This window comes from Neophocaena asiaeorientalis, unplaced genomic scaffold (assembly GCF_003031525.2).
Source record: "Neophocaena asiaeorientalis asiaeorientalis breed wild unplaced genomic scaffold, Neophocaena_asiaeorientalis_V1.1 scaffold501, whole genome shotgun sequence".
NCBI classification, from domain to species: Eukaryota; Metazoa; Chordata; class Mammalia; order Artiodactyla; family Phocoenidae; genus Neophocaena; species Neophocaena asiaeorientalis.
In genome coordinates, this window is record NW_020172678.1 from 968,746 (window position 1) to 1,030,406 (window position 61,661).

Sequence of the window (61,661 nt, forward strand, 5' to 3'; positions counted from 1 at the left end):
GGTACGCGGGCCTCTCACTGTTGTGGCCTCTCCCGTTGCGGAGCACAGCCTCCGGACACGCAGGCTCAGCGGCCATGACTCACGGGCCCAGCCGCTCCGCGGCATGTGGGATCTTCCCGGACCGGGGCACGAACCCGTGTCCCCTGCATCGGCAGGCGGACTCTCAACCACTGCGCCACCAGGGAAGCCCTCTTTAATTTCTTTTAATTTATGTTTCCTATCCACCTCTTATTTTTCTCTTTGCAATTTTCACTTGGTTGTTATTGAAAAACTTGTGTTTTTCATCTGCAGAACTTCCCACAATCTGGATTGTGTCAGTCTTGAGGGTACCATTTTAACAACGTTCCTTTGTCCCTTGTATTTCCTTGAATTGGTAGTTAGATTATAGGCTTGATTGGATCCAAGTTCATTTCTACTCCTCTTCCCCTCCTCCTCTTCTGCTTCTTCTTCTGGACAATTCTATTTAATAGGTGATATTTTATTCTTCCATCAGGGGATGCACAATGTCTGATGATCTCTTTTTGTGATATTAGCAGCCACAGATGATCAGTGCCTGGATCCTTTAATTCATTAGGCATGTAAAATGGTGATATTCAGTTCTGTGATTCCTTACTTGATTGTTAGCTGGGACATTTCGCAAGATTTAATGTAAAGGATTCACCAGTCTTTTTGGCTTTTCGAAGCCTGGATTACCCAGAAAGGGCTCAAGGGAACAATATTTCTTGGGTTCTTCCACATTTGTAACAGTTTGGCTTTTATACTTGAAGGTCAGTTTCACTTGGTATAAAATCCTTTGTTCACATTTCCTGAAATACATCAGTATATTGTCTTGTGACATAAATCATTGCTGTTGAAAAGTCAGATGACAACTTGTTTTTCTTTCCTTTATAAGTGATTTGCAGATGTAGAGAACAAATATATGGACACCAAGGGAGGAAAGTGGAGAGGGGTGTGGTGGTGGTGTGATGAACTGGGGGATTGGGATTGACATGTATACATTAATATGTATGAAATGGATAACTAATAAGAATCTGCTGTATAAAAAAATAAATAAAATAAAATTCAAAAAAAATAAGTGATTTGTCTTTTTGCTTTTATTCTATTTTTTTTTTTCCTTTAAAGCCCAACAGTTTTCCTAGACATAAGTCTCAGGATTGACTCACCCAGGTATACAGATGCTTCTTCCAGATGAAATTTCAGGCCATGCTCTCTGTGAGGAACATCTCCTTGAATTATAGTTTTTAGTACTTTTTCTGTTCCACTGTTTTGCTTTTCTTCAGGGTTCTTCATGGATTCCTATTACATGTATGTTCACTCTTCCTTTTCTACATTTTCTCTGTTCTATCACTCTCGAATCTTTTTATCTCTTTATCTCGCTTTTAAAATGCCTTCCTTTCTATCTTAGTTTTCTTTGAAAATATTCTCTATTATGGTTATTCTCTCTTCTGTTCCTTTTCGTTTCATCTTCATTTCTGAAATGGTTTCCTGTTCTATGTAGTTATTTTCTGACTTTATCATCATTCTTTTCAAAACTTTCTCCTTTTTACCCTAATCACCTGACTTCTGAGCTCATCCAATTTTGATTTATATAGTTTCATAATTTCTATCATTTAAAATTTTTCTCTAATTTTTTTGGAAATGTTTTCATCTCCTTTGTGGACATGTTTTCCTGGCATGCTTTTATTATTTGTAGGAATGTTATTTTGCAACTCATTCTCCTTTTTCTCATAATTTTACACAGGATTCAACCTTGATGCTTTTCTGATGCTCCTTTTTAAAGTAAAGTGAATTTTCCAGTATTTTTAGGGGACATCAGGTGAGTAAGGATAGTTTTCTAACTTCATAGGTCTTGAGCTCCTCATTCTGTTGAGTTTACAAAGTGATTGTTCTAATTACTATTGCTGCATAACAAATCACCCCAAATTTGGTGTATAAAACAACCACCATTTTATTGTGTTCGCAGTTTCTGTGGGCCAGACATTTAGAAAGAATACGGTCAGGATGGCATGTCTCTGCATTGTGATGCCTGGTGTCACAGCTGGAAGACTGAGTGGAGATGACTTGAAAGTGCTGGGGCCATCTGACAGCTCATTCACTCATATGTCTGGTGCTGGATGCTGGCTGTCTGCTAGAACACCTACCTGTGATCTCTTCATGTGGCTTGTTGGGCTTCCTCACAGCATGGTGGCTGATTTCCATGAGTGAACATTTTAAGAAAGAAGGTGGACATACATGGCATTTGTACAGTCTTGAAAGCCACGTGGCCTCTACTTCCACGGTACTCTCTGTGTCAAGACGGTCACAAAGTTCCAGCCAGGTACATAGGTCCCACAATTAAAGGGACAAAAGTCAAGGCCACAGTGCAAGAAGGGCATGTGGGGGACTTCCCTGGTGGCACAGTGGTTAAGACTCCATGCTCCCAATGCAGGGGACCTGGGTTCGATCCCTGATCAGGGAACTAGATCCCACATGCATGCCACAACTAAGGAGCCTGCGTGCCACAACTAAGGAGCTCATGAGCCACAACTAAGGAGCCCACCTGCCACAACTAGGACCCATCACAACCAAATAAATAAATAAATATTTTTTAAAAAAGAAGGGGGTTTCTCCCATGGCGCAGTGGTTAAAAATCCGCCTGCCAACGGGTTCAAGCCCTGGTCCAGGAAGATCTCACATGCCATGGAGCAACTAAGCCCATGCGCCACAACTACTGGAGCCTGTGCTCTAGAGCCCGTGCCACAACTACTGAGCCCACATGCCACAACTACTGAAGCCCGCGCTCCTAGAGCCCATGCTCTGCAACAAGAGAAGCCACCGCAATGAGAAACCTGTGTGCACTGCAACGAAGAGTAGCCCCTGCTCGCCGCAACTAGAGAAAGCCCACACACAGCAATGAAGACCCAATGCAGCCAAAGAAAAATTAATTTAAAAGAAAAAAGAAGGGCATGTGGGATGAGGAGATAATTTTTGCAGCCATCTTCAGAAAATAAAATCTGCCTCAGTGATTTATATATATGTTTGTGTGTATATATAATATATATGTACATACACACACACATGACTTTGTACTTCTTGAGATCCCTTGATCCTCCATCCTCCCACCCCACGTTTGCCTGGAGCTTTTCTTTCTTTGTCCCTAGTGTGCCTGTCCTGATTAGTTTGTAGTCTACTCTCCAAGTCCCAGTGCGGGACTTTGTCATTAAAAAGCGCTCCAGTCTATTAGTTTCAGGAGTGTATAGGGGAAGCAAAAGTGAATTTATGGGACCCAGATGGCTCTAGCACTGTTAGACCTCACTGTACAGTGGTTCCCTGGCACTTATATACAAATTGGGTACTGCAGAAGTATTTTCTAGTTTTAGCTGCTTTTGAATTGGCCTGCCATGCTTTTGAGTAGGAGTTGGTGATTTGGGAATTTAACTGTTCTCAGGACCATCAGAAGCCCAGGTGTCTTCTTTCTGCTTTCTCCTACACAGAAACCAGTATCACATGAGTCTAGTAACTATGGTTTGTCCCCACTCAACTGGTATTTTGAGCTTGTGAGTTTAATTTGTCACCCAGTTTTGTTGTAGAAATTGTCTGTGGCTCTTCTGATTTTTTTATTCTAGTTAGGTTTTTTTTGGGGGGTGGGGGGGCATATTAGTCTGTTAGGTCTGTCATAACAAAATACCACAGGCCAGGTGGCTCAAACAACAGAAATTTATTTTCTCACAGTTTGGGAGGCTAAGTCCAAGATCAAGGTGCTGTCAGTGCTGGTTTCTGGTGAGACCTTTCTTCTTGGCTTATAGACAGCCACCTTCTCACTGTGTCCTCACTTGGTCTTTCCTCTGTGAGCACATGGAGAGAGGGAATGAGATCTCTGGTGTCTCTTCCTCTTCTAAAGACACCCATCCTGTCAGATTAGACCCCTTATGAACTCAATGACCTTTAATTATACACTTTAAGGCCCTATCTCCAAATACAGTCACTTTGGGGGTTAGAGCTTCAACAAACGGATTTTGGGAGGACAGTGTTCAGTCCATAACAGGGGGAACCTGGGAAGAGGCTAGAACTTCATTCTGCCATCTTCCCAGAATGAGAGAGGCTTTGGCTGTAGTCCGTACAGGCCAGTGACCCAGGAGAGGGAGCGGAGTGGAGGAGCGTGGGGAGTGCTCTGGAGGTGAAGGGAAGATGCCATCCAGCACTTGACAAAGGCCCTCCGTGGCTGGGGTCCTGCCTATGTCTGCGTCTCATCAACTCCTGACATGTGCTGCCCTCCCCGGCATGCTCCAAGGACAGCAGGCAGCTTCTCGAGTTCCTGGCTTACACCGTCCTGCTCCTGGTCCCCTTGCCTTCGCACCCACAGTTATGACTGCCCGTAAAGCCCTTCCTCGCTTCCCCGCCGCTTCTCTCCAGTTCAGTCAAGAGCCGCTATTTATTTTATCCTTTAGCATTTGCCTTGGGCGTCTCCTCTCTAGAAAATCTTAGCTGTCTAGCTGGCTGCAGGGACCCACCATCTCCATGCTCCCAAGCTGTGCGTTCATGCACACGCACGTACACACGCACGCACAGTCCCATGCCACCCACAGATGCCTCCTCACTGCACGTCCCTCAATTGTGTCTTTACGAGCACCTCCACCACTAGACGGTGAGCCCCCTGAGGGCAAGGCCTGTGTCTTGTCACCTGCAGCACACTGGATCCCTGCTCTCAATTCACTCCCCTCATCACAGAATTCTCTATCTATGCCATCACCGTGGCTTCATGGTGGGTAAAAGAGACCTCTCCACCTTCACACCTTTAGGTTGGGCATGGGATTTGTTCTGGCCAATGATGTTGCAGAGGCTTTGGTTTGGTGGTTTGGTTTGTCTCTTGTATTCCTGTGATCTCCCTCGAGAAGCACATGCTCCAGGATAGCCACTGGTCCATGTAGAATGTGGGGATGTGAAGAGTAGACCTGAACCCAACCCAAAGGCTGGACCCAAGCCCAGCCAACCTGTGGCCTGAAACAGAAATCCCTGCTGACCCCTGACCTACCTAGGAATGAGGAAAATAAATACTTGTCATTGGGAGCCACTGAGATTTGCAGGATGTTTGTTTTGCGGACTTATTGCAGCAATAGCTGACAAAGACAACATGCATCCTACTGTTCCCAAGCCCAGCACAATCCTGGGCCAAAAAATGTTTGTTGAATAAAGAAGCGAATCCAGGGACTTCCCTGGTGGCGCAGTGGCTGAGAATCCGCCTGCCAATGCAGGGGACACGGGTTCAAGCTCTGGTCCGGGAAGATCCCAAATGCCACAGAGCAACTAAGCCCGTGTGCCACAACTACTGAAGCCCGTGCACCTAAAGCCCATGCTCCACAACAAGAGATGCCACCGCAATGAGAAGCCCACGCACCGTAATGAAGAGTAGCTCCCGCTCACCGCAACTAGAGAAAGCCCACGCGCGGCAACAAAGAACCAACACAGCCAAAAATTTTAAAAAAAGATTTAAAAAATAAAATAAAAAAGAAGCAAATACATCCTTTGATCCAATACCTTTGCAGTATGAGTCAGTTCAAGTCACCGCACCTCTGAGACCTCTGCTACCTCTTCTTTGCAAAGGGGATAATAATGGTTTCTTTGCAGGGCTGCTGTCAGGTGTCAATGAAATAATGTAGGTAAAGCTCCAGGCACTTTGTGCCCCAAAAGTGCCATTTTTCTTCCTCCCTCTTCACTCCCTGATATCTTTAAGTGAGCTCTCAGGTTACAATGATGGGGGCCCAGGAAGCTGAGTGGGGAGAGGGAAGAGCTTACTCTAGGGTCTTGGGCCTCGGGCCCTTTAATTCCAGCTGGGGAAGCTCTTTATATTCTTCCCCTTCCCCTCTTCCTTTGCCCCCAGGATTTTTCCCTGAGTCACTGCCAACTAGCTCTTCCTGGCCCGGAGAAGGGGATTTGCCCCAGATCATGATGTTGCAGAGGCTTTGGTTTGGTGGTTTGGTTTGTCTCTTGTATTCCTGTGATCTCCCTCGAGAAGCACATGCTCCAGGATAGCCACTGGTCCATGTAGAATGTGGGGATGTGAAGAGTAGACCTGAACCCAACCCAAAGGCTGGACCCAAGCCCAGCCAACCTGTGGCCTGAAACAGAAATCCCTGCTGACCCCTGACCTACCTAGGAATGAGGAAAATAAATACTTGTCATTGGGAGCCACTGAGATTTGCAGGATGTTTGTTTTGCGGACTTATTGCAGCAATAGCTGACAAAGACAACATGCATCCTACTGTTCCCAAGCCCAGCACAATCCTGGGCCAAAAAATGTTTGTTGAATAAAGAAGCGAATCCAGGGACTTCCCTGGTGGCGCAGTGGCTGAGAATCCGCCTGCCAATGCAGGGGACACGGGTTCAAGCTCTGGTCCGGGAAGATCCCAAATGCCACAGAGCAACTAAGCCCGTGTGCCACAACTACTGAAGCCCGTGCACCTAAAGCCCATGCTCCACAACAAGAGATGCCACCGCAATGAGAAGCCCACGCACCGTAATGAAGAGTAGCTCCCGCTCACCGCAACTAGAGAAAGCCCACGCGCGGCAACAAAGAACCAACACAGCCAAAAATTTTAAAAAAAGATTTAAAAAATAAAATAAAAAAGAAGCAAATACATCCTTTGATCCAATACCTTTGCAGTATGAGTCAGTTCAAGTCACCGCACCTCTGAGACCTCTGCTACCTCTTCTTTGCAAAGGGGATAATAATGGTTTCTTTGCAGGGCTGCTGTCAGGTGTCAATGAAATAATGTAGGTAAAGCTCCAGGCACTTTGTGCCCCAAAAGTGCCATTTTTCTTCCTCCCTCTTCACTCCCTGATATCTTTAAGTGAGCTCTCAGGTTACAATGATGGGGGCCCAGGAAGCTGAGTGGGGAGAGGGAAGAGCTTACTCTAGGGTCTTGGGCCTCGGGCCCTTTAATTCCAGCTGGGGAAGCTCTTTATATTCTTCCCCTTCCCCTCTTCCTTTGCCCCCAGGATTTTTCCCTGAGTCACTGCCAACTAGCTCTTCCTGGCCCGGAGAAGGGGATTTGCCCCAGATCCTAAGAATGGCTCAACAATTCCTTGGCAGCATGCAGCTAGGCTGCCTTGGGTCAGGCAGCTTACACCTCCTCTCTCTTCTTGGAAGGTAGCCACTATGTAAGAGGCCTGACTACTCTGAAACCACCATGCTGTGAGGGAGCCCAAGCTAGCCACGTGGGGAGAGAGAGGCCATGTTGAGAAGCACTAACGTGCCACACATGGGAGTGAAGCCTCTTGGACTTTCCAGCCCAGGCCACTCCAATTGCCAGCTAAGCGCCACAGAGTGAGTGACCTCGGTTGATGCCACGTAGAGCAGAGGAGCCTTCCAGACGAATCCAGTCAACCCACAAGACTGTGAGAAATAACACATTTTGGTTGTTTTAAGTCATTAAGTTTTGAGGTGGTTTGTTACACAACAGATAAGTTCATAAATAAACGAAACTCTTTCTCTATAATATGTTATATATAATATGTATAATATATATTATTATTTGCACCAATGAACCATTTGAGAGGAAGTGGCAGAAATCATGACCCTAAGTATTTCTGTGTGTATCTCTAATGAACCAAATATCATCTTACAGAACAGTACAGTTATCAAACTCGAGAAATTTAATCTTGACACAATATTATTATTCATTCTGTCCCTATTCATATTGGGTCAATTATCAAAATAATGTCTTTCATAGTGATTTTTTTTTTTCGGTTCCAGAATCCAGTTCAGGATTACACATTACATTCAGTGGTTGTATTACTTGTAAGTCGATGCATAACAAGTCACCCCAAAACTTAGTGGCTTAAAGCAGCAACCTTTATCATCTCACAGTTTCTGTGGGTCAAGAATCTGGATGCGGCCTCGCTGGGCTAGTTGGCTCAAGGCTGCAATCAAGGTGTGTCAGCCAGGGCTGCAGTGATCTCAAGATTCAACTGGGGCAGAATCTGCTTCCAGGCTCATTCAGGAATTGCTGGCAGGATTCAGTGACATCAGGCCCAAAGGCCTCAGTTCCTTGAAACACGGGCCTCTCCATAGGGTAGATCACAATCTGAAAATTTGCTTCATCAGACCAAGCACGCTGAGATGAACCAGAGAGGGAATGCTAGCAAGACGGAAGTCACAGTCTTTTGTAATCTAAACACAGTCTTTTCGGTTCTCAGAAGTGACATTCCATCACCTTTGCTGTACTCTATTATTAGAAGCAAGTCACCAACACGGAAGCAACCTAAGTGTCCATCAACAGATGAATGGATAAAGAAGATATGGTATATTTATACAATGTAATATTACTCAGCCATAAAAAAGCATTAAATATTGCCATTTGCAGTAACATGGCTGGACCTAGAGATTATCATACTAAGTGAAGTAAGTCAGACGGAAAAAGACAAACGTTATACGATATCACTTATATGTGGAATCTACAAAATAACACAAATGAATTTATTGACAAAACAGAAACAGACTCACAGAAACAGTAAACAAACTTATGGTTACAAAAGGGGAAAGGCATGGGGGAGGGATAAGTTAGGAGCATGGAATTAACAGATATACACCACTATATATAAAATAGATAAACAACAAGGATTTACTATAGCACAGGGAACTATATTCAGTATCTTGTAATAACCTATAATGGAAAAGAGTCTGAAAAAAAATAACGGAATCACTTTGCTGTATACTTGAAACTAATACAATATTGTAAATCAACTATACTTCAATAAAAAAAAAAAGAAGAAGCAAGTCACCAGGTCCTGGCACACTCAAGGAGAGGTGATGACATCAAAGACGGGGGGTAATTGGGGAAGCCTGCCTGTCACAGTGCTCATGCCTCTTTAATCTCTTCCAACCCAGAATGGTTTCTTAGCGTCTTCCTTTGCCTTTCGTGTCATTTGACATTTTAAATATTACAGGCTAACTGTTCTGTAGATGTCCCTCAGTCTGGGTTTGTTTGATGTCTCCTCATGATTAGACTGAGGTGATTTTTTTCTTTCTTTGGCAGGAATAATTCATACATTGTGTCCATCCCAGCACATCACGACAGGAGGCCCGTGATGTCAGTGTGTCCCATCATTTGTGACCTCAGCTTGTGTCAATGTCGATAAAAAAATTAGTCAATAGTCAATCTAAGAAAGAAATGGGAAATTTTAATTGAGCCAACCTGGGGATTATAATCTGGGAGACAGTCCTTCAGACAGCTCTGAGAACTGTTCCAAAGAGGTAAGCGGGGAGGCTAGTATATATGTGAGTTTGGTGAAGGGGTACGTGCAACCAAGCACACATCTCAGTAGAAGGTTACTATTATTCAGATGAACAGATCTCTTAGTTAACGGCTTTAGTGCTTTTTCTAAGTCTGGGAAAATGCAAGAAGCTGAGTTCATAAAATTTTTCCCGAAAATATCCAATTATCTGAGGGCCGGTTCTGTCAGTTTTCCTAGAGCACAAAGTGCTTCATCCTGATCCCTGAACCCATTTCAAGGTGTATGTAAGTCAGCGACTGCAGTGGCTAACAACTTGATTCTCAGAGAACTGGATGGTGGGCAACATTCTTTGTATTACAATCCCCTTCCTTTCAGCCTTAATTTCCACCAAGGTTTGGGAGGCATTTCGTGACCGATTTGTCCCACGGCCTCAGGAATGCTCACTCTTAGGTCAGGAGAAGATTTTGTTGATAGGCCACTCGACATGCTATTATTGGACTAGGCCCTGTTAACAGTAGCCAAAAGCCTCTAGATCCCCTGTCTTACTAGTCTGTTATGGTCCAGAAAATGGTACCCTCTTGTTGTTTCTTCCCATATCTAGAGTTACGGTATTACAATCATTGATCTTAGAGGACTATATATTTGCTCAACTGTTTCAAGTTGCCTAGTCATCATTATTTTTTTTAATAAATCTATTTATTTATTCATTTATTTAATTTTTGGCTGCATTGGGTCTTCGCTGCTGCACGCGGGTTTTCTCTAGTTGCTGAGAGCGGGGGCTACTCTTCGTTGCGGTGCGCGGGCTTCTCATTGCGGTGGCTTCTCTTGTTGCGGAGCACGGGCTCTAGGCGCATGGGCTTCAGTAGCTGTGGCACACAGGCTTCAGTAGTTGTGGCTCGCGGCCTCTAGAGTGCAGGCTCAGTAGTTGTGGCCCACGGGCTTAGTTGCTCCGCGGCACGTGGGATCTCCCCAGACCGGGGCTTGAACCCGTATCCCCTGCATTGGCAGGCGGATTCTTAACCACCACGCCACCAAGGAAGCCCCCGTCATCATTATTTTTATCAGAGGCTGTCACGTATGTGGTAATGAGAGAATAATAATCTTGTAAAATAGGCAGAATATAAGTAATACAGCTAGTAACATTAATAAGGTCATAAGTAAGTATTCAAGCTAAGAACTTCCATTAGATGCAGCCCAGTATCTCCCCAGGTTGTCTGACCAGTCCGTTCTGCACCAATCGATATCTTTAATGGAAATGTTATATTGGCTTTGTATATAGAGTTCACCAAAGATATCTGCACAGACAAAGAGAGTGGTGGGTCATCGTGACCCTTTACAAGATTGAGAAAGGAATGGTGTCACCTAAGGAGTTACACGGCTGCTGTCAGAAGGAGAAAAATTTATCTTTCTGATTGAGCAGGTACTTCTGCCATTGGGGAGTCTAGTTAACACATAATGGAGATGCACAAAGGTGCTAGAGGGGAGAGAGGAGGCCAAAGGACAGAGAAAGTTTTCTGTTTAAATTTTTCTTGTCTTGCCTTTAAAGTGTGAATTTTTATTTCATCACTTGGATCACTTGGTTAAAATGGTGCTCAGGCTCCCACGTTCTTAACCATCTTGCAATTCTGCCTCTGGCCTGGAAAGTTCTTTCAATTTTTTCTTTCAAAAAAAAAAAAAAACCAAAAACCTGAGACCAACTCTCTTGGCAGAGCAACTATGGGAAGAGGTAGAGCCTGGAAACTATTTTAGGATGAAAATTCTCAATGTCCTGGATCAGACCCTTACTCTCTACTTCTCATTTGCACCCAAGATACCCTCACTGAAGGCCCAAGTAGTGGCTGGCATGCTTGAGGAGAGAATACCCTTTTACACCTATGTTTCTTTCAATTGCTGGTCCCTTTACTTAGAGAGCCAGGGCTCACTGCTACCTTCTTTCCTATCTGCAGAACTTCAGCTCATCTCTTAAGCCCAGGCCTGGGGTCTTCAGCTCCGGGAATAAGGCTGCCACACTGCACAGTCCCAGGGGCCAACAGTCACATCACATTCCACATGCGTGGTGCTCCTGGAGTTGTGCAAGCCTGTGGTCTTGCTCTGGAGACACCTATCCCCATCCCCAGCCCTAGCCTCACCTCACACAGCACACTGATTCACTAGTGCTTGTTCAGACATAGGTCTGTCTTCGTTAATCAGAAGGTGAGACTAGGCTTGTTTACCTCTATGGGCCCCCATATCCAGTATGTGTTCAACAAGCATTGGGTGAACACAGGAATTCCTCAGTGACTACTCAGGTGCACCCTCCCCACCCCTGACCAACATCAGTAGCACAGAGTCTCATTCTCTACAATCTGGTGGTGACATGGTCTAAGTTTCCACCTTTGTATCCCCTGAGGGGCATCACAAAGTTCTGGCGATAAAATTCCAGATTCCGTGTGTCCCGCAGGAAGGCCTCCCTTGTAAGACCAGCAGGTGCAGTTAAAGGTAGCTTCTTGACAGATTTGTGAGGCTGAAATGGAGGCCCTCCCTTCTTAGAAGAGGGGATAGGGTCTGGAGAAACCCATGTGTCAAGATACTGACTCTAAATACAAGTTGGAGAGCCTGCAGACTGACTCCAGGGCAGAGGCCGGGCCCCTGTGATGTGAGGCGAGAGCAACCAGGGTGGCTGGAGCTGCAGAGGAAGGGGTTCCGGGAGCTTACCCAGGAAGTGAGCTGGGGTCTCAATTCTCACCAAATCCCTGGTCCCCTATTGCAGGTCGCTGTTAATAACAGAAGGGAAGCACCCAGTTGGGTTTTTCTGCTATAAGAGATACCAAGGTCTCATCTCACAGCCTTGAGTACCTTGCCCAGGCCCCCTCCAGCTGGCAGCTGGTTGAAGCTTTGGATGCTCTGGTCCTAGGTAATGAACAGGGCCCTCTGACTTCTTGCACCTGTGAGGACCTGCTCGTGGGTCATTCTCAATCCTCTTTGGATTTCTCATCTACACATGTTGAGAATGACAGGTGCCAAGTGCAGATGTTGAGGGTTTTGATTTTTTGTTTGTGCTCCAATTCCAAGTCCTTTCCCACGCTAGCCTTGTACCCCAGAGGTGGCTCTGCCCAGCAGGACACTGCACCAGGCGCGGGAGGTATCACACTTGGTCAGATAGGACCACAGGGCACCGTGAAACAAAACTTATTCATTTAACCAAAGTGACAACAAAAGATTTCAAAAGCAAATACAGAACACTTTAAATCACTTAAAAGCTTGGAAAGAAACTTACAATCTGTTATCAAAAGCAGCTCAACAGTCCAAAAAAACTTTGTTCTCTTCATAGAGAGAGAAAACCAACCCAGGTTTTACACCATCTTACCTTTAATATTAAAATTCATTTACTCAATTAAACTCATTCTAATCTTCGTTAGTCCTGACTACACATAGAATTCCTTTCTAAAGACCTTTCCCTCTTGCAAAGCTTCCACAACTTTCTATACCCATATTAATTTGTCCCATATTTTCTTTCCCATTTAGAAATAACCAGTTTTAGGACCAAATTACTTTCTCTCTCTTAAAAAAATGAATTTCCATTTCTTATACCTTCTTTTCCTTGCATACAAAGGTGTTTTCTTATTAAATTTTAGTTTTAATTAAATATATTAATTAGAATTCTCAACTCTTGAAAACCTTAATTTCTAGTGAAAACTAAGAAATAAGCAACTATGAACTTCTTTTACATTAGCACTCTGTAGATTAGCAAACTTGTAAAATATTCAATAAACTTCCATCATTTAACTTAATTTAGCAAAACTCTAAAGTTTCAAGTTACCAAGTATCTGAAGAAACTACTTCTAAGTAGACAGTCATAAAACATAATTATTCTTAAAGAGTTCTCCTTTAAAAAAAAAACTTATCTCCTTTACATTTAATTTACTTTTAAAAATTTCATCGGGCTTCCCTGGTGGCGCAGTGGTTGAGAGTCCGCCTGCTGATGCAGGGGACACGGGTTCGTGCCCCGGTCTGGGAAGATCCCACATGCCGTGGAGCGGCTGGGCCCGTGAGCCATGGCCGCTGGGCCTGCGTGTCCGGAACCTGTGCTCCACAACGGGAGAGGCCGCAGCAGTGAGAGGCCCGTGTAGCGCAAAAAAAAAAAATTTCATCATACCAAGTTATTTGTCTTGCTGACAAATTCTGCAACAGATATAATAAGATCTTATTTAACCCCCAGTAAACCTAGGTACAATAAAAATATCATAATGTTGATGGCTCCAAGGACATGTCTGATTAATTAAACCAGCAAAAATGAACTTTAATGCCCAAAGTTAATTTAATACTGAATATTTCCCAGTTCACATAAACCTGAAATTTCTTTGGTTTAGTTTCTTGTATATTCCTTTTTAATAATTTTTTAAAATTTATTTATTTATTTTTGACTGCGTTGGGCCTTCGTTGCTGTGTGCGGGCTTTCTCTAGTAGCAGCGAGTGGGGGCTACTCTTTGTTGCGGTGCACGGGCTTCTCATCGTGGTGGCTTCTCGTTGCAGAGCACAGGCTCTAGTTGCGTGGGCTTCAGTAGTTGTGGCTTGTGGGCTCTAGAGCACAGGCTCAGTAGTTGTGGCACATGTTCTTAGATGCTCTACAGCATGTGGGATCTTCCCGGACAAGGGCTCGAACCCATGTCCCCCCCATTGGCAGGCGGATTCTTAACCACTGAGCCACCAGGGAAGTCGCAAGAAATTAATTTTGTTAATAAGGTCTGGAAGTTGAGACATATCATATGTATAATGTACACACAGACATATAGGCAGATACAACTAGAGACCTCATAGCTTCATTTTAACTTAGCCATGAATCAGGTATTACAATATAAAACTCACTAGTTTATAAATAACAGTTGGAATAAGTTAAGTTTAAAAAGGCCTCTTCCCTCCACCCCCCATTTTTCCTCTCAGTCTCAGGAATTGGAGATGCCTAGATAAGACAGGAGTTCCTGAGAGCCCTGGTAGAACATTTACAGCTCAAGGCACAGGGAGAGAAAAGCAAGTTCCTCCTAGAATCTGCTCTCTTAGGGTCAGAATTCTGAAAAGATGTTTTATCAAGCTGGCAAAACTAGTTATGGATTATCAAATGAGCCTAATCTTGGGCATTTTTCTCCAGAGTCTAAAGAATACTGTGGTTACACAGTGTTACCAAAAAGAAAAAAATCATCTTTTTGGCTTTAGTCATAGTACCAGAACAAAAGGTGGTCCAATTTTGTAGGATGCATCCTAAAGGGCTATTTTTAGGAACTGAACTTTGGTTTAATGTTTAATGTCCACCAAGTAAAATAGTGTACCTTCTTTAGCACAAATACATACACACACACAAACACACACACACACAGAGATAAAAGACAAACCAATTCCAAAAGGCTCAAAGCCAAACCAGTTCCAAAAGGCTAACTTTGATACAATAGCATAAAAGCCTACACACAAAGAATTTCATGTCATTTTCCTTCCCTTTTACAAAAAGTTCCAGTTGATGGTCTCTTCATGGTGGACAAAATTGTTATCGAACCGAACTAGGATCTGCCCAACAAGCAGCGTAGCCAATATACTACAGCAGGTTGTGGTGAAGTAAAGTACAGGGTTCATTGCAAGGCACCCAGCAAGGGAGTGGGAGACACACCTCAGATCCACTCCACTTGGTCTTTGAGTGAGGGGGTTTTATAAAGGGGAAGAACAAAGAGGCTAGGATTAATCATCTTGGGACATTTCTGTGACATTTTTTAACCTTTCTTTAAATTGAAGTATAGTTAATTTATAATATTGTGTTAGTTTCAGGTATACAGCAAAGTGATTCAGTTATACATATATATGTGTATATATATGTATATATACATATATATTCTTTTTCATTATAGGTTATTACAAGATATTGACTAGAGATCTTATACTGTGCTTTCTGTGACATTCAGGTTCCGGGACCCAGGATGTCTCTGGTTTAGGATTCTCTGGCCAGGTGGTCCAGGCCTCAGGGGGTCTGTTGACGTATCTTGCCCTGGAGAAACAACCTGAGTTTATACATTAATGATATCTGTAATAGCAACTTTAGTACATTAACAGTGTAATTCACACCGGCAACCTTACTACATTAACCATGTTCTCAACAGCAGCAATTTTAGTCAACTGACTCTGGTTGACTAGTGTTCAGTTAGCACAGGATTGAAGTCAGAGGGGACAAGAAAGGGAATAAAGTTTTGGATAGACACATTAATCATAAACTCCTAAGGGAACTCAGGTTTTAGAAAGACTCCGTTTCAATAGGATGGGAGGCGGGAAGGACTTGAGGGGCTCTGGCAGAGCGAAGCCACGGGGATCTCCAGGCCACCTCCCTTCCAACCCTCCCCCGCCCCTCCCAACCCAGGAGGGGAGCTCTTCTCAGCGTCTCTGAAAGCGGGTAGGGATCCCAGTGGCTTCAAGAGAGTCCCAGGGGACAGGCGGGCGGAGGCGCAGCGCTGGGAACAAAGGCCCACAGAGGGGTCCTGCAGCGCGCAGCTCCCCAGGGGCTGGGGCGACGGCGGCCCGCTCCCCCTCAGCTCCTCCCTCTCCTTCCCTGCTTCCACCCGGAGGCCCGTCGCGCAGCCCGAGCTGCGCCAACTTCGCCAGCGGTTCCCAAGTTGCCGGGGGCGCAGGGGTGGGAGCTGGGTGGGGTGAGGGAGAAAAGGAGGAGGAGGAGGGCTCCCCGGGCGCCTTGGACGCAGTTCAGGAATCCGCCGCCACTGCCGGCCGCTCGCGGACTCGGGCCGAACGGGGAAGGCGCCAGGCAGGACCGCTCGCTCGCTGCGCAGGACGGCGCCCTCCTGGCGCCGCTTCCCGCCCACCGTGCGAACCCGCGGGGCCGAGCCTCCTTCCCTCCCCGCCGCCGTCCCTGGCCGAAGCCGCTTCTGCCTGGTCCTGCTGAGAGGAGGGCAAAGTTGCGGGCGGATGCTGCCCGCGCCGGACCCCTGCCTCGGAAAGTCGGATCCGCCCCCGCTGGAGGAGGCTCGGTGGCTGGGTAAGTAGGGCACCGGCATCCCGGAACCGCCTCTGGGCCCGGGAGATGGCCCAGCGGTGCGCACCCCACCATCCCCGATCGGGCGCGCGCGCCAAACTTTGGAGGAAGAGGGGGCGAAACCGAAGGTGGGAGAGGGAGTTCTCGGCACGGGGAAAGCTCAGCGCAGGCACCCACACCTCCAGACCCACTGCACCCAGATTCACAACTGCCACATACGCACAGCTCATCACCCATCGAGCCACAGACGCACGCACACGCTTCAGGCCGAACCGTGCAATTCCGGAAGTGCGGGCGTTCGGATCTTTAGACCAAGCATGTCCTCCAGCCTCAGATAAATCCACTGTCTTTGTCTGCTGCCCCTGCAGCCCCACAGTGAGGTGTCCCCAAAGCGAGACGGGCAGGAGAGGGGCTGCCTTGTCTTTGAAAAGTCGTGGCCGGGACCTCGAGGCTGAGAAGTGGGGAGGGGAAATCAGACATTTCAGTCAGCTCTCCGGGTTCATCAGGAGCGAGTTTGGCATGGAAACTCGGTGTCTGGGTGATGTGTCTGGGTGTGCGCAGCCCTTCCGGAGGCGAGGCCGGGAGAAAGGAGGGAGTGACTCATAAACTCAGACCAGGCGTGTTAGGGTCTGTGAGCAGAGTAGAAAAGGCTGGCAGGCGGTGCTGCCCTGGACAGCTGGGTGGTGGCAGTGACAGGGCCTGCGAGGGAAGCACAGACCCTTCCCCCTAGCGGATGTGCTTCCTCAGAGAGACTTCCAGGGGGGGTGGGCTGAGGAGATTCCAGCCCTGGGTGTGTATATGTAAAACGTGGTAGGGGATGTTTAACACTCCAAGGTCATGGAGAAAGCAGGGCAGTCCTGAAGCCATATTTATTTTCATTGCACCTGAAGTTGTGTCTGTTTTCGGATGCCCTTGGTGTCCGGGGCTCCAGGATGTTTCAAAGGTTGTCCTGGATCTAGTACAGTGCCTAGCATTGTTGGTACTCGATAAATAGTTGTTTGATGAATAATGGCACCAATAATTCATATATGTTAAGGACACTCTGTGGGCCAAGCCAGATGGCCTCAGCTAGGTTGGAATTGGTCTATCTGCAGAGGAGGGGGCCCTGAGTGGTTCCAGGGAGCCCTGCCTGATCTGTTTAGCCCAAGCAGCAGGTTCTGTTGTGCCCTGTGGGCTGGCATTGGGGACGTGAGTCTTAGCATTGGCCTCTGCTTCCCTAAGAGGGGCAGTAAGAAAGTCTCCATTTTTGCATCTGGCTAAGCTGGGAGTGTCGTGGAGTGTTCTTCCTGGCTCCTACTGGCCTGGAAGGAGATGGGTCTCATGAAGGGTCTAGGAGCTGTGTCCTCCAGCAGTGGCTTGGCTCTGTGGTGGCAGCAGGGAGAGGGGGCAATCACAGTCCCTGTACTGAGTATTGGGTGGGTTCCTCTGCACCAGCTGGCATGAGCTTCCCAGAGGAGTGGAAACATCTCATGTTCCTGGAACTGGGATTGCAAGCAATCCTGAGAATGATTCCCTACCTTCATGGAATTGGGAACATGCCAGGATGTGGTGCAACTTGGCCATGTAATCACAAAGAAATGTGTCATTCCCCCACCCCACCCCTGGCCCTTTGTGACTAGGTTTGGTGTGCATGTGAAGCTTCTAAGTGGTCTGAATCCTGAAATTAGCAAAGTACGTAGGCAGCACCCAGGATTGTGGCCCCAGATGAGCGAGAGAGTGATCTGGGCTTGGCCACCCCCAATTTCAGGCGGAACACTGCAGCCAATCCCTTCCCAATATCACCTTTCCACCTTATTTATGTCTTCTGTGAATCAAGAGCTCTACGTTATCTCATCAAGACCTTATATCCCTATGAAGTTAGCGTTTTGTCACCATTTTACAGATTAGGAGACTGAGGTTCAGAAAGGTTAAGTAATTTTTTGGGGGTCACACAGCTGGTGAGGGACAAAGCCAGGATTTGAAACTGGACAGTCTGACTCTGGAACCCATGCTGTTTCCACCATGCCCAGCTGTCTCTAAGGTCCCTAACTGGTTCTTCATAGCAACAAGGAAGCAACGCTGATGCACTCACTGGGTCCTGGGGCCCCTGACTACAGTCCTCTTTTTACACACACTCTGCCTAGCCTGGGTTACACCATGGGTCATGGAAATCGAAGGCTGGGTGGCACCAGGCTGCTAGAGCCTTCCGTGTGGATTTGGAGTCAGGAAACGATGGGGGTTTGGAAGTGACTGCAGGGAGACGTTGGAGTAATTCCGGCGAGAGCAGATTCACTGCTTATGTGAGAAATGGGGACAAAGCTACCACTCGTGACCATACAAGTCGCAGGTTTGGGTTTGGAAGCAATTGCCAGGTAAATGTCCTCAAATGGATGACTATATTCCTTTCCCTTTCGGCCCTTGCCAGGGGAGACATCTATCACACAGGGAAATCAGCCCTCACCTGAATATGAAGGGGCATGTCACGGCTGTCCTTCCCACCACCCACCACATGCCCAGGAGAGCTAGACTCCGTGGTGGTGTCTGGTCCTCAGGAGGGATGGATGGGGAAAGCTGGGGCAACCAGGGGCTGCGATAACCACATGACTCACCGGGTCCCCAGCTTATGCTTTCTCACACAGGCCCCACAGGGACAGTGGTTCTCATTCCTGATTTGCTGATGAGGAAATGAGGCTCAGAGAGGTGCAGTGGCAGCCCAAGGTCACAAAGCTAAGGAGGAAGTGCAAGCCATGCTGCCTTCAGGACTCCCTGCAGGCACTTAGGGGCAGCTGTGTTTTCTGCCTGGTTGGTATTCTATCTCCCCAGCCCCAAGGCTGAGAGGGGGTTACCCCCGTTGGGGAAGAATTCTCACAGCTCTGCCCACCCGCATCTCTACGCCCAGATCCTCTGGTACAGGTGTTCACGGCATGGGGAAAGCTGGCAACCTTAAACAAGGAGCAGAAGATAAGCACTGCCCAGCTGGCCCTGCCCACCTTCCACAGCGAGCCCACCTGGGTGAGTGCCGGAGCGTTCGCAGTGCTGAGCTGCAAAGATACGGGCGCCCTCTCCCTGCTTCACTGTGGTGTGGACTCGCTGTCCAGGATGGAAGTTGGGAGACTGGGTGTGGGGAGAAGCTGCCCCATCCGAGGGGCGGGGGCTATTAATCTTTGTACCCCTGGCCCTGTCCTAGTGTGTGACACACGGAGGTACTTAGGAACATTGTCAGATGATGGGTGAACACCAGGGAGGGGCTGTGAGTGCCTCTGCTGGGAAGTGGTAAAGCGGGGAGCCAAGGGAATCTGCCGTGAGGAAACACTCAGAGAGGCCTCTGCCCTTCTTGAAGTCACGCAGGAGGAAAGGAAAACAGCTCTCCTTTTCATTCCTTAAACAGAAATGCTTGTCCCCTTTGCTTAAACAGGTGGAAGAACACTGCTTGTCCTGCCCTGAGCATGTAGATTCCACGTCTGGGTGTGGGGTGGCCTCTGGCAGGCTGGACAGTTTGTTCTGTGCTTGAAGGTCTCAGCCCACGTCTTCATCACCCTAAATCAGGCTGGTTCTCCTGCACATCCCCCCCTCTGCAAACTTGGAAGGAGGGGCATGCAGGCCACAGGAGCCCCTGACCACCAGTAACTTAAGGTCTCTAGCGGCCCATCACTCCCTCTCTATGCCTCTACCCTCCCCCCATGCCTTCCCTTACCCCCCTGCCCCACAGAGATGGCTGTGTGCTGGGTTGTTTTAGACTCTGGGAAATTTATCACTGGGATTCCAGAGGGCTGTCTGAAAAGGATTTGGAGGAAAAGCGTGTAAAATAAATAAGCCAATTCCCAGCTCAGCCTCTCCTGAATGCCACAAGTAAACAGCTAGCCTGGGAAACTCTATTTTGGCCTCTGTGCTCACACCTGGCTCACCGGCTGCCTTACCCGCTCCCTCCTTCCTGCATCCTCCCCATCCAGCCCCTCCTCCTTGACTCGGAGCCTCAAAAGTCGGGGAACACACCCACCGCCAGCTGTCCGGGACACTGGGAAGCTGGCATACTGGTGGCTGGGGACAAGAGGAGAATGTGGGAGAAGAGACAGCTAGGGGTTGCAGCACAGCCCTGCTCCATCTGAGGAAGTCTCCCTGCCTCGGCCCTGCTCGAGGTGAGTTTGACTTTGTTGATGGAGAATGTTGGGGCTTTTTCCAATTTTGTGGCATCTGAGGAAGCTTTACATCTTAAACATCAGTTTAGAGCGGATGGGCCAAAGCTAATTTTCTCCAAAGTGGGCTCCCATGTGAAGAAACCCTAAAAACCCCATTTACGGTGTAGGGCTACCCGGACTAACCAGAATGTCAGGGGTCTTTGCTTTTGACCGGAGTCCTATGAGCTTAGGCCCTATCAGTTTAGGGCTCTGGTGGTGTGAGTTCACTGTTGTTAGTTTCTTTGTGGAGTATGAAGTAAACTCGTGATAACGTAATAACTTCATTTAATTCAGTTGACCCACTCTAAAACCCAGCACCCAGTGAGAAGGGGAGAACCAGGGTGCTAGGGTGGGGGTATTTCCCTGGTGGGATTGGCAGCTGAGGGCTCCACTCAGTCCCAGGGAGGGGCCTGGGGGCCTTTCCATTGATGTGCCTATGCCAAGCTGGGTCAGCAAACTGAAACCCCTGGGATCTGGGGAACAGGCATCCCCCTGAGGCTCTGGGTCCCGCCTCCACGCAGGAGCCCCTTTGGCCTGTTGCTGTCAGGCTTCCAAGAGAGAATTTGAGGAGTAAGCCCCATGGCTTGCAGTCTTGTTTGGAAAGAGGCTGCACACCCACATACAGATTAGCACACATCATCATGGGCCAAAATATACACACACACACACACACACACACACACACACACATACATAAGCACAGGAATGCACTCATCCCAAAAGGCAAATTATGTAATAGTGAAGAGTACATATTCTAAAGCCAGAATGCCTACCGTACTGCTTAGTAACTGTGTGACCTTGGGCAAGTTACTTAACCTCTCTGGGCCTTACTTTCCTAATCAGTAAGAGGGGGATGGTAATGGGTTATAAGTAATGGGGCTATAAGTGAATTTGTATCTGTGAGGAATTTAGAAACGTGCCTGTACGCAGCTAGGTGTTCTAACTATCGCTCACCACATATTCTATGCCCCAGATATTCAGGCCCAAGGGCACAGTACTTCCCAGAGGGGTGCTCACAAACTTGTCAGCGAATAGGATCAATCACTTTGCACTTTCTGAGTCCTGATTCTCAGGATGTGTGGCATTCTCTGTACTAGACTCGAATTAGAATTTATTAGAAACATCATTTCGTCTTCCCTTAAGAAGCTCATTATTTTATAAATTTATTTAGTTATTTATGGCTGAGTTGGGTCTTTGTTGCGGTGTGCGGGCTTCTCGTTGCAGTGGCTTCTCTTGTTGCGGAGCACGGGCTCTAGGCATGTGGGCTTCAGTAGTTGTGACTCGCGGGCTCTAGAGCACAGGCTCAGTAGTTGTGGCGCACGGGCTTAGTTGCTCCGCAGCATGTGGGATCTTCCTGGACCAGGGCTCGAACCCGTGTCCCCTGCATTGGAAGGCAGATTCTTAACCACTGCGCCACCAGGGGAGCTCAGAAGCTCATTATCTTAAAACAATGTGGGCACTAACTCCCCCCAGAGAAGGGTATGATTCCTTTAGCAGCATCAGTTTTCAAACTAGTTTCCTTGGAGCCCCAGGGTTCAACGAGGACCCCTCAGAGGTCTGATGGGAGGGAGGATCCAGGCCTCTCCCCCCATTTATCTTTTTTTAAAAAAGATTTATTTATTTATTTTATTTTTGGCTGCATTGGGTCTTAGTTGTGGCACGTGGGCTCCTCATTGCAGTGTGCAGGCTTCTCTCTACTTGTGGCATGTGGGCTCAGTAGTTGTGGCACACGGGCTTAGTTGCCCCACGGCATGTGGGTCTTAGTTCCCTGACCAGGGATCGAACCCGCGTCCCCTGCATTGGAAGGTGGATTCTTAACCACTGGACCATGAGGGAAGTCCCCCATTTATCTTTTCTACATATTGGGTTTCCTAGGAAAGCTCTGGTTCATAAGAAGGCTCCATAGCTTAGACGGTTGAAAAACCCCCTCTACCGTCTGACCCCCTTCCCATCCTGTGTGCGTCTGTCCGAGCACGCTGTGCGATGCCCGTGCCTATGTGGGCCCGTGCAGCTACCTGAACGTTGGCCCCAGGCCTCTCCCACTCTCTTCCCTGCTTCCCTCCTCTCCCCTCCTCTCCAGCTGCCTCACCGTCTGCAGGATTCTGGAAAGTGCTAACATGTCTGAGCCAAGATAGGGCTATCTGAGGAAGTATTCTGAAAACAAACTGGGCCACCGTCCTGGCTGAGACTGCAGTGATTTTTAGCAAAGAATTCACAACTTCCGAGGTGGGCAGCCGGGGCTGTGGTCCCTGGCTGTCCTCTGGAGGATGCCTGGGGCCTGTCTCAGCAGGGTTAGGATAGACACGCCTGAAGAGGCCCAAGATTGCAAACCTAGAACCAGGAAGGGGAAGTCATCCTCACAGGATGAAGAACTGGAACTCCCCCACCCCATCCCCCCGTGACCTCAGGGGTAATGGCACCCTGTCCTCTTATTCTGAGAGATGCTACTTTCCTTTTAGTTTTCCTCCTCCTTTTCCATCTGGTGCAGGTGCCTCGGGGCTGGGGACACAGGAAATATTACCACTAACAGCTTAGCAAGCACAGCCCTGTGCTTAATTAGTGCCTTCTTGGCCTGCACTCACCGAGTTCTCACAGGATGCTCTCAAGATAGGTACCGTTGTGCTCACTGTTGTACAGACGGGCAGACAGAACCAGACAGATGGGATAAGTTGCTGGCACCCCACTGCTGACAAGTGCAGAGCTGGGCCTGAGGCCTGCAGCCTGGCTTCAGAGTCAGTGCTCTTGACCCTGGGTGTGTCCGTCTTGCTGGGGCCACAGCCGGAGAGGTGGAATGGCTCACCAGGACAGTCATTTCGTAACTGTGGCCGGGGCATGCTGCTGGTGTCTGACTGGGAAGTGCTGGGGAGGCTGGCCTCAGGGGTGCTGCAAGCCAAGTCTGAGCCTCAGCCTTCCCCAAGGCTCACTGGGCAGGGCACTGCCCTCATACAACAGCCTCTTTTGCGAGGCCGGCCATCTGCTGATTGCTGCTTCCCCTTGGCAATGGCAGCTCTCAGAAAGTGACGCCGATGGCAGCAGAAGGGATTTAAATTATTGGCAAGGAAGAACTGGCAGATTGGGGGCCTCTGTCTCCCCGAAGGCCATTCCGGCAAGACAGAAACCTTACCGTGGAGTAAGCGCCGAGCTGCTAAAGATGCCGAATGGCTTCCTATTTTTTTTTGAAATAAAGTTATTTATTTATTTTTGGCTGCGTTGGGTCTTCGTTGCTGCGCTGGACTTTCTCTAGTTGCCACGAGCGGGGGCTACGCTTTGTTGTGGTGCCCGGGCTTCTCATTGCAGTGGCTTCTCTTGTTGCGGAGCAGGGGCTCTAGGCGTGCAAGGCTTCAGTAGTTGCAGCACGTGGCCTCAGGAGTTGTGGCTTGCAGGCTCAGTAGTTGTGTCACACAGGCTTAGTTGCCCCGCGGCGAGTGGGATCTTCCCGGACCAGGGCTAGAACCCGTGTCCCCTGCATCGGCAGGCAGATTCTTAACCACTGCTCCACGAGGGAAGTCCCCGAATGGCTTCCTTGGGCCCTGTGATCTCCCAGTGAATATCATCCCCAGCCTCTTCTTTCACCAGCCCTTGTCACATACTTGGTGTTCCAGGTTCCAAACTGACCTCTTTCCCGATGCACATGTCCTGCTCTCTGTAGCCTTTCCAGCTGCCCAGAACACTCTCTCCTTCCTTCTTTTCTCATGGTCAGCTCCCTTCATCCTCAGGCCTCAGCTTGGATGTCTCCTTCTAGAAGCCTTGGTCAGTGGCCCTCCCTATGGCTGCCTTCACGTCCCCGTCCTCACACTTTGCCCCGCTGTGTTGCCCTGGCTGCTTTCATGGTCTGTGGTCTCCACCAGGTAGTGAGCTCTGCGAGCAGGACAGAGTCTGCCTTGTTCCCCTTGTGTCTCCAGTGCTTAGCACAGCCCCAGGCACGCGCTGAGTACCCATGCCTGACTGTGGGACCATGAGTGATGGGTGTGAAACCTGGCCGCAGGAGGAAGGAGGCACTGGATGGTGCCCAGGCTCCCATGATTGGATGCCTAGGGAGTGATCAGTGTCTGAGCAGAGGTGGTGGGAGTCATGGTGTGTGGAAGGGGGCAGCTGATGTGGACCAGAGGCCCTATGTGGGACAGGGAGGGAATGGGAGAGTGAGACCCTGGGCAGATGGCCTCTTGCAGTTACTACCCTGTGGGCACTGGGCTGGGATCCCAAGGATGGGCCTGAAACGCTCCAAGAGGCCTCTTTGAATTAGGTGGCCTGGTGGATGGATGCACTATGGGCCTCACTACTCAACCCCACCAGCAAGCGTTTCTCAGTCCTGTCCCCTTTCTGGACGGACATTCATTCATCCTCTCCGGGCTTCAAAGCTGACCCCCAAGCAATGGAGGCCCCCCATGGCTGAGTCCTTTCCCCTGAGCAGAGAGAAGGAAGCCCAGCTGGCAGGCTGCCTCCCAGGGTTGGTTCCAGTTGCAGCCTTTGAGCTGTCCTCACAGAAGTAGTAGGGCCCTGCGTGCTGGGTTCCCATCCACACCACCCAGGTAGCACACATTAGGTGCTCTGGCCAGGGCACCGCCTGTCTGGGTGCCTGCTCATGCCTGAAACCATGCCAGGTTGGCTGGGGATAGCAGAAGGTGCCTTTAGGCAAGAAGAGGAGAGGACACCTAGGCACAAATAACCACCTTTGAGTCCAACTGTGATGAGCCCACAAAGGTGGACATGAGGGAGGACTTGGGAAAGGCTTCATGGAGGAGGTGGGGGTTCCAGTGCAAGAAGGGAACCTGGGCAAAAGCACAGGCACGGGAAAGCTCAGATTGAATGCAAAGGTTGGTGAGGAGTCCAGTTGGGCTGAACTTCAATTTGTAGGATGCACAAAGAAGAGATGAGGCAGGATGGAGTTGTGGTTACATGTGTAAGCTCTAGAGCCAGGCTGCCTGCACGAGGACCCTCAATCCCCACTTATTGGCTGTGTGACCATGGCCAAGTTGCTTAACGTCTCTGTGCCTGTTTTCTCATCTGTAAAATGGAGATACTAATAGTACCCATCACGTGGGGGTGACAGGAGAATAAAATGTGTTTCCATACAAGTGTTTAGAGCAGTACCTGGCACACAGCATCAAGAAGACTGAGCTATTATCCTTATTTTTTTTAAAGCAGCTAGAAAAGTAAATTGAGGTCAGATCATAGAGGCCTTTGGATGTCATACTTTCTGTTTGCTAAACACCTGCTGTGTGCCAAGTACTTTACAGACCTTCTCACTGAGCCCCATACAACCTAGCAGAATTGTTAGCAAAGTCTCCATTTTATAGATGAGGAAACAGGCTCAGAGAGGCAGAGTAACCTGCCCAGGGTCACTCAGCCAGGTGGAGGCAGAGGTAGTAATGAAACCCAGGTCTGTCTGGCACTTAGCTCTTTCTTCAACACGGAGATTCAGAGAGACGTGACAGAGGCAGCATGGGGACATCCCCTGGGCTGGAGTCGCAGCCAGGAGCAGAGCATGAGTGCTGTAGCCATGGGTCCCTAGGCTGGGAGAGTGGGAGGTGACAGGGGAAGGAGAGATGCAGGCAAGCCTGGAAGGCAAGGAGATGAGGAGGCCCCAAGGCCACAGCACACAGCTCACCATTCAGAGCTCAGGGACAAGCCATTGAGTCATTTTGGGAAAACATGACATCACTGAGTCTTGCTGTCTGCTGCCCACCTGCCAGTCCTCGTGCCCAAAGTCCTACAAGGGGACCCTCACACCCAGGCAGCAGGGCCAGGTCAGCTCCCTGGCTTTCTGCCCTGAGTTCTCCCCAACCTCTGTAGCCCCATCTTCCCACTGCTCCCCTCCCTGCCTGCGGCCTCCACACCGCCCCCACTCATAAACCCGAATGAGGCAGGAGCTTCTGGAAGTGATCATGAACCTGAACAGCTTCCAAAAGGGCCTCCACGCCAGGCCTGTGATGGGAATTCTGGATGGGAAGGGGACAGCCGTGTCGAGTTTTTAGAGCTGCTCTTCCCTTAAGAATGGTGCCTGCAGGACTTCCCTGGTGGCGCAGTGGTTAAGAATCCGCCTGCCAATGCGTGGGACACGGGTTCGGGCGCTGGTTCGGGAGGATCCCACATGCCGCAGAGAGGCTGGGCCCGTGCGCCGCAACTGCTGAGCCTGCGCTCTGGAGCCCGCGAGCCACAACTACTGAGCCCACGAGACGCAGTACTGAAGCCCACACGCCTAGAGCCTGTGCTCCGCAATGGGAGAGGCCACTGCTGTGAGGAGCACGCACACCGCGGCGGAGAGTGGCCCCCGCTCGCCGCAACTGTAGAGGACCCATGCGCGGCACCGAAGACCCAACGCAGCCAAAAATAAGTAAATAAATAAATTTATAAAATAAAATGAAAAAAAAGAATGGTGCCTGCTATTCCATTGGAATCACTTTTTATAAGTAAAGCCTGGTTGAGCTGTGTGCTCATGCTATGCCAGGTCCCAGCAGCCTCCGCCTTCCTAGAAGGTACAGTTGAGTATCTGAGAGCTCTTTATGTACTAGGCATCCTCAGGCTGAGTGATTTATTTGTGTCAATCTGATTGCATGAGGTAGCCCCATTTTATAGGTGCCATTGCTGAGGCCCAGAGAGGTTAGGTGACTTGTCCAAGGTCACATAGCCAGAATTCAAACACTCGGCTGTCCAACTCCAGATGTGCCTATGCTCTTAGCCACTCCAGCCTCAAATAAAGCCATCAGAGAATCACAGGATGTGGGCTGTACCAAACCTATGTCTGCCAAATTGTGTGGTGCAGACAGGAAGTGCCAGGAGAATTTTCATCTCAGAGTGTGGGTTACGCCCCAGAGCTTGCTGGAGGTTGTGGAGACATTTAGGAGGTGACAGAGAGCTCCAGCTTCTTTGGCCTAGCAAACCCTGCTGACGTGGCCATTTGGGGTGAGACTCTCCCCTCTGGAAGGAGCACCGGGGCTCAGGGGGTGCCTGTCCTGGTTTTAAAGGCCAAACCTGGAAAAGGAGTATGAGTCAAGCAAGGGGCCAGGTGCCAGCTTCCTCAGCCCAGTCTGTGGTGCAGGATGCCAGGCTGCTGCAGCTGCTGCTGCCACTCACAGCTCCCTCCCAGACCGCAGGAGGGGCTGGTGGCCAGCCCTGTGCTGAGTGGTGCCCTCTCACTCTCACCACGACCTAGCTAGGGAGGCACGGTTATCCCCATTTAACAGGTGAGGACGTTGAGGCTTAGAGAGGTTTTCTGGTGCACCGGAACTCCCTTGGCCGGAAAAGAGAGGAACTGAGACTCTTTAAGTCTTCTTTCTGCCAAGAGACAGACAGAAGGAGGGAGGGGTTAGCCTGCCCTCTGACACTGAGCCGCGCAGGCTGGCTGTTCTCAGGCCTGCATTTCTGATTCATCTGCAATCACCAGATCCTGATGTTGCAAGGCGAATAACCTCTGGAGTGAGAAAAGCTCTGATTTCCCTTGAGCTATGAGTCACCATTTCTCTGGGAGCACTTTTGAAACCATAGAGCTCCTCCCCAGGCTTCGAGGGGCAGGTTCCTTCTCTGCCCAAGTGCCAGCCCCACACTGGCCCTGGCAGAGCCTGTCTATGGAAGGGCCAGGAAACAAAGGGCCTCCACGAGAGGCCTGGCCTTGGTGATTACCCAGCATGTGACACCCTGCCTTGCTCTCCACAGACAGGTGCCAGATTCCCAGAGGTCTGTGGGGTCTGCAGCCTTCAGGGATCCCTTGTCCCCTTTAATGCCCAAGGCCCACGTGGTCAGCACAAGTACACCTGCCCTCTCCAAAGATGTCTGGGAATCCCCCAGGATTCCCCAGTGTACAAGGCGGCTCCTCCAGACACCCCTCCCCCCACAGGAGGGAGGGGACCAAAGCCAGTTACTCCGTCCTTGTCAGTCTCAGGCCTGATCACCACAGTAATAATTTCTGGAGAGTTGTCACTTTTCTCACAGAGAAAGTAGACTGTTACGTTCGACTGTAGGGGCAGTTCTGCTTCTCACTGCCCCCAGATTTTGCTTCTGCAATAAGATTTTGGCTTTGCCTCTGCTTAAATTCAAAAGCGTGTTCAAATGACTTTTCCGAAATGAGAGTCTCACCTCAGAAGAACTTTGCCTCTACCTCTACAGGTAGAAAACTGATACCTGCTTTTATTTTATTTTTATTAAATTTTATAAAATAAGTAATCCATGCCCATGGTATAAAATTGGAAAGGTACAAAAGGATATGTGGTGAAATCTCTTTCCCACGCCTGACCCAGACACCCAGGTCTTTCCACGAAGGCAACCGGCAATATTAGTTTCTTGTGTGTAAGCTGCTTTTAAATTATCTAGTTTTAAAACAAATCATACTCCACTGGGCTTCCAGTTCTGCCACCGTTTTTGAGGCACAACTGAAAAACTGCAGCTCAGGAAGTAGTAGGGGCCGCCTGCAGAGTGCAGCTCTGCCTAAGACTGTCCCTTACAAGCGGTGCTGGCTGCCCACATCCCTCAGGGGTCACCTTGGGTTCACCCACCCCACGTCCCTCATCCCCCGCAGCTCCAGGCAGCTAGCCCCTGGCTGTCCCCAGCTTCCAAGTGTGGCTCCTTCAGGCTCCACGTGAAACCGGTGCTCCCCACTGCCCCTTCTCCATTTTGCCCTCTGGTCTGGCTGGGCAGGGGCCTGCAACGGGGGCCTGTGGGGTCAGGACCTGGTGACGGTGATGTGACCAGACTCTGCTGCCTCTTGGCTGGACTGAATGTTCAGAGTCCCCTAGGGGCTCACACAGGTAAGGTCCACTCCTATCCTGAGTGTGACCAGAGGCCTCCCTGCTCCCCTCCCCTTCTCCCCTCCTTTCCTCTCCCCTCCTTTCCTCTCCCTTCCTCCCTGCTCCTCCCCTCCTTTCTTCTTCCCCAACATATTTATCAGGTGCTGTACAGCAAACATTAACTCTAACATAAAGCGGAAAGTGAATGGCGCGAGGCGGAGAGGAATGCTGCTGGGAGAGCCCTGTCCTTGAGACTGGCCTTCAGCAGACCCTGCCCTTCACGTCCTGGCCTTGTACCTCCTGCTGGGTGACCTTGGGCAAGTCACTTAACTTCTTCTTTTTTTTTTTTAAAATAAACTTATTTATTTATTTATTTTTGGCTGTGTTGGGTCTTCGTTGCGGTGTGAGGGCTTCTCATTGGGGTGGCTTCTCTTGTTGCGGAACACAGGCTCTAGGTGCGTGGGCTTCAGTAGTTGCGACACGCGGGCTCAGTAGTTATGGCTCACAGGCTCTAGAGCGTAGGCTCAGTAGTGGCGGACCAGGGCTCGAACCCGTGTCCCCTGCATTGGCAGGCGGATTCTTAACCACTGCGCCACCAGGGAAGCCCCACTTAGCTTCTTTGTACCTCCCTTTCAAATCTGATTAAGGAAGGAGAGGGTGGCAGTAAGGATCCAGAGGGCTGGTGGGAGAACCTGGAGCTGCCAAAGGGCTTTCTAAGAGGGTGACAGATGTGGGGTAGGGGGGGACGGTGCTCTTCCTCTAAGGGAATCATTATGAATGTGGGGGAGGGCTCTGGGGACACGTGGGGTCTGGGCTCAGACTTAGGGCATGAATGGGGGAGGGGTGGCCCTTTGGGCAGCACTATCCCGTCTTGGCAGATGCCTTCCCTTTTCCACACAGCGATGGACCCTCCTCGGCTTTATATTTTTTAAGTAGTGGCTTTATTTTATTTTTTAATTTTATTTTTAAAATATTTAGTTATTTAGTTGTACCAGGTCTTAGTTGCAGCTTATGAGCTCCTTAGTTGCGGCATGCATGTGGGATCTAGTTCCCTGACCAGGGATCAAACCCCGGCCCCCTGCATTGGGAGCGTAGAGTTTAGCCACTGTGCCACCAGTAATGGCTTTATTTTTGTAATAATGATAGATGTTTAACATACAAAATTCAAGTAAAATGGATGAATACTGAGAAGAAAGCAACAAATCACCCCTCAACCCTACATCCAGATGTAACTGGTTAGCTATCTGGTCCACATACTTCTCTAGGCATATATATAAAGAAAGGGGGGCAGCGGAGGGACAGAAAGTTTTATAAACATGGGGGAAATGCACAATTTAATTTAGCTTTAGGCCAGTGTTGTAAAGAGGCTGTCTGCCCCCAAAGCAGCCCCTCTCATCTGTTCAATAACCTACATGAGGGCCTGGTGTGGGGCAAGGGAACTTTTATGCCAGGATCTTTTTTTTTTTTTTTTTCATTTTCACCAAGAACTTTATTGAACAATTTTGTTCCACTACCTTCTGCCATTTTTCAGGCAACTTCATAATTCCATCTTCCCAAAACTTTTTATCTTTTTGAACAAACAACTGTTCCAGGTGCCTTTTACAGTCTTCCAGGGAATTGAAATTGTTTCCATTAAGAGAATTTTGTAAAGACCAAAATAAATGGAAATCCAAAGGTGCAATGTCTGGTAAATATGGAGGATGAATCAGAACTTCCCAGCCAAGCTGTAACAGTTTTTGCCTGGTCATCAGAGAAACATGCGGTCTTGTGTTATCCTGATGGAAGATTATGCGTTTTCTGTTGACTCATTCTGGACGATTTTTGTCACGTGCCTCTTTCAGTTGGTCTAATCGGGAGCTGTACTTGTTGGAATTAATCGTTTCGTTTTCCGGAAGGAGCTCATAATAGAGGACTCCCTTCCAATCCTACCATATACACAACATCACCTTCTGTGGATGAAGACCAACCTTTGGTGTGGTTGGTGGTGGTTCATTTCGCTTGCCCCACTCTCTTCCATTCCACACTGTTGTACGGTATCCACTTTCTATTGCCCGTCACAATTTGTTTTAAAAACACGTTTTCATTATGTTTCAGTAGAGAATTGCATGCGGAAATATGGTTAAGGAGTTTTTTTTCACTTAACTTATGTGGAACCCAAACATCAAAGCGATTCGCATAACCAAGCTGGTGCAAATGATTTTCAAGGCTTGGTTTGGATATTTTGAGTATGTCGGCTGTCTCCTGCGTGGTATAACATTGATTGTTCTCAATTATTGTTTCAATTTGATCGCTATCAACTTCAACTGGTCTACCCAACCGTGGAGCATCGTCCAGCGAGAAATCTCCAGCACAAAACTAAAAAAACCACTTTTGACACGTTCCATCAGTCACAGCACCTTCTCCATACCCTGCACAAATCTTTCTGTTCATGCCAGAATCTTTAAAACCTCTTTAAATTCACACAAATTACAAAAAGGGAGCCGGTCGAATCACAGATCTTCCTTGACTTATGATGAGGTTACAGCCTGATAAACCCATCATAAATTGAAAATGCATTTAATACACCTAATCTACCAAACATCATAGCTTAGCCTAGCCTACCTTAAACGTGCTCAGAACACTTACATTAGCCTCCAGTTGGGCAAAATCATCTCACACAAAGCCTATTTTATAATAGAGTGTTGAACCTCTCATGTAATTTATTGAATACTGAAAGTTTATAACAGAACGGTTGTGTGGGTGTAGAATGGTTGTAAGTGTTATCAGTTGTTTACCCTCGTGACCGTGACTGGGTGACGGACTGGGAGCCCCAGCTGATTGAACGGCATATCACTAGCCCCAATTCATGTACGGTTGCTACTGAATGTATGTCGCTTTTGCACCATCTTAAAAGTCAACCATCTTAAGTCAGGGACCTTCTGTAGTACACTCTGGCTGTAGAACAGTGGCTTTCAATCTTTTGGACCAAAGCCTCAGACAGAGACACACACACATCACTGAAACGAAAGTCGTATGACACCTGTGCATATCCTTATTACGCATCCTTAACACACTCTGATATTTTCTGTCTATACAGTTCTGTTCTTTAAAAAAATAAAAGTTTGTCCAACCTACCAAATTGATTGCACAGCTGAAATTTGAAACGTATGGCCCTAGAACAGTGATTTTCAAACTTGAGCGTGCATCAGAATCCCTTGCAGCGCTTGTTAAGACAGCTTGCCATGCCCACCCTGAGAGAGTCTGATGGAGGAGGTCTGGGGAGGGGCCTGATAATGTGCATTCTGTCAAGTTCCCAGGTGCTTCTGGCCTACTTTGAGATCCCACCCTCCTAGAATATGTTTTTCTTGTTTTTTTGTTTTGTGGTACGCGGGCCTCTCACTGCTGTGGCCTCTCCCACCGCGGAGCACAGGCTCCGGACGCGCAGGTTCAGTGGCCATGGCTCACGGGCCCAGCCGCTCCGCGGCATGTGGGACCTTCCCGGACCGGGGCACGAACCCGCGTCTCCTGCATCGGCAGGCGGACTCTCAACCACTGCGCCACCAGGGAAGCCCCTAGAATATGTTTTAAGACAATGTACTCCCTTGGCAGAGACTACCAGAGGATCTTCTGTATTCAACAGATAATAATTGCTGATGGCTAGCACAAGCATTGTAGGTCTCTGGCAGTTTTTTTTTTTTTTTTTTTTTTTTTTTCTCTCTGGCAGTTTTGAGGATGCTGATCAGGCACTGTCTTTGGGATCTTCAACACCACACTCCTGAAATCCAGCTCACTATTAATATCAAGTGCTGAAGAAAGGTCCTGCTAAGCAAAAGGGCATTTATGCCCAACCCTGGTTGAATTGCCTGCCTCTTAATACCAAGCCCACAGAACATAAAACGCCCCCAGCCCTTTTGAAAACACTGTTCTATAGGCAATGAAAGTGCCATTTACCGTGTGGATTGCACCTTTCTGTTTTTTTAAACAGAAGAAGGGAGGTGAAGTGTGAGCACCATGGAGAAAGCTGTCCCCTGGCTCTGGTTGGGGTCTGGTGGATTTCACTGTCCCCGGATTGCCAGCTTTAATGGGAAACTCTTCCTGGCCTGAGTGCCCGCATCAGCACTCAAGCTTTCCAGCCTGCTAACTTCTGAAACTGGCCTATAGTTCCAATCTGCCTCTGTTCCTCCAACCAGGGGACTCAGCCCCCACCCCTAATCCTTCCCCTTCCCCTTCCCCTTCGTAGCCTTGGGGCCCTGCCCCAGCCCTGCAGTTTTCCAGAAGCCAGCCCTCAGCTGGGAGCAGCTTCGTGAGGGAGAGAAGTGTTAAATGGGCACAGAGCCCTTCTGTTCCATTAACAATGGCCCGTTGATGACTGGATCCTGCCCGGTTGGCCCCCTTGACTGGACTTCGGAGATGAGGAAAGACTTCAGCCCCCCAGGCAGCTACTTCTGGGTGTGAGGTTGATTCAGAGGCCAAGGCCTCTGTCTGCCCACAGAACCTCATTCTTCAGGCCCTGATGCAGCAGGGAGAAGCCCTCTCACCCCTCCCATCCCATCCCAGGGGTAGTTTGGGGCCCCAGGAGTGATTCACTTCAGTCTAATTCAACAAGCATCTATTGACCAGCTCCTGGGCACTGAGGCTCAGTGCTAAGTAGCTGTGGGAATAAGAATAACTGCTGACATGAATTCAGTGCTTATTATAATCAGCCCCACCCTGGCTACCCAACAGAGTCACTAGGGAGCTTATAAAAATTGCAAAGCATAGACACTTCCCCCACCCCCACATTTTCAGGAGTGAATCCCGGGCACTATTTTTGTAAAAGCTCTCAAAGTGCTTCTCATGCCCAGCTGAGATTAAGCACCACCCGTCTCCTACTGGCTAAACACTACGCTGAGCATTTAACTTGCAGCATCCGGTTTCATGGGGTACGTGCTTGTGGGAGGCTGAGGAATTCCCCCCCCACAAGATCTCCACATATGAATCCCCACATCTGTGGACATGTTACGTCACATGGTAAAAGGGACTTTGCAGTGTGATTAAGGATTTTGAGATAGGGAGCTTATCCTGGATTATCCAAGTGGGCCCAGTGTAATCATCAGGGTCCTTATAATAGGGAGATTTGACTACAGAAGAGGCGGTCTGAGTAATACATTAAGAAAGACTCAACCAGCCGTTGCTGGCTTTGAAGATGGAGGAAGGGGCCATGAGCCATGGAAAGCAGGCAGCCTCTAGAAGCTGGAAAAGGCAAGGAAGAAGGTTCTCCCAGAGACTCCAGAAGGAATGCAGGCCTGCTGACACGGTGATTTTAGGCCAGTGAAACTGATCTTGGACTTGGCATTCAGAACTGGAAGATAATAAATATGTGCTGTTTTAAGCTACAAAGTTTGTGGTAATGTGTTAATACAGGGCTATTACTAACCATATTTCATAGACGACGCACAGAAATATGAGGCACTCACTTGGGGTCACACAGCTAGTGGATGGCAGAGCTGGAACAGAAGGAACTCAGGTGCATCTGACCCCTTAATCTGTGCTCTCTCCACCTTACTGCACTGCCCCTACTTTGCAGCCAAACAGACATGGATTCAGATCCCAATTCTGCCATGTTCTGTCTTTGTGTCCTTTGCTAGTGGTGGGTACATCTGGCCAGGGGGAGGCTGCATGGGGGAACATGTGACGACCAGTTGGAATGCTAGGGTGGGCCAGGTTGTTTCCAGGTGGAGCACCATGTGGAAGAGTTTGGACTTGATTCTGAAGGAATGGAGCCCACGGGGTGCCAGCCTATTCTTCCCTCTGCATTTCATGATGCTGCCTCAGACTTTCAGGCCCACTCAGTCTCTGGGATCTGGCCCTACTGCAGCAACCCAGCTCCCGTGCAGAACTGCAGGGTTGGGGCCAGGAGCAGCACTCTACTCACTGTCACCTGCAGCCAGTGACAACTGCTTGTCTGGGCTGACGAGGAAGCTCCCATTTCACGGAAGGCCAGCAATGGCCCAGTGCCTCCAAAGCACATCTCTTCGAAGGCTCTCCTGCAGCCCTGCATTTGGGGCTATGCATGTCTTAGAGAAGGAATGTGAGATATAAAGAGGTCCAGAGAGTTGTTCAGAGTCACACAAGTTGGTACAGGTCCTAGCCAAGACTCTGATCTGCCCACTGCTGTACAGCTCCTGCCTTTTGGCTAAATCTGCCCGCTCAGCGCTACAGCATAGTGGTTGAGTCCATGGACTATGGGGACAGACTTCCAGGGTTCCAATCCCACCTTATAACTGAGGGCAAGTTGTTTGGCCACCGCTTGCTTTAACAGGGGGTGGTGATTATTATCTATGAAGGTACCGTGGTACCTTTCTCACAGGGTTGTCCTGACCACTAAATATATTGATGTGTGTGAAGTGCTTGGAACAGTGCCTGGTTCATTAGAAGTGTTAACTTCTGTTATGATTCAGCTCCCCTAGGGCACAGACTCTTTTCCTCCCTCTATTCCCAATGGCTCTTCCCATGCTTTGCACAGAGCAAATACTCAGCAAATGAATTTACTGGTTGAATGTGAGCTTTTATTAGCCAGAGTCTCACTAGGTACTTTCCCAAATATACGCACTTTTCAAAAATTCCACCTTAGTTATTCAAACCCTTCTCTTCCTCCTTCTTGCCTGGAAGCTGCAGAATTGCCATAAAGCAGCCTGAAGCTTGCTCTGCCCCGTGGTAGGTCCCATGAGCAGTTCAGAGATAACCAGCCATCCCCAGGTATCACCAACCCTTGAGTGCAAGGTAACTGGCACAGTTAGCGTGGCTGCCCAGATCTCCTCAGTTCAAGGCCATGTCTGACCCACCTGCTCAGGCCTCCTCGGGGTCTCTGAGCCCTGTGGCAGCACAGCTCGAGCACCTAGTCCCGAGTGGCCTCCTAGCTCCTCTCCTATCTGAAGCTCACACCAGGCCTTCCAGCTGATGAGAGGGTCAGATGTCGTGTCATCCCCTCCAGAGTCCTGTCCCCATCTTTCTTCTTCCCCTACTGTGAGGATGGGCTTCCTCATCGTTTTACTTCCTCAGAAAGCCCCCAAGCTTGTCCTTGCACATGAATAGACTCCAGGAGGGTGGCCAGTCCATGGTGTTCCAAAAAGCCAAACTCGGAATTCCAGATTGGACTCAACTCCTTCACTCCTGCCCCAGGAAGGCCATTGCTGCTTAATCTTGTCATCCACCTCTAGCTCCATTTTCCAAAGACCTCTTTAAAACCTGCCTACTGTTGTGGCGGCTGGTTTTCTTTTCTTTTTTTCTATTTAATTACACTTTTTTTTGGTTTTGAGATAATTACAGATACATGTGCAGTTTTAAGAAATAATACAGAGAGATCCCTTGAACCCGTTATGCGGTTTCCCCCAGTGGTGCAAAACTCTAGTGCCATATCACAACCAGGATACTGATGCCGATACAGGCAAGATTCAGAACATTTCCATCACCACAAGGACCCCTCATGTTGCTGTACTATAGTTATGCCCACTTCCCTTCTGCCCTCACCATTCTTTAACTCCTGGCAATACTAATCTGTTCTGCTATCTTATAATTTTGTCATTTCAAGAATGTTATATAAATGGAATCATGCAGTATGCCACCTTTTGAAATTGGCTTCGTTCACTCAATACCTCACAAATTCATTCAAGTTGTTGTATCTGTAGTGCATGCCTTTTTATTGCTGAGCAGTATGCCACGGTATAAGGGAGCTGGTTTTAGATGGACCACTCAAACATAGGCCTAAAAGCTTCCCAAGCACCGTATCCCAAGTAAAACAAGAATACTGGCATGTTCACCCGGCATCCACGCCTGGTCAACAAGAGATCAGCAACCCTCCTGTCAGTATGGCCTTGCTGCTGAGCTAGGGTGCACACCGGCAGCGGCTCCTCTGGCTCAGATGCCCTGAGGTGGCGCTCTCTGAGGAAGCTGGGTGCTCTCTAAGGCACGGCTCTCCATCTTCGGTCACCTAGGGAGCTTTAAACAATCGATACCCAAGCCATACCCAGACCGATTCAATCCTAATCTCTGGGTGTGGGACCCGGGCCTCAGCAATTTCTGAAACTCCAGATAATTCTCACATGCTGTCAGGGTCGAAAAGCAGTGCTCAAGCAGGTTCAGCGAATGCACAACGGTGTGCTACCGCTCTAGCCGCAGTAGACGTCACCAAGCAGCCACCACACTCTTTTCCTGCGGAGAGCGACCTTTTCAAACACGCTTCAGGCGGCCACTTCCAATTGATCGGCCTTGGCCCAGGAATCGAAATGACTTGCCCTCCCAGCTGAGAAGGCTGAAACTGTTTGGCAACTGCCATATCCAGGTGTGTCTAGGCCTGGGACCTGATGCATTAGGTGAGCGGCCCTCCAAATCATGCCAGAAATGAGGGTCCTTGGCCCATAGTAATAGCAGCAGCAAAGCCACAGCAGGCAAGGATTTTCTGGGCTGGTTCCATAGGAAAAGGCAACGTGAATCAGCCAGTGTCCTTCCCCTGCGGCAGCCTGCAGCCCAGCTGGGAGAGAGATGTGCGTGCAGGGTGTAAACCAACAGTGCCATCAGCATAGACAGGATCTGGCTCACACTGGTCCAGACCTGTAATGATGACCAGCCTGTATGCAGTCCTCCTTATTTTCAGAGCCTCACACAAGCTTACCTGATGCTCACGACAACCCCGTAGGGCTGACCCAGGCTCAGAGCAGTTAAATACCTTGCTTAAAATCACCAGAGAGGGCTTCCCTGGTGGCGCAGTGGTTAAGAATCTGCCTGCCAATGCAGGGGACATGGGTTCGAGCCCTGGTCCGCGAAGATCCCACATGCCGCAGAGCAACTAAGCCCGTGCACTACAACCAACTACTGAGCCTGCGCTGTAGAGCCCGCGAGCCACAACTACTGAGCCCACGTGCCACAACTACTGAAGCCTGTGCTCCGCAACAAAGAGCAGTCCCCGCTCACCACAACTAGAGAAAGCCCATGCGCAACGAAGACCCAACGCAGCTATACATTAATTAATTAATTTTAAAAAATCACTAGAGAATAAATGGGAGAGCTGGCACCCAAACCAAGTCTGATTGCAAGTCCCCCCTGTCTAGTCCTCAGAGCAGTTAGACGTTGACAGCCTGGACCTCTCTCCCCACCTTCAGACTCCGGCTGTCCTCTCCAAGGGCTGGGTATAGATGGACTCCTTCGTGGCCATTGATCAGCCCAGACAATAGCAGTAGTCGGTGTGGGCTAAGACCCAGGCTGCTCCCCTCTCTCCTACCGCTAACTCCCCTACAGATCTGGCGCCTGGATGGTGGGCAGAACTCCCTGGTGAAAAAGAGAAGAGTCACAAGGAATAAAGCCCCTGCCTACTGTTAACAGGAAGGATTAAATGGGGGCTTGAGGAAACTGTGGGACTGCAGACCACCCTGGACGATCCAAATTCTGTATCCTCTGCATTGAAGACAGTAGGATTGGAAAAAAAAACCAGGGAGCAAGAGAAATTCTCCTCTCCATCTGTCCCTTACATGAACATTCTCCGGTGCAGAAAGTCTCCTTAGGAATGTCAGTCAGTAGGAGAAAGCAGGAAGGGGATCCTGGGCTTATGCATTGAGAGTTTTTCTCTTCCCAGTAATCTCAGAAATCCTGTCATGGTGGCTCGGCACCACAAAGGCTAATTTTGTACTTGCATCACATCTGATGCAGGTGGGGTGACTCTCCAAGCAGCGGCGCAGGATCTGGGCTGCTTCCACATTGTATTAAGCCAGTTGGAACATGTGGCCTCCAGTCTTGTCACAGCAAGAGAAGAGAGGACCTGGGGAATGTGTGGGATCATTTTACAGGACTTGAAGTGGCTTATAGCACTTTAACCTACATCCCCACAGGTCAGAACCTGGTCACTGGCCCAACCTAACTGCAGGAGGGGCTGGGGAAGGTAGAGAGCATGGGGGTACCCAGTGAGCACCAAGTTTCTGCCAGTTGTTTCCCTAGAATTTCACCCACACAATATATTATGGAACATTTGGTTCTTCAATCCAGTATGGGAAAAAGTGGCACCACGCATCATTTTGATTTGCCCGTATATGCTTTCTTTAGGCAACTGGCCTCAACCTTTTTCTGCTGTAATACCCATGGCAGATTATGGACACACTCCAATGGACTTGCCCAAATTTTCTCAAAATCCAAAAAACACTTTGTAGGAAAGCCCTAAGACTTCTAAAATTTTGGCTCTTATTCATAAAAACATATAAAGGCATGTGACTAACAATATAAAATTAGCCGTGTGAAGATCTTTGCCAGCTGTGGTGTGGAAGGGATTGGCAGCCATTCCGTGCAGTGTCCTAGGCTCTCTGTAACGCTACCTCCACTCTCATTCATGAAAGCACAAGCCAAGTGAGGGAGAAAGGTAGAATTATAAGAACCTTGCATCCATTGCAGTTCTTTTCAAAAGCAATTTTTTTTTTGCAAATTTCGATGCTTTAACTATTCTTAGTGACCTCACCATTAATTGTAATCTGTGGTGTTTTGTTCAGTAAAGGCCTTTATGTGTTAAGTGAAAGGCTTGGAGGATGGATGTACAAGGCACATGTGCTTGAATGGAAGGTTTATGTAGGAGGAGACTTGGAATTTGGCTGGCATTGAGGGGTGATGTCAGACAGCAGAATGGTAAACTAAAGGAGGGTGAGGAATTTTGTTTGGTAGCCAGTAAGGATCCCATAAAGTTGGAGGGGCAAAGTGGTTTTATCTCACATGCCAGCTCTAATGGATTGGCACTGCACTGAGAAGGCTTATGAGGCTACATCTAGTCTCAGCTGAAAAGAGGACAATGATTGATTAGTGATGTCTGCCCCAGGCATAGGACTGCTGAGTGGAATGTGTACCATTTATTTGACATCCCTGTGCTGAAGGTTATTGAGTGGGCTAAGCTATGAGAGTCAGGGTGATAAAGTTTGGCAGGGCCATCACTAACCTGGGAGGCAGGAGACCTATGTAGTAGTTCAAGTTTTGTCACCATCCAGTTATGCCTTGGTCAAGCACTTCCCTTCTCTGAACCTGAATTGCTATAGATGAAAAAAGAGGAAGCGTGGATAAGAAAATTTGCAAGTCCTTTCCAATCCTGACATTCTGCAGTTTTAGGGCAAAAGCCACGTTTTTCATGATTGGTGGGGTAGTGTATAGGAAAAATTTCTCTTGGACCTTTCCGAGAGAAATGCACACTTGCACAGTTGAAGGCAAGTACAGCTAGAGTTGGGAAGCCGAGCTGCTTTGTGTAAGGCTGCTGGCCTGAGTCTCTGCTGACAGCGTGATTTTGTCCTGGGGGCAAAATCCACTGGCATTCAACTTGACCTCAGCCTGACAGATCTGAGGCCTGATGCCTTTGTTCACCACAGCCAGAGTGGAGCTGGCTACTCCGCAGGGGTCCATTGTACCCCATGGCTTCTGTCATTCTGCAGCCACTCCTGTCAGCGCACTCAGCACTTCCTGGAGATGGGGGGCCGTATGGAATTTGTGAGCAGCTCTGGCCTATAGGGAAGCTGGGGAGAGAGCATCCTTAAGGGTTCTGCCTATGGTGTTTCTGGGTCTCTCTTCGGCTGCTCTGCTGCTTCAGGGCTACGGGTGACTGCAGTGCTCGGGATGGGGAAAGTCAGCAAGTTTATCCCCAGATGAGGCTGAGAGAGGATGAGATGCCCAGAGCCAAATGCTATCCATAAATGAGCAGATGTTGGCTCTGCCTGAGGGGTGTCTCTAGCTGTGGTCAGATCAGGTTATCACTGTTTCCTTCACCCTGGTATTTTTAGGGGACTGAGACCCCCACCCCACTGCAACCATTCCAGTACTTGCCACTACTCACAAGCCACAGAGTCTGCTGCATCTGTAAAGACAGGGTGAGTGGTTCCTTAGTAGGACCATTTATCACAACTTGGGCTTGGATTAAGCATTTCACCAGCATCTTATTGAATTCCTCACGACCACTGAGTATACAGTAGATGCTGTTAAGTGTCCCATTTATAAATAATGAAACCACTCAAGTTTAAGCTCCTTTCCTAAGGTCACAGGGCTTCAAAGTCAATATGTAAAAGCAAAGAAGTCAAGACAGTCACTGTATAATTTTTTTTTTTTTTGCGGTACACGGGCCTCTCACTGCTGCAGCCTCTCCCATTGCGGAGCACAGGCTCCGGGCGCGCAGGCTCAGCGGCCATGGCTCACGGGCCCAGCCGCTCCGTGGCATGTGGGATCTTCCCGGACCGGGGCACGAACCCGTGTCCCCTGCATCGTCAGGTGGATTCTCAACCACTGTGCCACCTGGGAAGCCCAGTCACTATAATTTGTTCAGGTTTTTCCAAAATGTCTGTCTGTGTCTCTATGTCTGTCTCTCTGTCTCTGTCTCTTTCCCTCTCTCTCTCTCTATATATAAAATCAATGGCATGTTAGTCATCTTCCTCACTAACATGGGGGAAGAGAAACTACAAGAAACTCAGCCAATTCTTAAACACAGTTATGAATCCATTCATTCACCTCACAAACATTATGAGCCCTGCCACGTGCCAGGCGCTGTGGGTGCAGCAGAGAACAGGAATGCTGTCCAAGGAAGGAACCAGGGATCCTCCTGGAGTCCTCTGTTGCCCTCCTTCACCCTGCCTATTGTTTATGAATTTTTTTTTTTTTACTGTGGAAAATAGACATACCATAAAATGTACTATTTTAACAATTTTTTTTTTTTTTTTTGCTGTACGCGGGCCTCTCACCGTTGTGGCCTCTCCCGTTGCGGAGCAGAGGGTCTGGACGCGCAGGCTCAGCGGCCATGGCTCACGGGCCCAGCCGCTCCGCGGCATGTGGGATCTTCCCGGACCAGGGCACGAACCCGTGTCCCCTGCATCGGCAGGCGGACTCTCAGCCACTGCGCCACCAGGGAAGCCCCTATTTTAACCATTCTTAAGTGCACAGTTCAGTGGCATTAAGTGCATGCATGTTGTGCCACCTTCACTACTATCCATCTCCAGAACTTTTTCATTTTCCCAAACTGACACTGTGCCCTCATTAAACACCAACTCCCCATTTCCCCTGCCCCCAGGGCCAGGCAACTACCCTTCTTCTTTCTGTCTCTACGAATTGCACTCCTCTAGGTACCTCATGTACGTTGAATCATACGGGATTTGTCCTTTTGTGTCTGGCTTATTTCACTTCATAAGCATACTGTCCTCAAGGCTCATCCACGCTATGCAAGTCACACGCACCACGCGGGTTTCCTTAAGGTTTCACATGTCTGTCCATCCTCTTGTCCACTCTGTCCCTGCTTGCTCAGGCCGCCTTCTCTCTCCTGAACCAGTGCAGAAGGGACAGCCTGCTCTCCCGGCCTCCAGTCCTTCCTTCTTCCAATGCATTTTCCACGCTGCTTTCAAAGTAACCTTACATTTCTCTTTTTAAGCTTCAGATGAGATTTTAAAGCTTATTAATTAAAGTGGTACATGTGCATGGTTGTCAAAAATTCAAATCCAAAAGGGTAGAAAGTGAAAAGAATCATCACTTAATACCCCATTTTTGTAGCTGCGCATCCGTGTTTTTAACCCCTGCCTGGCTTGCTTTCATTGTGCCAGTGCACTGCAGTTACTTAGCCAGCCCTGTCTGCTGAGACACTCAAGTCGCTTCTCACACGTTGGACTTCCAGAGCTGGGTGCACATCCTTGGCCATGAATCTCAGCGCACGTCCAGGTCGGTTCCAAAGAAGCCAACAGACTCCTCACCAGGCTGCCTGGCTGCATGGCTAGGGGCCTCCTGGATACCAGCCTCTGCCGCAGCTCCTGACTGGGCAAGGGAAAGCCCAGAGCAGTGGGTCGGCTCCGACGTGGCCCAGGGCCTAGGGTTCAGCGTGAGAGGCACGGGAGGTACCTGTGCGGACAGGGAGGCTGGGACTGTTCTCGGGGCCCGTATCCGTGCAGCCATCAGCGTTCTGCACAGGATGTGCTTCTCACACAGCTGAGCAGGCCCTGGGGGTAGAGAGTGTGCTGCCCCTTACTCCCGCACAGCCAAACGGGGCCGAGGGGCAGCGGGGTCTGTCCCGGCCAGGGCTGGCTCCCTCCAAGTCTGTGGAGGCCCCACCCCGACCAGGCTGGCCTCAGCCCCGTGGTCCACCTCGTGGCTCTGGCCCACAGCTTCTCACGAGTTCTTGGATGCCCACTGCCACTCAGGTGACACATACCTCCACCCTTGGAGCGCGTACTCTGGCTCTATCTTGGCTAAGGTTGGACATGTGCCCAAAAGGAAGTTTTAGATGGTTTGTTCTTGGGAGAGGAAGCTGGAGCCCTGGGATGTGAGGGATCTGGGGAGGAATGATAGCCCCGGGCTGCTCAGGGGAGCATCCATCAGCCAGGCCTCCATCCACTTCCTCGTTCTCTCATTCCTTCGCTCACTGGTTCATCCAATGGCTCCTGGCCATTTACTCTCTTGTCAGATGCTAAGCTCGACAGCCCAAGCCATCTCTGGGCGTCCCTTTGTGAAACAGAACCTTGCCTGGACAGGCCCCTGGATGGACTCCTGCATCCCCCAAGCAGAGGTCACCTATGAGCACGTGTGCTCTTGCCCTCCGTCTCCACTCTAGGGGATCTAGAGACAACTCACAGAAAGCCCCCCGAGGTCTCCCTTCCCAGGTGTCTGGCAACACGGCATGGTTGCGGCAGCCTCCCGGCCCCCGAGGGCTGCCGCTCATGAGTTAGTTCAGAATTTTCCCACGATCGGCTTCACTGCTCGCATCTCTGCCCAGGAGCCTCGTCCATCTCAGCTCCTGGCCTCCCTCGGCTCAGGCGGCTGCCCCTCCTGCCCAGTGCAAAGGCTGTGAGCAGGGCCTGCCACAGCTGAGGCCCCAGTCCCCACTGTGCTCTTGGCCCCGAGCAAGCCAAGGGAGGGGAGTGGAGCTTTGCTGCCTGATGCAACGTCTGGCAGGGCCCATCCCTTATCAGAGCGCTGTTCACAGCAGACTCTGGGACCCCACCTCCCCCACGGGAGGCAGCAGCAGGCCCAGGGCCTGCCTGGGAGCCATCCAAGTAGAAAGCTGTTCTCTTGTGAAGGCCCCTTGCCAGGTCACAAGGGAGGCCTGAGCAGAAAGGCCTCGGAGGGGAGAGCCGGGTAGAGGAGCTGGTGCCTAGAGTTTCGGGCCTCAGATCACAGCCTGCTTTCTTTCCAGTGCACTCCCTCACTGAGATTGCCTAGGACGCCTTCGCTGGTTTCTGCCCTCCCTACTGTTAGCACATAGCTGGAGAGACTTGGAACTGAAAGCCACAAGGCCTAGTTTCTTTATCCTCAAAAAGGCATCCCAGATTGATATAATTCAAGAGACTGACGTATGTGAAGCCCCAAGCCCCAAGGTTTGCCCATAGTACACACTCGTAGCACACACATGTAGTATATACGTGTAGTATCCACTCAGCCCACGCTTGTAGTACACACTCAGGACATATAATCAGTGCATATCCGCAGCACAGGTCAGAGCGCACACATATGCTTCACTCGGGGAACAAGGGCTTTTTCTTCTTCCTCTTTGTATTTTCCATCAACTTAGAATGATTAAGCATCTGACAGTGGGCTAAGTGCTTTGGAAAGGGCATCCATCTATTCATTCTACGAAAATTATGAGACACCTACTATGCCTGGTGCACATGGAGCCGGGCACTGGGCATACAAGGAGGAAGCAGACAGAGAGCTCTCCCCTCAGCGAGCTCACATTCCAGTGACTGAAATAGGCAGCAAACAAGTACACTTCCATCCTGGAAGGAAGTAAAGCAGGGTGCTGAGAGGGAACATGATAGGGAGAGGGGAGATGGTCAACTTTAGGTCAGTGGTCAGGGAAGGACTCCGGAGGAGGGGACATTTGAGCTGAGTACTGAGTATAACTGGGCCCAGGACAGCTGCCCCACTCCCCACTGCATCCAGGCAGCGCTGGGCTGGCACCTGCCCCTGGCTTTCCTCAGCACTGACCCTGGTGCCCTGGAAATATGACCTCCACTGGCATCCCAGCAGGGACGTACCACCTTTTCCTTTGGCTGTCACAATTTCCTTTTGCTGGTGTTGGGGGGAGGGAAGGTATCAAGTACTCCCCTGGGAGATGGCATCCGTCAAGTAAAGGAAGAGATTTTTCATTCTTCCCATGAGCTAAGCAAGGGGGGCACCACGGGTTTGGGGAGGGAGGTAGCACAAAGTTTTGTCCAGTGTCACAGATATCACAGACACACTTCTTGCAAAGGGCCTCCTGCAGGCCAGGTTCTACCTGAGTGACCCCCATCCCAGCCCTGTCCTCATCCCTCATGACCCGTGATCTCCTGGCATCTGTGACCCTCTGCTACCCCCGGGTCTAAACCTCTCTCGCCTGCCTGCCCACTTGCCTGCTGGCCTGCCAAAGCTAACCCTAGGGGTAGCCTGCCTGGGCAGGGCAAAGGAGCCAACAGCCTGCCTGCGGTTTCATTTGGAGGGAGTTTTCACCCTTGCGTCTTCCTTTTAGGGCAATGTCGTGAAGGTTCTCAGGAATCTGGTATTATTTGGGGGGTGAGGGGGCTGGGACAGCGACTCAAAAATAGAAACAGTGCCCGGAAGGGAGGGGAGGAGAAGGTTCAGGATCTTTGTCATCGAGGCAGCCAAAGTTGTAAATCTTACCAAAGACGTTAGACCCAAAAGAGAGAAGACAGTGAACGCAACTCCCCCTGGGCCACACCTGCCTTTTCTCCCTCTCCCATGTACCAGATACTGCTCCTCACAGCAACTTTATGCAGTAGGAACCACCCTTTCCATGCTACCAGTGAAGAAAGTGAGGCCCAGAGAGGTTAAGTCACTTATACAATGCCACACAGCATGGTAGACATGCAGAAAGGACAAGAGCCCAGGACTTTTGGTCCTAGCTCCTTCTGCTTCCCTCACATCATCAGACCCAGGCAACTCTCAGCTGAGAGCCGAGAGGGAAGAAAGCTAGGATTTCAATCCTTTGTGCTCTGCAGACTCAGTACTGGGGCTCACCCTCCCAGCAGGATAGGTGGCCTCGCATCCCACCACAGGCTAAACTGGGTGCATGGGGAACATGGCCCTGCCCGGCATTCTGCAAATGAATGCTGACAGCCTTCCAGGCACCAGCTTCAATGGGTTGACTCACCAGTGATTTGCTGGGCAGCTGATATGTGGTGGATGCCATTCTAGACGCTGGTCCTGACTTCAGAGAACTTGCAGTCTGGGAATGGGAGAAAGACAGACCATCAGCTGGAAAGCCCAAACACATGTGCTATGGCGGGGGTGGGGGGGGTGTCACTGTGGAACATCAAGAGGCTGGAATGACGTAGATCTGAGAGGGGTGATCAGGCTGCCGCTGGAGGAACCTTGGGCAAATTAATTAATCTCTCTCAACCTCAGTTTCCTCATCTGTAAAATGGGCTGGTCGCTACCTAATAGGGCTTTTGTGAAATGAGGAAATGCAAATCAAGTGCTTAGCATGACACCAGGTATAGAGTAGTAACTTTATAAATTTCAATACATTTCATCTACCCATATCCTTCTAGTTGACTCTTTCAACGAGAGTGTAAGCCCCATGAGGGCATGGGCTGGGTCTGCTTGTTCACTGCTGTATTGCCAGTGCCTAGAATGGCACATAGGAGGTGCTCAGAAAATATCTGTTTAATGAGTGCATAGGAAATGGCCCAGAAGAATTAGGAAGAAGCAAAAATATTCAGTTGCCCTTGAAATGGCCTTGCGGCCCTCTTCCCTCCTGGCTCCGCTCCAACTACCCACACTCACAAAGCACCCCAGCATTCTGCCAGGGAGAGCTGCCCACTGCCCCACCACCACTCTGCCCTGCACAGCTGAGGAACTCCACTCCAGCTGCCAGGGTACACATCTGTCTTCTCACAAGCCTCACTGCTTTCTCCAGAGGGTAGATTTTCTGGCTGTCCCTAAAGCCACTTCCATTGTGTGATGAAGGTGCAGCCCTGGGACCCTCCTTTCTGCCCTCCCACTCCCCCATGTCATCAGCTTGGAAGAAATTCATTATTCCCAGAAGGAAGGATGGTCCTGGATGTCCTGCACAAGGTCACAATAAGATTTTTCCAAACTTGGAGCAGACTGTCTCCCATGGATGAGGGTCCTTGTGGAGAAAGGGATAGACTTTTGGAAGAGGGGGTTGTGCTGGAATCTTGCGGCTTGTGGTATGGGACAGTGTGTGTGTGTGATGGTGAGGATGAGTGAAAGAAATGGTGATTCAGGCTCCATTGGGCAATGGTGTTTTTACTCCAGCTTTAAAAAATATATACACTTTCCGCTAAGTGTCATTTATTCCTTTAACCATTCTGTCATTTAGCAGCCGTGCATGAGTGTCTCCTGTGTGCCTGGCCCAGTGCTAAGGGATAATGAGGGAGCCAGACAAACTCCCCACCCTCCCCAAAGGGATGATCAGCACTGAACAAGTCATTACAAGTGGGCCTGCTTTATGACAAAGTCTCAGGTGCTAAAGAGAGTCTTTGTACTGTGGCGGGGCCAAGGAGGCCCTAACCTATCCCGGGGAAGCTGCCCCACGAAGCTGAGACCTGAAGGCTGAGGCCATGTGAAGGACTTTGTTAGAATTCACATGCTATGGTGGAAAACCTTTAGTTAATTTTTAAAAAATTATACATCCGGGACTTCCCTGGTAGCACAATGGTTAAGAATCTGCCTGCCAATGCAGGGGACGCGGGCTCAATCCCTGGTCCGGGAAGATCTCACATGCCGCGGAGCAACTAAGCCCATGTGCCACAACTACTGAGCCTGCGCTCTAGAACCCACGAGCCACAACTACTGAAGCCCGCGCACCTAGAGCCCGTGCTCCGCAACAAGAGAAGCCGCTGCAATGAGAAGCCCATGCACCACAACGAAGAGTAGCTCCCGCTCATCGCAACTAGAGAAAGCCCGCGCGCAGCAACGAAGACCCAACGCAGCCAACAAAAAACAAAAACAAAAATTATACATCTGCATGGTAAAATTTCTAATAGTGCAGTATTACACAGCAAACATTAAGACTCACCCCATCCTTCTCTCCTGACCTACCCGTCTCTTTGTTACAGGCCTTGTGTATGCCTGTGGTCACAGTCCACTTTTCTCTCCCTTAATTTTTTTTTTTTTCAAATGGGATCATACTACATCAGAGGTTCTCAACCCGGGATGATTTTGTACCTCCCCCCTGCCCAGAGGACATTTCACAATGTCTGGAGATATTTTTGATTGTCACATCTGAGCAAAGGGGATTCTACTGTTATCTAATGAGTAGAGGCCAACGATGCTGTTAAACATCCTACAATGCACAGGACAATCCCCACAACAAAGAATTATCTGATCTAAAATGTTATTAGTGCTGACATAAAAAAGAACGAAATAGGGCTTCCCTGGTGGCGCAGTGGTTGAGAGTCCGCCTGCCGATGCAGGGGACACGGGTTCGTGCCCCGGTCCGGGAAGATCCCACGTGCCGCGGAGTGGCTGGGCCCGTGAGCCATGGCCGCTGAGCTTGCGCGTCTGGAGCCTGTGCTCCGCAACGGGAGAGGCCACAACAGTGAGAGGCCCGTGTACCGCAAAAAAAAAAAGAACGAAATAATGCCATTTGCAGCAACATGGACGGACCTAGATTGTCATACTGAGTGAAGTAAGTCAGAGAAAGACAAATATCATATGAAATTGATTATATGTGGAATATTAAAAAAAGGTACAAATGAACTTATTTACAAAACAGAAATAGAGTCACAGATGTAGAAAACAAACTTACGGTTACCAAGGGGGAAAGGGTAGAGAGGAGGGATAAACTGGGAGACTGGGATTGACATACACACACTACTATATATAAAGTAGATAACTAATAAGGACATACTGTATAGCACAGGGAACTCTAATGACCTGTATGGAAAAAGAATCTTAAAAAGAAGGGATATATGTGTACGTATAACTGATTCACTCTGCTGTACAGCAGAAACTAACACAACATTGTAAATCAACTACACTCCAATAAAATTTTTTTTAAAAGTCAATAGTGCTGACGCTAAGAAACCCTAGCCTATATAAACACACTATGTCTGCAGCTTACTTATGTATAATGTATACACATTATTTATATATAAAATTATAACATATTGGGTTGGCCAAAAAGTTCATTTGGGTTTTTCTGTAACATCTTACGGACAATCCTGAGCGAACTTTTTGGCCAACCCAATATATAGTAGATTATTCACATCAGCATGAGTAGATCCACCTCATTATTCTTCGTGGCTGCATAATAATAGTAATGACCTATATGGAAAAAGAATCTTAAAAAGAGGGGATATATGTGTACGTATAACTGATTCACTCTGCTGTACAGCAGAAACTAACACAACATTGTAAATCAACTACACTCCAATAAAATTTTTTTTAAGTCAATAGTGCTGACGCTAAGAAACCCTAGCCTATATAAACACACTATGTCTGCAGCTTACTTATGTATAATGTATACACATTATTTATATATAAAATTATAACATATTGGGTTGGCCAAAAAGTTCATTTGGGTTTTTCTGTAACATCTTACGGACAATCCTGAGCGAACTTTTTGGCCAACCCAATATATAGTAGATTATTCACATCAGCATGAGTAGATCCACCTCATTATTCTTCGTGGCTGCATAATAATCCATTGCTTCCTCCATCATATTTTATTTAGATGTTTTCACTCTTTGGCTATTGCAAACATGTTTACTGCAAGGAGTATTCTTTTCATACACTTGCCTTTCAGTCATGCGTGAAGTCAAAGCATAAACTGCTGGAAGTGACATGGACGAATCAGAAGGTTCATTGGTATTTTGAATGACCTCATTTCAAGTCTCTGGGGCATAGTTCATTGGGAGAGTGGGTCTGGGGTTCTGACAAAACAGGGCTGTGGTCCCCAAAAGTCTGGTGGAAAAGCTCCTGTTTGTTCTCATCTACAGACAAGGGTGTCCTGACCGCTCATCTCTCCACAGGACCAGGTGTCCCCCACCTGAACAACGAGCCAGGTCCTGAGTGATGTCCCCAAGCTGAGTGCCCATGGCCCTACCCTTCCCCATGGAGAAAGGACTCACTCTGCCCCAGGACTGCCGACACTTTCTGCACAGCCTGAGAATGAGGAGCAAATATGCCCTTTTCCTGGGTTTTGTGGTGGTGGTTTTTGTCTTCATTGAAAAGGAAAATAAAATCATATCAAGGTGAGGGATGCAAGCACAAGTCTTCCCTATCAAGGTGGGGTGGGTGGGGGCAGAGAGGTAGCTTATAGGGCTCTCTGTGGACCTACAAAGGCAATCCCTCAACCAGTAATCATCAGACCTCTCCTGTGCCCAGGCAGTAGGTCATGCCCATGTCCTCATGACTGCACAGCTGTGAGACTTGGGCTCCAGACTCAGGCAGTTTGAGTTGGAATCCTGATTCTGGCACTTTTTTTTTTTTTTGGCCGCACCGCACGTCTTTCAGGATCTTAGTCCCGCCACCAGGGATTGAACCCATGACCCCTGCAGTGGAAGTATGGAGTCCTAACTACTGGACCGCCAGGGAATTCCCCTGATTCTGGCCCTTTCTAGCTGTGACAGCTTAGACAAATTATTTCACTTTTCTGTCTTAAGTCTCTCTTCTGTAAAATGTGACTAATAATGGGGCCTGCCTTGTTGTAAAGATTAAATAAGAAAATGTAAAAGCGTTTAGCCCTGTGCCTGACACACAGTTGGTGTCCTGTACTTGCTGGCTGTGGTTATTATTATTAATTAACTTCCTGGCCTAGGATGATGCCTCACATTAACAGCATATCTCCTATAGCAATCTGAAGTCATGGATGAGGGTGAGGCAGGGTCCTGGTACAGATACCGTGGTGGGCAGGGCTGCCATGTTCAGCTGCCCAGGTTGTGCACTGTTCAACTCCAGGGGTGTGCACTCACAACAGCTACGCTGGGAATGCTGCCCCCTAGAGTTGGCAGTGTACCGCTGTGTGCAGTGGCCCTGCTAGTGGGCCTGCAAGACATAGAAAGATTTCACAGACCTTCTCTCCCAAGCACAACCCCTACAAGAAAGCATCAACCAGGATGGGTAGGTTAGGAATAGGGCTATGTAGTAGGCACTATGTCAGTGCCCTGCCTGGGTTCCTTAGCATGGACTGCTCCAGTTTGTGCCTACTGGGTCCTATTGCAAGATCCTGCAACTCTCCACCTGAGGGCATTCTCTCCACCTGCACACTGGCAAGCCACAAGTCCTGGGGAGTAAATGCCTCTGGGAGCAGCCCTCAGTCAAGGCCAACTGGGAGCTTCACACCCCTTGGGTAGAGAATCCTGAGGTGTGTTCTATCTACACCGTCTCCTGGGGTTCCTCCTGCAGGGCGATTTGGCCACAGGGGTAGCCTGCTCACCCTTATGGACTTCCTTTCCTCCCTGCCTCAATTCCCTACCCCTCTACCCGTTCTTCCTGTGATCAAGTCCCAAATAAACTACTTACACTCAAATCCTTGCCTCAGAGTCGGCTTCTGGGTGATTATCCTGGGATGCTCCTCAGGGTGGCACAGGGGATGGAGTCCCCAGTCAGTCATTGACCCCGGTATCCCTCTGTTCTCGCAGGGTCTCGGACAAACTGAAGCAGATCCCCCAATCCCTGGTAGATGCCAATAGCACCGACCCAGCCCTAGTCTTGGCCGAGAACGCATCCCTCCTGTCCCTGAGTGAGCTGGATTCGGCCTTCACGCAGCTGCAGAGCCGCCTGCGAAACCTCAGTCTGCAGCTAGGCGTGGCGCCGGCAGAGGAGGCTGAGGAGGAGACCACAGAGTGGGAGCAGGAGTCCCGCCCACCCGCCGAGGCCCCGCCCCGGCGCCACTTGCTCCTCATGGCCACCACGCGCACGGGCTCCTCGTTTGTGGGCGAGTTCTTCAATCAGCAGGGCAACATCTTCTACCTCTTCGAGCCGCTGTGGCACATCGAGCGCACGGTGTCTTTCGAGCAGGGCGGCGCCAACGCCGCAGGCTCGGCCCTGGTATACCGCGACGTGCTCAAGCAGCTCTTCCTGTGCGACCTGTACCTCCTGGAGCATTTCATCATCCCGGCACCCGAGGACCACCTGACCCAGTTCGTGTTCCGCCGGGGATCCAGCCGCTCCCTCTGCGAGGACCCCGTCTGCACGCCCCTCGTCAAGAAGGTATTCGAGAAGTACCCCTGCAAGAACCGCCGCTGCGGCCTCCTCAACATGACGCTGGCCTCCGAGGCCTGCCGCCGCAAGGAGCACATGGCAATCAAGGCCGTCCGCATACGGCAGCTGGAGTTCCTACAGCCGCTGGCCGAGGACCCCCGTCTGGACCTCCGCGTCATCCAGCTGGTGCGCGACCCCCGCGCTGTGCTAGCCTCCCGCATGGTGGCCTTTGCTGACAAGTACGAGACCTGGAAGAAGTGGCTGGCCAAGGGACAGGACCAGCTGAGGGAGGAGGAGGTGCTGCGGCTGAAGGGCAACTGTGAGAGCATCCGCCTGTCCGCTGAGCTGGGCCTGAGGCAGCCGGCGTGGCTGCGGGGCCGCTACATGCTGGTGCGCTACGAGGACGTGGCCCTCAGGCCGCTGCAGAAGGCCCAGGAGATGTACCGCTTTGCAGGCATTCCCCTGACCCCGCAGGTGGAGGACTGGATCCAGAAAAACACCCAGGCGGCGCACGACGGCATCTACTCCACGCAGAAGAACTCCTCGGAGCAGTTTGAGAAGTGGCGCTTCAGCATGCCCTTCAAGCTAGCGCAGGTGGTACAGGCTGCCTGCGGCCCCGCCATGCGCCTCTTTGGCTACAAGCCTGTGCAGGACGCCGCCTCGCTCTCCAACCGCTCCGTCAGCCTGCTGGAGGAGCGCGGCACCTTCTGGGTCACGTAGGGGACCCGGGGCGTCGAGCACCCCTCCTGGTGAAAGCCCCGCCTTGCCGGCCTCACCCGGGCCAGCTGGGAGACTGCAGCGCCGCCGCAGGGGTGGGCAGGAAGACGTGCAGGGCGTAGGTGGCGCCTGCGCTGTAGAAGTAGGCCCTCAGCCCGCTCGCTTCCCCGCCCTAGCTGTGGGCCTGGAGCTTCCCGCTGAGAACAGGACAGTGGCCAGTCCTTTTGAGGGCTGTCAAACCCAGACCTAAGGGGCTGTGGTGTCCTGAGCAGGCCCAGGCAGGCCCGAGCCTATTGACAAGCCTTTCTCGCCTCTCTCTCCCTCTCTCTCTCTGTCTCTCTCTGTCTCTCTGTCTCTCCCACTCACACACACACACACACCGAAATATACGTGAAACACACATAGGTGCCTGTAGATCCTGTGGGTCAGAGTCCACAAATATTTAACAACCAGAAGGGGTTTCAGACACTGACTAGTCACAGTCAGACCCCCTGCTGTACTCAGTGTGAACCTTTCAGTTTCCGAATTTCTCCATAATCCAGTGTGGCATCTGGGTGGGTCCCTGGGGAGAGGTGAAATCAGCTCTATATAGAGCTACAAAACAAACATATAAAGACAAATACCTACACTCACACCACACAGAGAGGCAGAAGAACATAAAAACACAAACACACACACAGAAAAAATCTTCCCCGTTGCTTTATGCTTTATCTGTATCACACACCTAAAGAAAAGCCTCTGCTTACCTTTTAGAGTTATTCGGGGAGGGGGGAATGATATACGGTCATGGGCCATGACCCTGTTCCCCATCCAAGCTTGAGGCTGAACGGTGGATACAGAACTGCCAAGTCCATGGCCTCTGCCCACCTTAGATTCTCGTGGCTACCTCCCCTGACCCATTCGTGTCCTTGCTGCTAGTAGGCAGCATGGTTTGAAATGGCATGGCTGACCCTCGTGTGATTGCAGCCCGAAGGCCCTGTCCTAGCTCAATTGGCTCCCCGAGAGCAGGTCCATATTTGAAAGCGGCCTCAAGCCTGACTGGCAGGAGCATCAGTGGTCCCTGAAGGCAAAAGGCAGCTCATGAGTCCTGTCATTTCCAGCCAGGCCGCTGTGGGGCAAGGCGCAGAAGGACATACAGAGTGCTCCTGAGGGAGAAGTCACATCAGGATACCCCGTCCCCCGAAAAGACAGGGGACAGAGGTCAGCCACATGGTTCGTCGTCATGGTTATGTGGTTAGTGTCTGGAATTCCTCATTTAGGACTGTGGGAAGAGTATTACTCAATGTGGGATGGGGTGCATGTTTTATTTTTTTTTAAGTTATTTGTGGTTTGGTCTCTTGTGGCTGTGTTTTCAGGTTTGTTTCTACAGGAGTGCTGCTTGGAAGCATTGTGGGCTTGAGGGGCTGAGGGGTCCGGGAAGACCAGTGGGGAGCACTTTGGCTCCTGCTGGAGGAAGAGGAGGAGGAGCCTTCCCCCAGAAGGACCAGAGCCAAGGTGGCCACACGGCAGCCCACAGCACCCCACGGGCTTTTTTGTTTGATCCCACGTGGAACAAATGTCAGAAACCAGTGGCGTTCTTTGCTGAGTGTCCAGAGGCAGCATAAATTAGCAATCCTCACCCCCTCCCCAAGAAGAGGCCAGATTTGAACATCTCTCCCAGGTCCTAACATATTTCCTGGGGCGTCAGGGTCCTATGACCAAGCAGATGTCCCCAGAGTGGAAGCGTTTCCCCATTCCCACCCCAAAGTAGGGAGCAGCACTCAGTACCACCTCAGAACTTGCAGGAAGCGTCAGCAGTTCACTAAGGGCTGTTTCTGATTTCCTGGACAACCTCTGTATCAGATCCATCTCATTGTCAAGCCCAGAGGGCTGAGTTTTGTTTTGAGTATTATGGGGAGCAGGGAAATACAGGATCTGGGTCCGGCTAGTGTTGCCATAGGGAAGGTGGGGGGGGTGTCCTGGCAGGAAGCCAGCCTTTGAAAAGGTGAGGACAGTGGCCATCTTGTGGGATCCATTACAGTCAGTGCGTTTGAGCTGCTGGGTCTCCATCACCATGGATTCAGCCAATCGAGGAAATCTCTAGGTTTTCTGTTCCAAGAATAAATTGTACCGGGAAATGGCTCTAATTTGGGGTCCAAAAGGACTCCAGCTCTGAAAACTTGATCCTGGGGCAGAGTGGGGCCAGGATGATTCTGGCAGGCCCAGAAGTACTGGCCATTCTTCCCCAGCCCTTGCCCTGCTCCCTCCACTATTCCCCACCTGGGGGTGGTGGGAGGCAGGCATCTCTATGCAAGGCCCTTTCTGGCTCCTGGGGCCCTCCTAGTGTGGACTGCAGACTTCTTCCTTCTTCCCTTACTGTGCCTCTGGGGCCAAGGCCTCCACCCCTGAGCTCTGAGGACTATGCCGAGAATGGACCTTTGGGACTTCTCAGGACATTATCAATTTGTACACTGCAGGTTGACTTAATTTATTTATTTTGTGAAAAAGAAGAGACAGAAAATAGTTTATTTTTTGCAGGGACTCAAAGCTGTACCCAAATCAAAAAAGACGATAATAATAGAAACCATTCACTTCGTACATACAAGGACACTCCAAGACGATTCAGAATACACGAGAGGACAAAACTGAGAGCGCGGGAGTCACAATGGCCGCAGGGTATTTTTTTAGCTCGGTTTCCTCTTGTTGATTTGAAGATATGACAGTAAGGCCCTTTCTGCTATATTCCCTTTGTCCAGGTATCTGAAATAGGACACACCTCAAGAGAGTGTTGCCTTGGGCTTAGCAATGCTCTGGGAACCCTTGGGGTTTAGGGAGGAGAGGGAGGGATGACTACTGACTCTACATTCCGTGGGACCTGGTTGGAGTAACGTGTGAGGGGTTTTCAGCAGGGAGCTGGGCTAGGGGAGGTGGTCCAGCTGGGAGCTAGTGCCTCCTCTTCCAGCGAGGCCAGCCCTGGTTTCTCTGCTCCCTCTGGCCCCCCACGAGCCTTCACCTCCACAGCACCCACCTGCCTGGAGACAGAGGGAGTGTTGAGGCCTCACCTCCGCCCACCGCCAGCTTCCTGGGAACAAGAGGCTCATTCAGCAATAAGCGTTTATTCGTTTTTCTTTTTCTTCGTGAAGACCTCTTTAGCCCAGCCTATAAAAATAGTTCAGAACATTCCAGGCCTTGGTGAGACAGGGCAGTGTCCAACACCCTCAGGCTGTCGCCACTGCTGCCCATTCCTGGCTTCTCCTCTGGGCCTTGTTTATAAACCTTGGAGTGGATGAGGACATGGGGGTAAGGGTCTTTGGGAGCAGGATTTTGCGGGGGCAGGATTCCTGAGTCCCATGAAGAGGGAAAAAGAAGAAGCAGATCTCTGTAGCATGGCCCTTGCAGGTTATCACCAACTTATTATTAAGGTTGAGAGACATAAGCAAATTCTAGCCCTCTGTCCCTTTATGTGATGCACTCACTTGAAAATAAGTAACCAAATGAACAGGGGAAAAAAATGTTTGCCTGCCAGCACCCTCAGCCTGGGAGCTATGCCAGAGGCTGGTCTAAGGGGGCAGCTGCTAACCAAACCCTTAAGAGCAGAGGACCCAACCGACCCATTACAAGAACGTCTTTCCCTTCCACCTCTGCTTTCTGAACAAGCTCCAGGAGGTCCCTGTCCCAGAAGCCGTATGCTTGGCCTAGAGAGCAGACAGGAGATGTAAGCATCAGATGGTCTGGTCCTGACCCTGAAGGTCTCTTCCAGCCCTGGTTCTGTGTTAATTGACTATGAGGCCTATCCCTTCAGAGGCCCTGGATTACGAAGGACAGGGGCAGAAGACTGGATGGCTGTGTCCCCAAGGCAGTCCTCTCCCACTGCCATCCCCAAAGGCTGAAGGCAAAGGTGGGTCTCAGAGGGGGGGTTCCTGAGGCAGGGAGAGGGGGTGGGGGCTGCAGAGGACGCTCCTTCTTTAAACTTGTGCAGTCTGAGCTCCGAGAGGCGGACCTTGTTAGTCTGCACAGATGAGTTTGCCTGTGCAGATTGCTAGCACATGGTCCAGCTAGAAGGCAGGGAGGCGGCCCAGGGTTTCCTCAATGTAGCCACGTGGCCTTTCAACTGCCCATGGTTTCAGAAGAGTGGAAGCTGCTCTTTACCTCAAAAGGATGAAGCAGAATTGGCAGCTCAGATGTCTTAAGAACTTCAAGATCCTAGGGTCTTGTGACCTTTGTCATTGCATACTGTGCATGGGGGACTAATTAGTTATGTGTTTCCAAGATTACATGGTGCCATCTTCAGGGCCTAGCTCATACTGTAGAGCAGGTATTTTATTTGTATTTATTTGTCAAATAAAATGACCTATGTTCCTTGCTTCTTCTATCATTGGGCTTGAACTGGTCACCCCCTAGAGTCTCCCTTTCATCTGTACTTTCTAGGCCAAGTCTGCCTGGCTCCCCTGCTCCCTCCTGGTTCCTGCAAACTCTTTTTGCCAAGAATTTTGGCCCCCTGTCATGTTTCATGGGCGCATAGTACAGGATACCCCTTCATGGCCATACGTGGCCATGGTATGTACATATGTGTCCACACGTGTGTATGTGTAGCATGTAGCTCAGCCTGCTTGGCCACGTTGCTCCCAGCCCCCTTGCCATCAATGTCCCAGATGTTCTTGTCGTGGCTACAATCTCCTGGAAACACAGGGGCTGCCTTCAGAAAGCTGGTGGCCACCACCAGTCAGGATCTTCTCTGCAGAACAGAATGTGAACCCATCACCTGATGGCTTACTTGATTTATTTAATTAAAAATGAAAACGCGCAATGAGCAGAATCTGAAATGTCTCTGCCCTCTTTTTTGCGTTTATTCTCAGCAGCAACTGGGTTGTAAAAATTTAACAGGAAAATTTGTACGTCAATTATATCTCAATAAAGCTGGAGTGGGGAGGGGAATAGGGGGAAAAAAAAAGTAACAGGGAAAAAAATTAGCAGCAGTAGGAAAGGGGTAACTTCCAGCATGAAGCAGGTCAGAAAAACTGCCTACTCTTCAGGGGTGAAAGGCACAAGGGAAGCACGGATAAGTGCAGAGGGTGTGATGAAGATTCTTTTACCAGAATGGCAGAGCTGGTGATGAGTTGGCTACAAGGATGAGGTCTGAGAGATAAATACCTCATCATTGTCAGGAAGGGACAAGAACATTAGCTAAAGGTCAGGGGACCTGGGGACAAGTCCCAGCCTTGCCACTCTCTGGCCCTGTGACCTTGGGCAAATCACTTCCCTTAATCTGTACCCCAGTTTCCGTTAGAATGAAATGTGTGATTAGTAGTTGACAACCATTGTTCCAAAAAAGTCCCTTTAGGGATGGATTGAAGTCAGCTGAAAGGGCAGGCAATGCTCTCACTGGAGCAACTGTGCGTTGATTCACTTCACATGTTGAAAGAGTACTTAAGATTTCATTTGGCCTTCAACAAAATCTCAAAAATCACCGGAGATTGCCAAGAACCCTTTCAACTAAGAATTTTAATGCAATTACATTGCTGTATCAGTCATATCAACTTAGTGCAAATTAAATTTCCACGCTTTTGTTTCCTAACAGCCACCTGGAGGGAATGGGCATTTCCTCAGGGAAAAGGGCGAGGGTTCCTTTTGGAACACAGGAAGACAAAGCTGGTGGAGCTTTGTGGGTTTGGGGACAGATGGGAAGTAGGAACTGCAGCAGCCATGAGGAGGCAGAGAAGAGCTGAGCACTGGGGACAACGGTCCCTGGAGTGAAGGGGTGACAGAGTAAAGCATGATATGAGGAAATGAGACCTCTTCCCCCAAACTCAAACCTGTATCTCTGTCATTCCACCCAGGCCAGGTCTTGGAAGCTCAAACCATTTCCCTCCCAACCCTTAAAATATAGGAGTTAGCACAATGACATCCCGATCTGGGTGGAACCTCGGCCACCCCGTCCCCAGCCAGGTGCCACTGCCGTGTCCAATCTGCTGGGGACTGGATATATTTAGTTTAATTTCTAGGCTGTGTTTCCTACCACAAATGGCCACCTGGAGAACCAAATTGCCCTAATCATAGAGCAGAGACTAGCGACGTCCCCACGCACTGGCCCCCTCAGCCACCAGCCTAGGCTGAGCCTCTTTCCACTCCAGACCTCTTGGGGTTCCTGAATCTTCCTGCACTACACCCCAAGTTACCCACCCTGGAAAGGAGCCGAACACCCCATGGGGTCTCCGGGGGGCAGTCAGCTGGCTCCATCCCTGCAGGCAGTTTGATCACCAGCAGAGAGAGGCCTTGGACTTGTGCCACTTGCTTACGGAGCCCTGCCAGGCCCCACACTGCCAGGTCCTAGAGTCTGTAGCAGTGCCCCAAGTGTTTTTGGAGGAACTGTTGTCACCTAATCTCTCTTAAGAAGTCATAGTGCACATTAGTGCATTAAAGGCTCTTAGAAGCCCTGCTTTCCTCTGTCTGACCCAGCTTACAAGGATTCACTCATAACAAATTTTATGGGTGGAATTCTTTTACCATGAAAACTTTTTTTGTTTGCCGAACAACATTTTCAAGACTTTGGCATTCTATAGAACAATGTGTACCTACCAGATACCTGCAGGTGTAAGACTAAAAGCCATGGTAAGCAGACAATAAGGTGGTAGGTGAAGTGGCTGGGGAGAAAAAGCCCAGGGTTTCAGGGCCCCATCCCACTTTCACATCATTCTCACTGAGCTGCAGGCCAGGAGCAAGAGTCAGCCTGTGTGGGGAGTAGCAGCCTCAGGGTCGCTATGGGTCAGAGTTCACAGCTCCAAGGCATCCATGCAGCTGTCATAAAACCTCCCAGTCGCTTGAAACCCTTCGTGTCCTCAAATCAACCCACACCTGCAGGGCCTCTGTGGCATTACCCAAAAGATGTGTTGACCCCCACAGAGAGTGGAGACCCTGGAGAACCAGGCCAGGCATAAACACCACAGGACACTATTGATCTGAGAAACTAGAGCTTGGGGTCATTCTTAAAGGAGCCATTTCTGAAACAGCCGGACAAAGGTTACCAACAGTAAACGGGTTCCCTGGAGATGTAATCCCCTAGTAGCTAGTAAACCCCTTGCTAAATGCTGCTATGCAGTTTATTAGAAGAGCAAGCAAGTAGTAAAGACTCAGCAGGAGAGGCTCGCTCAAGAAAATCAGAATAAGAGAAGGAAGGGAGGGAGGGAGGGAGGGAGGAACAGAGAGTGACAGCTAGGAGGGGACATTCTCATGAGATGCAGGGGAAGAATAAAGCCAAGCTGCTGGAAGGAGCACCCATGAAAATAGCCAAAGCCATGACGCCGAAGCATTTAAGGGATGTCAGGGTCAGGCCAGGCCCAGGTACACACATAGCCCTGCACAGCACTGGCCATGGACCACATCTACCCTGTGGATGTGTGGTCCATGCATGGTCTGCTTTTCTTTTTAACAACTGGCCACCACTTTAAAATTAAGGGATTTTATATAAAAACCAGATTTCTGCTTCCTCTTGAAAACTGGGTCACTTGGTTTGAATTACACCACAAGCTGATGCTGAGACAAAGATTTGAGAGCAAATGGTTTATGTGGGAGCTGCAGACAGCCTGGCAGGGGAGGAGGGGAAGAGGGGAGGAGACAGCCAGCCAAGGGTGCAGGGTTGAGCCAGCTGCCACCTTGGACAACTGGAGCTGAACGCCTCCAGGAAGTGCATAAAGCTTGAACCTTGGAATGATCTGAGCTGAGGGGTGAGGTGAGGGAGCCCAAGAGTATTCCTACATCAAAGACCTGTCAGTCCCCACCTCCTAGAGCAATGGAAATAAAAGCAAAAATAAACAAATGGGACCTAATGAAACTTAAAAGCTTTTGCACAGCAAAGGAAACCATAAACAAGACCAAAAGACAACCCTCAGAATGGGAGAAAATATTTGCAAACGCATCCACGGACAAAGGATTAATCTCCAAAATATATAAACAGCTCATGCAGCTCAATATCAAAAAAACAAACAACCCAATCCAAAAATGGGCAGGAGACCTAAACAGACATTTCTCCAAAGACGACATACAGATGGCCAAGAAGCACATGAAAAGCTGCTCAACATCACTAATTATTAGAGAAATGCAAATCAAAACTACAATGAGGTATCACCTCACACCAGTTAGAATGGTCATCATCAGAAAATCTACAAACAACAAATGCTGGAGAGGGTGTGGAGGAAAGGGAACACTCTTGCACTGTTGGTGGGAATGTAAATTGATACAGCCATTGTGGAGAACAGTATGGAGGTTCCTTAAAAAACTAAAAATAGAATTACCATATGACCCAGCATACGACGGGGCATATACCCAGAAAAAAAACATAATTTAAAAAGACACATGCACCCCAATGTTCATTGCAGCACTATTTACAATAGCCAGGTCATGGAAGCAATTTAAATGCCCATCGACAGACAAATGAATAAAGAAGATGTGGTACATATATACAATGGAATATTACTCAGCCATAAAAAGGAACAAAACTGGGTCATTTGTAGAGACATGGATAGACCTAGAGACTGTCATACATAAAGAGAAAAACAAATATTGTATATTAATGCATATATGTGGAATCTAGAAAAATGATACAGATGAACTGGTTTGCAGGGCAGAAATAGAGACACAGATGTAGAGAACAAACGTATGGACACCAAGGGGGGAAGCGGGGGGCAGGCTGGTGGTGGTGGGATGAATTATGAGATTGGGATTGACATATATACAGTAATATGTATAAAATAGATAACTAGGGCTTCCCTGGTG

The 61,661-nt window shown here is 49.5% G+C and overlaps 1 protein-coding gene across 1 annotated transcript; it reads left to right on the forward strand.

The window, feature by feature from the left end:
• Window positions 1-16,090: 16,090 nt before the first annotated feature.
• On the forward strand, window positions 16,091-57,709 carry CHST3 (carbohydrate sulfotransferase 3). Its single transcript, XM_024739750.1, has 3 exons — window positions 16,091-16,216; window positions 50,024-50,245; window positions 51,635-57,709. Exons 2-3 carry the CDS (start codon window positions 50,088-50,090, stop codon window positions 52,914-52,916), a joined length of 1,440 nt encoding a protein of 479 aa, XP_024595518.1. The 5' UTR covers window positions 16,091-16,216; window positions 50,024-50,087; the 3' UTR covers window positions 52,917-57,709.
• The last annotated feature ends 3,952 nt before the right edge of the window (window positions 57,710-61,661 follow it).

Bases quoted from the DNA above. Each gene is read 5' to 3' on its own strand.
- CHST3 (XM_024739750.1), top strand. From the start codon at position 50,088: ATGGCCCTACCCTTCCCCATGGAGAAAGGACTCACTCTGCCCCAGGAC. The intron at 50,246-51,634 runs GTGAGGGATGCA...CTGTTCTCGCAG, and splicing joins GAAAATAAAATCATATCAAG to GGTCTCGGACAAACTGAAGC.